General features: G+C 44.4%; 1 protein-coding gene across 1 annotated transcript; it reads left to right on the top strand.

Annotated features, from left to right (window-relative positions):
- Nucleotides 1-24,409: 24,409 nt before the first annotated feature.
- LOC121448345 (methylthioadenosine phosphorylase) lies at nucleotides 24,410-66,063 on the top strand. The gene is made up of 8 exons (XM_041652294.1): nucleotides 24,410-24,549; nucleotides 35,672-35,758; nucleotides 36,838-36,896; nucleotides 42,375-42,542; nucleotides 56,262-56,364; nucleotides 57,181-57,420; nucleotides 62,476-62,598; nucleotides 65,013-66,063. The coding sequence occupies exons 1-8, from the start codon at nucleotides 24,517-24,519 to the stop codon at nucleotides 65,049-65,051; spliced, it is 852 nt and encodes a 283-aa protein (XP_041508228.1). The 5' UTR covers nucleotides 24,410-24,516; the 3' UTR covers nucleotides 65,052-66,063.
- Nucleotides 66,064-71,914: the final 5,851 nt, after the last annotated feature.

Here is a 71,914-nt window from a genome sequence, read left to right as displayed (position 1 = left end):
CTGATCCCTCAGGTTCCCATCCCTACTGTCCCCAGTCCACCCAGGAGATTTCTTCTATTTCCCCTTCCCAGGGAGATCCGTGTGTTCTCCCTTGGGTCCTCTTTGTTACCTAGCCTCTCTGGACCTGTGGATTGTAGTGTGGTTAGCCTTTGCTTTCCATCTAACCACATATGAGTGAGTACATATCATGTTTTTCTTTCTGGGTCTGGGTTACCTCACTCAGGATGATTTTTTTTTCTAGTTCCATCTGTTCACCTTCAAGTTTCCTGATGTCATTGTTTTTACAGCTGAGTAATACTCCATTGTGTAAATATACCACATTTTCTTTATTCATTCTTCAGTTGAGGACCATATAGGCTGTTTCCAGGTTCTGCCTATTACAAATAAAGCTGCTATGAGCATAGTTGAACAAGCGTCTTTGTGGCATAACTGAGCATCCCTTGGGTATTTGCTCAAGAGTGGTACAGCTAGGTCCTGAGGTAGATCAGTTCCCCATACTGATTTCCAAAGTGGCTGTCCAAGTTTGCCCTCCTAACAACAATGGAGGAGCGTTCCCTTGCTGGTGGAAAACATCTCAGTGGGGCATTTGCAAAGCCCCATGATTTCTCTTTGGGGATGATTAAGTTAGAAAAGCACCTGGGAAAATATACATTAGCCCTCCACTATGAGCAAAACTCTCACACTGGACTTCATCTGTAGGTTCACAGGAGGGTTAGTGCAGCTGGCTGTTGGGGAACTATATGTTGCTGACGACATAGTGCCCATCAGGAAAGGACCATGGCGACAAGTTTTCATTTACCTGGTAAACATTCTCTGTGCACCCTGCTGTGAGAACTCCCACTCCAGAGTAAAAACTACAGTGAAATTATATCAGCCATGACATTCCCGAGACAGAGGTACAGATTATGGAAAGGGTACAGTAGCTGGGGTTTTCCCTTTCATAATCAAAAGCATCCTGGGAATCTCTAGCAAGCCTTTCCTAGATCACACAACAATCGGTTTTGCTTTCTCTCGGTGCTGCCTGCACAAACACTCACTGAAGGTGTACTTAGGGGACAGTCATCAGCTCCCCTTTCACGGTGAGGAATAAAAGGTTGGGGATAACATTTTGGGGGAGACCTCAGGTATCTATTAACCATTAACCATTTCAAACAACTGCTCTTTACCCCATGCCGAACAACAAATTGTTTGTGTTTTTATTTCTTAAGATGTTAAGGTTTAAATATTTCAAAGGTCTTGCCTACAAATTTTCAGCCATAATGAGAGATCTAAAATAGGAGAAGGAAGCAGCAATTGCCCAAAGCCTGGTTTGCATTAGAGACTCTTGGCATCCGTGTATCTTAAGAGGAAACACTGCTTTTCCTGTTGAGCATCTGCAACTGCTTGGACTTGGCTGGTTGGTCTCTTTGACTTCATATCCGCGACTCAGAGAGTGTCAGCAAGTGGGGAAAGGAAATCATCGGTTCAACCCACTTTCGAATGACCAAGCAAATTCCCTTGCCATGGAAATTCCAGGAATGTTTTCCTCACAGCACCGGAAGTTCATCAGCGAGGCTAAAAGACAGAATAAAAGTGTCCCTGGCCAGTCAGGCCAGCTTTGCTGGGCCGTCACTGCTTGGCAGAAGTCACTTCAACTACTGGTGTTGCTTAGTGTGCACTTGAGAAGCAATCAAAACCTATCAGGTTGCAGTTGCTAACACACAGAAACAATAATATTTGAAGAGATGAGGATGCTATTAATCAGCATGATTACTTTTGTTTTGTTGTTGTTTTACTATCCACTGAAATTTTCATACATCCATATACTGTGTTTCAAGCATTTTCACACACAGTCCTTGCCCTCTCTCATCCATCTCCCTCCCAGACCCCTTCTCCGTCTCACAATACCCCTACTCTGGTGTTTGTTTGTGGACCCCTAACCTTAATTAAGACTCCTTGCATAAGCACAATGGGAGTGGGGGGGGGGGGGTTAATTAGTGAAACAATTTATCAGTAGCTATGTCACTGAGGAAAATGGCAGCCCTCCTATGGCACCCATTATCTTCCCATAAACCCTCAATGAAGGTTAAGGCCTCATGAGCCCCTCCCATATACATATTAAATGGCAATAGGCACAAGATTTTGCAACAAGTGGTAAGTTCACTGAGTGTGATGTCTGTGTCATGTGCACAAGTCACTGTTTTAAAGCATTCTTCTATAACCTTGGGCCTCTTAATTCTTTCTGCCACTTCTTCTATAAGGTTCCCAAAGCCTTGGTGGAGAGTTGATTTAGATGTCCCACACAGGGCCAAGCCCCCCACTCTCAGCACTTTGACCAGTGGTAAGACTCTGGGTTAAGCACCGACCAGTGCAAAAAGAGGCTTCTATGATGAAGACCCACAGCTCACCTGATGACTTGAGACAAAATCTCTATGTAACTCAGGTCGGTTTTGATACTTGGTTATCCTGTCTCATTGCTGAGATTACAGATGCCCACCACTACACCAGCCTAAGTGCCCTGATTTAATAATTAAATATTCCATGCCCATATTTAGTTATACTATAATGCATAGCAAATACAAATAGTATATGGCAACTAAGACATGTGTGAGAAACAAAAGCCTGCTCTTGACTTATTTTTATAAAGACACCTTGAATGCTCCTAATGGGATTTCTCCTACAAAGTACAAAACAATGAATTACATCAACTATCTTGAAAGTTACACTGAGGGGAAATTACATATAATTTAGGACAGGCTAAATTTAATATGTATAAAGCTGTATTGCTGCGCTGAACTGAATATTTACATAGAAAACACAAGACATCATATATTACTTGAAGATATATAAGCTAGACACCTGGAAGTTGACACTTCCTTCCAGAAAGCCTAGTGCCTTGCATTACAAACTGATAAGACAGATAAGATGCAATGAGATATTTTTTAAGAAGTGCTACATGCCACTCTGTTCTCTAGTCTGTTCAATACTTTTCTCAGGACTATGACCAAACTACCTGATATGAAGCAACCTTAGGTAAGATTTCCTATGGATCATGGTTTGGGGGTTACAACCCATGGTGGCTAGGAAGGCAAGTTGATGGTAGCACTATGTGTGCAGTCGAGAAAAGAAGAGGAGGAGGAGGAGGAGGAGGAGGAGGAGGAGGAGGAGGAGAAGAAGAAGAAGAAGAAGAAGAAGAAGAAGAAGAAGAAGAAGAAGAAGAAGAAGAAAGCTGGAACCTCCAGCCTCTTGCTCCTGTGTTTTCCATTCAGTCTAGAACCCCAGCTGTGCAGTGGGATGGGACTGCTGACATTGAGAGTGGGTCTTCCTTAGAGTCCCTCCTCAGTGGAGCATCTCTGGAAACACCCTCATAGACACACCCAAAGGGGTGTTCCAGATGATTCCAAATCCAGTCATCTTGCAAAGAATTATGAACATCGCTTATAGAAAGTGGTGTGGTTCAGGGAGCTGAATTCTTCAACTGAATCAGATCTCTTGCTTTTCTTGCAAATATTTAGTTTTCCTTCCTCTCATTCATGATCTTCATGCGACTTTACTACTTTTATCTGAACTGCTTGAGGAATTTGTGGGTTTGCCTTTCTGTTTTGCTTCGCTAGAGTGACAGAGAGGATTTTTAACTTATTCACTCCATGAGCACCTGGAGAGGACTGCTTGTACGCTCAAGGCAGCAACAACATTGAGGGCCAAGAAACATTTCACACTTCAGGCCTTCCCAACCCTCTGTCTTCCTGATCTTGCCCACATCTCCTCTGAGTAATGCATTTTGAAGTCTTTATTTCCCACGTATGCGAGGCTGGCATTTATAAAACTTTGGCTTCCTTGAGTATGCTTCTTCCTGCTGTGTTGGCACAGTTCCCATGAAGTTGGTTTGCTGACTTAATGGGCTAGGAGCTGATTTATGGGAGCTGCACCCAAAGATGTGAGCAGCTGAGCTAACCATGTCTATGACGTGGTGTCTTCATCATCATTCTCCAGTCACAGCCCGCTCTCCTCCGGTCTCATCATCATCCTCTCTCTGAGGATGAGTGAAAAGCTTGTTGGCATAAATTGGCTTGGTCCACCTTTCCCGAGTCCCATACAGTTTCCAGTATCAGACCTCCTGCAGTTGGCTACTCCCAAGAAATGCCAGTTATAATCCAGGCAGGTATCACTGAATCTTCAACTTACAATTAAGTTTTTAAAAATGAGGAGCCTGCTACCTCATGGCTCAGGTGAGCAGGTGTGTGGTGGTGAGAAGGGAGAGGCAGAGAAGTGGAACGGTGCATGTGCTATGGAGAAAAGCAGAACTGAATATGTGGTGGTGAGGACCAGGCTGATGTAAGTGGCCTATGCTGCCATCTGAGCTCATGGTGATACCCAGATCTGTGTTGCTGCATGGGTGTGGGAGGGGAGTCTGGGGCCGAGGTCCTCCAGCAGCTGGGATCTGTGTTGATGTCAGTGGCCCATGTTACTTCTAAAGGCCATGCAGGTGTCCATGATCTGGGCCGCCGCCTAAAGCCATGTTGATGTCTGTGGGCCATGTTGCTGGGGGCCATACTGATCTGAGTGGCCTGTGCTGCCACCAGAGGCCATGGTGATGTCTAGATCTGCTGCCGAGGGTCATGTCTGAATCTGTGGTCCTGCTGCAACCAGGGTCTGTGTTGAAGCTCATGGCCTGTGTTGCCACTGAAGGCCATGTGGATGCCAGTGGTCTGGGCTGTTGCTTGAAGCCATGCTGATATCTGTAGACCTTGTTGCCCACGGGCCCATATTGATGTAAATGGCCTATTTGGTGACCTGAGGCCATGTTGATGTCCAGATCCATGCTGCAGCCTAGGGCCATGTGTGGGTCTGAGGTCCTACCGCACCTAGGGGCTGTGTTCGTGGTCTAGTCTAGAAAACATATGGCAGCCTAGGATCCATGCTCCTGTAAAGAGCGGGGAAGTGACTTTTGCAGTGATATCGATGACTGCAGATGCACAGTTGAGAGAGGGGGATACAGAAGGTTTCTGTGACAACCCCTACCCCCAGACCCCCCAAAGTAAAAGTAATGTCCTGGACAGGAAGCCATCGAGAAGAACTTTCAAACAGTGTGATAAAGATGCTGAAGTGGGGGGGGGGGGTATGGGAAGGGCACCACTCAGTTCTGTTTGCGGGGCAGGCTAGCTTGACTATGCTCCAGTGAGTATATGTATAACACAGATTGGATGTTTTTTTCAATTTTTCACTTGTGTTTTTTGGGGGGTCGGGAGTACAAGGGCAGACATGAAAGGACTAGGAAATGCATATGATATGAATGCATGACGTGAAATTCCCAAAGAATCAATGAAAACATACAAAACCATGATGAAGAATTAGAGAAATGGCTCAGATGTTAAGATCACTTGTTGCTTTTGCAGAGGACCCAGGTTCAATTACCACCATCCACATGACACCTCATAACCACCCATAACTCTACTTCCAGGGTTTCCAATGCCCTCTTTTGACCTCTAAGAACACGAAGTACACATGTAGTACACAGACATGACTGAGAACAATGTACTCTTTCCCATATAATAAAATATATAGGGCTGGAGAGATGGCTCAGAGGTTAAAAGCACTGCCTGCTCTTCCAGAGGTCATGAGTTCAATTCCCAGCAATCTCATGGTGGCTCATGGCCATCTATCATGAGATCTGGTGCCCTCTTCTGATGTGCAGACATACATGGAGGTAGAATTTATTCATAATAAATAAATTAATTTTTAAAAATAAAAAAATAAAATAAATGTTTAGGCCACCTGATGTGGGATTCCCTTTATATGCTGTGAATATGTTTTATTATCATGGATAATAAAGAAGCTGTTTTGGCCTGTGGCAGGGCAGAATAGAGCTAGGTGAGAAAACTAAACTGAATTCTGGGAGAAAGAAGGCAGAATCGGGTAGATGCCATGTAGTTGCTGAAGGAGAAAGACACGAGCTGCCAGGCGGGAACCTTACTGGTAAGCCATGAGCCTCATGGTAAAATTTAAAATAATAGAAATGGGTTAATTTAAGATGTAAGAGGTAGCTATAAATATGATTAAACTATTGGCCATGCAGTATTGTAATTAATACAGTTTCTGTGTGATTATTTTGAGTCTGGGCAGCCAGGGAACAAACAAGCATTCTCTGCCTACAACAACCCACCTCTCCCAATGCATTGGGTGAAGAATCAATTTCACTAAAAGTGGGCTGGTCCTTTGTGTTTCTCATCCTCCCAACAACCCACAACAATGTTAAGCCATTTAACAAGCCATAATATTTTGTTTTACTAGATTTTTGTAACCTAATATAGATATTCTATATATATTATATATCCAGAGAGCGCAATGAGAGTAAAATTTATGTCAGACAAGCCCACAAGTTGATATGTAACCTATTACCAAATTATAGCCTGCAACTTTCAGCAAGTGAGCTAAGAGAAATCTGAGTAGCTTTGAGTTTTCTGGGATTTTACAAATATTTCATTTAATATCCATATATTCACACAAAATGTTTTGATCAAATACACCCCCATTCCCTCTGTTCCAACCCCTTCCCCACTATTTTTCCCTCCAAACCTTGTGTGTTCTTTTTTATTATTATTTAATGTCCACTGAGTCCATTTAATGTTGCCTTTAAATACAGTCCAAAGAACTGACACAAAGCACACATTTAAATTCCTGCATTTGAGCTTGCCTGATAGAACAGCCTGTTGTAATAGCTTCTTAGGCATTTGGCATTTGGGATTCTAGCACTGAATGTTAGAATCCAAGAACAATGTTTAAAATTTAAAACCCAGAACAATGAGTGGAGACAATAGAAAAGGTTGAAAAATCGCTTCATAAGTTTACAGTCTTTCTCTTGTGAGTCTAGACTTCAGATGGATGTGAGGCCTCACCTGCACAGAGCTGTCCCATAGTTTGGGGGCCAGGCTGCAGGCCCCACATATGGCTCTCACACAAGGGACCACAGGCCTTACTCTGCTTCTAGTATCATGGTTTACCAAGCCCCAATTTACAGGAGTGTGAGTGTCGGGATAGTCTTTCCCAGAGAAAAGCACATCAATTGGTTATTCAATACCAATATCCAGTACTGGAAAATATACATACAAGCATCATTATACGGACTGATTAGGTTGTACTTATGTATTCAGAGATATATGTGCATGTATACATATACTCATAACAACAATTAGTGGGAAAGAAGGTATGAATTTGCAACAGAGCAAATAGGGATATATGGGAAGATTTGGAGGGAGGAGAGGGAAAGGGAAATGATAAAATTATGTTCTGGTCTCAAAAATAAGAGAAGTAATAAAAATGAAAGCAAAAGACAGTTGTTGGTTACTGAGACTGAATTAGTAAGCTTCATTACTGTCCGTTAAACCCTGGGGCAGTTATTGTTTATGTCCATTTACTGTATGGTGAAAACTTGTCCAAATTCACACATCTAAGACAAGGACATTCCTCTCCCCCCTCCAAATTGGGCTGACCACTGCTATGTCTGCCTGGATCTACACTCCTGCTCCTAGTAACTAACACTAGCCCACAGACCTTTAAAGCTGGGAAGAAATGACAAAGATCTTGCTCTTGCACAAGCAGGTTCTCTGTGAGTGTTTAGTGGATGATACATATAACTATCACATTGGAATTTGTTTCTCAGAGAGCGGCGCAGCTCAGGAGCAAAGCCCTCCTCTCCCCACCAACCTGTATCACACAGACAGGTCTGCATCCAGATGTCAACATCATGCATCGTTTGGTTAAGCTCTGCTTCCCAGCTGTACATCAACAGTCTCTAAGCTATTGTAAAGGGACATCTCACCTTGTCGTTAATGTAATTTACATGTAATTCAGCAGCCTTTGAGGGAAGCAGACTCATCTTCGTGATGTAGGCAACCTTCAAGGAGTCAACTGAAGGGCTTGAAAGAGAAGACCGGCATCCACCAAAAAGTACAATTTCCAGACTCTTTCGACTTAAGACTGTAGTATCAGCTCTTTTTCTGGCCTCTGAAATGTTGGCCTGAGCCAGGTGAGATGGCTCAGTGGGTAAAGGCACTTGCAGTGCAAGTAGGGCCACTTAAATTCAATCCCAGAGCCCATGTGCACATAGAATGAGAGAATCAGCTATACAAAGTTGTCCTCTAACCTTCCTGTAAGTGCTATGACATGTACACACACATAATAATAATAATTATAGTGATGACAATAATAATTTTAACATAAATTAATTACATATAAATAAAATTTCGGCCTTCTCTGCAAATTTCAGACAACTCTCACAACCAAAACTAGATATATGTACATAAATTTATATACACAAATATCATGTGTATCCACGTATACTATAGGTTCTATTGATTCTCTGTGCTCGTGTGCACACATGCCTCCTATTGTCTCTTTTTCTTGAAAACCCCAATATGTCTAGCATAACTCTCCCACTACAAACCAACCAGTGTTGTTACAGAATGCCATATCCCCTGGGAATCAACAAGTGCTCCAACCGAAGGCCAGAGATTAAATACAGAATTAGTTCATGGCTTTATCATTACCTTCCTGTCTCCCACTCCCTGGAATAAAGGGAATGGCAGTGAGATGCTTCACCCTGGTCTGCATCGTTCCACAATCTGATCCAAGCACAGCTGCTTCTGTTCTGCCTCTGGGAATTCCCAGGAGCCCTAACCACAACTCACAATGGAAGCCCTTGGGTATGTCTATAGTCAATCCAGTTGAAAATAACACCTCTCCTCTACGGAGTCATATATGACCCCCAAATGAGAAGTTACCTTTACTATTAAGAGCAAATTTTAGATATAAGGCTCATCCCACATGAAATTTTCTACCACCTTTAATAAATGTTGTAGCAGCCCCTCTCCCTTCTTAAACACATGAATTTCCTTTCCTCCTTTTCCAGGCAGATCCATATCAGTATCTGAATTGTAGTTCTACAGTTTCAACTCCGGCAGAGTCATCTGTTGATGTTTGAAGGATTTGCCAAACTAGAAGAGGACTTCGTCTAAAAGGGCTCACATCCATCGAAAAGTAATAAAAGCACACTTGGCGGAAAACTGGATCACTCTTCCACGACGATATCAGAGGTTACAGTTTCCAAAGAACAGAATCTATTGTCTAAGAAAATTTGGCAGTAAAATGTAATGACCCTCAATTGCCCTGACACATAAACAGTCATAGCTTAACATGAAACTTTCATTAAAAGATTATAACAATTTATTATCTCTTCCTTCAATTTATCCTCCAGACAAAACTATAAATCAGAAGACTGTAGGATCTGCTGACTACACAGCATCCATTTCCTGGATGCCCGATGGAATAAAAACAGCACTCATTAGAGAAATGTAGAAAAATCAGAGATGCCAACGCGTGTAGGATTCAGGGTTACACAGACTGCTGAATGGGATGGGAACAGTCTGGGGCCAGAAGGACACTGGGTGTCATACGTGGATACTGTGCTAGATTACACAATGAAAGCACCGGACAGTCCAACTTTCCTGCAAATCCTAAAAAGATGTTTTCCTACTTAAAAGATACCAAGTTTCAAATGTTGATATTTCTTTTGTGAACGGGTGTGTGTGTGTGTGTGTGTGTGTGTACATATTTGCATTCGTATGAGCACATTTGTGAGCTGGTACATATTCACCTTTACACAGACATGGAGAAGCCTGAAGTGGATGTCTCACATCTTGTTCACTCGTTCTCCACCTCGTATACTGAAGCGGGGTCTCTCAGTTGAACTCAGAGTTCACCGACCTTCAAGTCTAGCCGGCCAGTTTTGCCCCAGGCATCCACTGCCTCTGCCTGGGAATGACAGGTAGAACCACATCCACTCAGCTTTTACATGGGTTCTGGTAATCCGAACTCCTGTCCTCAAACTTGCCCAGCAAGGGCTTAATCCACTGAGTCACCTCCCCAGCCCAACATTATTTTTTTAAAAAGCACTGGATAAGCCAAAGAAAACTTGTCTATTTCAAAAACTCTACCCAGGCCCTACCGCAGTGCAGCAGGCTAACCTCTGGTCACGTGTCTCAGCAGCCTCTAAATACACAGCGCATGCGCAGATCGCTCCACTAGGGGCAGTTCTGCAAACATAACACGCTGCACCACGCTGTGGTGTCCTCAGTTTCCCTCCTCTAGCCTGGCTTCAGTCACATGCCTGAAAGTCCTACTTTGCCTTTTTCTTATCTATGAACATGTAGAAAGTCTCTCTCACCTCTAGCTGGGCTAACCTTAACCATCCTTTGTGCTCCTTGGCTGCGATCTCTAGAGCTCCCGAGTTCACCCATATATAATATTTTGTTCTTATTTAACTGACACGTGCTAAAAGCCATAAGCTTCCCCAAAGTAGGGGAAGTGCTTTTTCATTCTCCATATTCACAACTCTCTCTCTCTCTCTCTCTCTCTCTCTCTCTCTCTCCCTCTCCCCTCTCTCTCTCCTTACTTTTTTTAAGACAGGGTTTTCTGTTTAGCCCTAGCTGTCCTGGAACTCACACTATAGATCAAGCTGCCCTGAAACTCGGAGATCCACCTGCTTCTGCCTCCCAAGGGCTGGGATTAAAGGCACGTGCCACCACCGCCAGATCATATTCACAACTCTCTATACAACTCCTGCTCTATAGCATTGTCACCACCACCACTGTGACATGTGCTTATAGGATCCAAGTGTCTCACACTAGCTCTGTTACCCTAGTTTTGCAGATGATGAAGCAATAGTTCAATGTGATGAGCTTCAGTAGCACACAGCATCAGAGACCACAGTTCTAGGCCAGGCTTCTGCATCACACATACTTCCTCCCACATGAACAGTGAATCCAATCCAATCCAAAGCAAACTCCCTAGTGCCTGGCCGTTCTCCAACATGGTTAGTCCCTTTCTTGCACGTCTTTCAGCTGATAATCCAATATAAACCTCAGCAACAGTCTTCGCAGGAGTGTTTTCATGACAATAGAGTTCAAAGACTAACCCCAGCTAGCCTTCCTGAATCCACCCTCACCTGACTCAAACTCTGTGGAAACAAGCCCAAGAGGCCTGACCCTCTGCTAACCCCACTAGGCAGTTGCTTCGGAGGCAAACAGCAGTTTAACCAAACATGACCTCTTGTTTGTTCTAGTGCTCTTTGTCATTGCAGTGACATTCAAGTCCGGCTTCTCGTGAGAAATCAAAGAGTGAAGGCTGAGGGTTTGGGGGTTTGGGGATTTGTTTGTTCTGTTTTTTGTCATACATAAAAATGCAACTGCATGCCTTTCTTCCTTTTCAAGCAGGTATTACTTATCTACATGACTAAGGGCTGATGGAGCTAAAGAGAAACCTGGTGCAGGTCTGGCCTCTGCAGTTTGAAGTTTCGGGTCAAGGGCGGTCACTCTCAGCAACCAGAGAGTCTGCATTTCCCTTTGCGCTACAAGCGCTTGTACTTCAAACATGGTTCTTGTCTTATCTGATTACAAATATCCAACTAAAGCGGCTCAGTGTTTAGAGAAGGTGAAGACCTGAGAATCTCGAGTCCTCGGCTGACACTTGAGTAATGTAGCCAGGGACAAGGAGGAAGTCAGTCCACACTAGAGCATGGTGTCTGTGCACTGTCTCTCTCTCTCTCTCTCTGGCTCACGCCTGTGAACTAGCTGGTGACAATCTGATAAACGATTGTTCTAAACATTTGTGGCAAAGCATAAACGATTCCCATCAATCACAGGCCATCTTTTATAAGACTCAAACTTGACTTTTGCCATTTTTGTTGTCCCTTGCTTCAAAATGAATTATGTGTTTGTGGTTAAGATTCTACATCTCTTTGTTTTGCCCTTGCAACATAAAAGGTTTAATCTTCTGTTTCTCGATTTACTCCTCTAGTTTTTAAACAAAGTTTCATTTCCTAGTCGTGTTTTATTTCTCCCTCAAAATCTGGTTTTATATTCCTGACTCGGGAGCAATGCTGCCACCTGCTGACCACTGATATATAGCGCCTTATGACCTTCGGTCAGGCTGGGTAAAGACCCGTGTACGGGAGCATCATCCTACAACTAGCTGAAGTACATTACAAAGCTTACATAACATTCACTGCTTTAGAGCCAGCCTTTAGGTTTGGCACTTTTCACACGCTTTCTATCTATCTTCCTCTCTCTTTCACACAGGAAGCCAATATTAATGAAGTGCTAGACTATGTTGAAAGCCCATTACTGAGAGGAGGGGGAAAAAAAGCACGCTTTACTGCCCCCTGCTGTTCAGGCTCCATAGCATTTCCCGTTCTTTATTTTTGACTGACATGAAGTAATTGCATGTTTGGAGCTACAGTGTGGGAAGTGTCATGCACCAGGACAGGGGTAGTGATCATATCAGTATGACTGGCGTGTCTACCACGCCAACGTGTGTCAATTCTCTGTTAAGGACATTTAAAGTCCTCTCTCAAAGCAGTTCTGAATTATTTGATCCATTACCCTACTGCGTTGTAGAACATCAGAGGCCATTTCTCCAAACTATCTGCACCCCTCTACACATTTTCTTTAAACCAAAACCAAAATAATCAATGGGTGTTTTCACCTTCTCAATTATTCATTTGGTGAATGAATATTAATTATGCTAAGTCTCTGAACCATTCGTGATGACTGAGTTTCAAATTGGGGTCAATGTGGGAAAAAAAAGGAAAAATTCAAGATAGGATTACATGGAGCTAGGTTTCCAGTATTCCTAGAGTGACCCATTCAGTGCCTGGAGACAGGAAAAAGGACAGGAAGAAATAAGATGGGGAGACGAAAGGAAGGAGGTGGTAGGAAAGAAGAGGAGCGGGGAAGGGTAAGACATCATGTGTCAATCATGGAGAGGACCGCTTGATGCTTCTTTTTAAGGTAAGTGCATTAAACGCGTGAAAGTCTTAAAATAAGGACTAGACGGGGGTAATGAGAGCAAGAGCTGCCTAATATTTTAATTTAATTATGGCCATTGCTCAGAGACCAAACTCTTGCATCTGGCCAAGATCTCAGGTAAGGGCTGTGAAAGTCTTCATAGCATTCCCTGTCTCTGTTTTAAATGTGTTGCCTAGAGACCTAGCTACTACTCAATTTGTGGTTTGACAGGAAGAGGATACTTCATAATCACTGGTCCCATGTGGAGAAAACTGTACACACTACAAACATGTAAAAAGCAACTTGATAGATGATAGATAGATAGCTAGATAGATAGATAGATAGCAGCATAAAATACCTGTTCTGAAAATATATTGAAAACCATCAGATATTGGTGACAGAAACTGAAGATGACATATATAAATGAAAGGATTTTTGGGATCTTGGATCAAAAGAATTAACATCACAGATGTGTCCATGTGATTAAAGGTACTCCACTAATTCAGTGACATCCATATCAAAATCCCAATGACATTCTCATAGAAAAAGAAAATCTGAAACTACCAGGAAATACAAGACCCCAAGTAGCCAACACCAATCTTGAATGAAAAGGAAAAAAGCTGGGACATCACAGTTTAGAGTATAATTTGTGTGCATGTTATCACCACACACACACACACACACACACACACACACGTTGGTGTAACTGAAATCCATAGCTACATCAACAAAAAAATTATTCTCTTCCATTTTTCCACTGCTTCATAAGGGCTATCTTGGTGTATGTGATATATATGTAGGTGTGCATGGGGGTTAACATGTATGGGTATATGTTGGGAGTCTGTGTGTGTGCTCATGCCAGCATGCACATATGCAAGCTAGAGGTTGGGTGCCTTCCTTGATCTCTCTTCAACCGACATTCAGGGGCAAGATCTCTCACTTGAGCCCAGTGCACACTGGTTCAGCTAGATTTGCTTTGGGGAGTCCATCTCTCTTTCTGAGTGTAGGAAGTTATCACATCTGCTCAGGTTGTATGTGGGCCCTGGAAATCTGAACTCAGGTCCTCAGGATTGCATGGACAGGAATGAGAAGACTGTAGGTTCTATGCTATTGCTTGTCTGCTTGTGTATCGGTACCATGCTGTCTTTGTCTATAGCTTTGTAGTCTATTTCAAAATCAAGTATAATGCTTAAGCACTTTTCTTTCTGCTTTGGATTACTTTGGCTACTCTGGGTTTTCTGCTTTGTAATAATCTATATTTTTTTTCAATTTCTCCAAAGAAAAGTCAGTGGAATTTTGATAGGACTTTATTGAATTAGTATATCACTTACAGGAATATATCTATTTTTACAATATAGTCTATCAATCCATGAGCATAAAAGTCTTTCCATCTTCCTTAGTTTCTTGTTTTGGTGTTTTAGTTTTCATCATAGGGAACTTTTGACTTCTTGGTTAGGTTTATTCCTAGGTATTTTATTTTTAAGCCATTATGAACAGAAATTTTTCCTGTTTTTTTCCCCTCAGCAAATTCACTACTGGTATATAGTTGACTTCTGTGTGTCTATTTGTATCGTGAACCGTGGCCTGAAAGTATTTATCAAATCTGAGAGCTTTCTAGTACAGTCTTTAATGTCTATTGAGTATGGGATCACACGTTGCTTTCTTCCTTTCCTTCTCTTTCTCGTCTGATTGCTATAGGTAAGACTCTGAGCATTATACTGAATAAGAGTGGAGAATGACACCCTTCCCTTCCTGATTTTAGAGGAAATGCTCTCACTTGTTCACTATATAGTATAAAGCACCTTGGATGCAGACTCTGCTATGCTGAGATGTTTCTTCTATTCCTAGCTTCTTCAGTGCTTTTGTTGGGAAGGTATTTTGAACTCTGTCAACGGCCTCTCCTGCCCTTATTGAACCATTAGGTGGCTTCTGTCCCATAAGCCTGTTTATACCATGCCTTACAAGTACTGAAGAGATCTGCTCCCGGCAGCCCAGGGCTATTTTTCCACTACTTTTCCATGTGCACTTCACTGGTGGAGCCTGAGGAATATAACATGGGAGGAAACAAAAACTCAGAGAAATCTGAGGTTTCAGTGAGACAGGATTCAGTCTGAAGTTTCTAGAGAGATTCAGCTTGAGGATTTGAAGAAACAGGATCGCCCCTTCGGCCTGAGCATTGGCAGAGAGGGAAGAACTCTCTAGCAGTTGGCTGCTCTCCTCTGATCCTTCAGTTTTCACCCCTGATAGCTGACTCGGAGTTTTTATTATTAAGACCAATTAGAATTTGTATTAAAATTTGGCTTATTTTCCATGGATCTATGCTCTTTTCCTCTGTCCTTCTCAAGTATCTAGTCAATCCAGGCAAATTCCTAAGGCTCTTTCTCGCTGAGAGTCTATTTTTTTAATTCTGGTTTAATTCTGGTTTTCTTCTTCTTAAGAGTGTATAAAATGACAACATGGTCACTCCATTGTATGGTCAAGAGAAGGCCTTATTGTAGATATGAGAGAGAGAGAGAGAGAGAGAGAGAGAGAGAGAGAGAGAGAGAGAGAGAGAGACAGACACTAGCCAAGAGGTTTCTGGAAGAGTCCAGAGCAGAAAGAGAAAGTAGACTGAACATGGCCAGCAGATTGTACCTGACCAGGGCTATCTGTGAGAGAGAGAGTGGCAGGGCATGGAGAAAACATAGTGAAAGAGAGGAACAAGGTGGCGGTGGAGAATAGTAGGGTTATAAGAAGAATTAGTAGCTATGGGAAAGAAAGCCCCTGAAGTGGAGGGAGTTTAGGGTAGAGAGGAGGCAAGAAGGACTAGGATGCTAGCATGGATTTTGAAATGTGTGCAAGGGACTCATGATACTGAGGGAGCCTGGGGGTCAACATACACTTTGATATGCTAATAGGCATAACAGGGAGTCATGTGTTCCTTCTGCCAGAGGTAATGGAAATGAGTCCTTTTGGTAGATGGGAAATGGCTTCACAAGTTCCTAAGGAATGCTGGATTTTATCAAACCACCAGAAATCCTCCTACAGTCCAGGTTGAGGTCAATTAGGGATATTTGGCCTGCCTATTGGAGCTTAGGGAATTGGACCTGACAAAGAGAGGTACCTTCTAACCTTCCATCTTACCCAGAATTCTATTATTCGTGTGTCAGGGAGAGGGGGTAATAGTGTTTTGTTTGTTTGGTTGGTTAGTTAGCTGCACTCTGCAACCTGGGATGGCCTGGAACTTACCTGAAATGCAGCTTAAGCTGGCTTTGATCTCCAAAAAGTCCTCCTACCTCAGCCTCCTAAAGGTTATAATTTCATGGGGACATTTTGTACTACTCTGCAATGCTCAAACATTTACAAATTGCACTACAACTACTGTGGGACAATGGTCTTGTACCCTGTAAAGATTTGTCACTTGTATTGGTTTAATAAAATGCTGACTGGCCAGTAGCCAGGCAGGAATTATAGTCAGGGAAACCAGAGCAGGAGAATTCTGGGAAGAGGAAAGGCTTAGGCTGCAGTCATCACTCAGACACAGAGAAAGCAAGATGAGAATGACTCACTGATAAAAGACACCAAGCCACATGGCTAACACAGACAAGAATTATGGGTTAATGTAAGATGTAAGAGTTAGCTAAAAATATGCCTAAGCTATTGGCCAAACAGTGTTGTAATTAGGATAGTTTCTGTGTAATTATTTCAGGTAAAATCTGGAAAGAAGGAAATGAACGAGCAGCCTCCACCTACATATAACCTCAACCTTATCCCAGGTCACCCTTTCCACCTTCTTGCCTTTATTTAAGTTGTATCTATCTTCTCTCCAAACAGTTGTCTTGAAGTGTATTTTTTTATTTATTTTATCTTATGTGCATTGTGTTTTGCCTGCATACATGTCTGTGTGAGGATGCCAGATCCCCTGGAGCTGGAGTTACAGGCAATTGAAAACCACCATGTGGGTGCTGGGAATTGAACTCAGGACTTCTGGAAGAGCAGCCAGTGCTCTTAACCGCTGAGCCATATCTCTAGCCCCCTCTTGAAGTGAATATTACCCCTCTCCTGACTTACCAATGGACAATGGTAAGGACAGCATTCACCTGGTCCCCCTCTGCTCATTCAAAGCCAGTTTGCCTCTATAACCTTCATAACTAATAATAAGGACAGCTCAGCCTGGAGCATGCTATACCTCTTGCCCCAAATTGAACCAATCACAGCAAGCTAGAGATGCTATGACTGTGGACAGCACGCACACAAAGATACTCTCTTCCCCATCTGATTATCTCACTCAGCTGCCCATTTCCTGTATCGCGCTGTAACTTTTCAGTACAGAGCTGACTACTCATCAAAAAGCTTGATCCCACTGGCTTCCCTCTGGGACCTCCTTTCTTTCTGCATTCCATATCGAAGCCTAGCCATACTGTTCTTAGATTTCTCTCAGTCCTCCTGTTCCTAGACCCTCACTCCACTTTACCGACCACTCAACTTCCTCCTGGCCTCATTGTTCTCCTGCAAGCCTAGAGTCTTGTGATTGATAACATGAATTTGTACTTCCCCAAACAGCAAAGTAGTATCACTTTAGACTCGTGGTCCCTAATCTGACATGCCATGCATCTACCATTTTTCCCGTACCTAATTATGTATCCCCTATCTCCTATTTTGTTTAGAAAATGGGGCCACCAGAACTGGCCTCCATGATGTTCTCCAAAACTGTTTTTGAATATTTTAGGGTTTTTACTCTTACCTTCTTTTTTGTAGATTCAAGTCTCTTATATCTTGTAGGTTCAAGATATAAGAAAATGATCTCCAAAATTGCTTCTGATTCCATTTTTCTGGGGTCCTCTGGGATCTCAGCTTTCAGGTTGGTTTCATATAATTTTTCCTCCATAGGTTTATTCCTTCCTGCATACAAATATGTTTGAAACTCTGATCATTGAAAGGGGAAAATTCCATCCCACTGACTCCCTGTCTTCTGGTCATATCCTAATATCCTCTCTTTTTATTAAAACTATATAGAAAGGAGTCTGGATGCATAAAGCGGTATTTATAAATATCTGGGCTATACATGGAAAGATGTCTCAGTGGTTAAGGGTACTTACTCCTCTTCCAAAGGACCCAGGTTTGGTTCCCTGCACTCACATAGCAACCAACAACTCCCCATAACTCCAGTCCCATGCAGGCAAAACACTTATACATTTAAAATTAAAAAGAATAAAGATGTTTGGGTTTAGTGGCCTTCCTATATGCCAAAAATAAAAGGACTGAGAAAGAAATCAGGAAATCAACACCTTTCACAATAGCCTCAAGTAAATAAATAGCTTGGAATATGTCTAGCCAAGGGGGAGGGGGATCCCTCTAAAATATAAAATTTAAAACAATAAGGAAAGGTAGTAAAGAAAACAGAGAGACAGCCTCCCATGTCCATGGACTGGAAGGATTAATATTTGAAAGTGGTCATTCTACCAAATGCAATCTACAGACTTAACCCTCATCAAATCCTAACACAATTCTTCACAAAAAAAAATTTAAAAACAATCATAAAATTTGTATAGAAGCAGAAAAAAGCCCGGAGAGGAAAACAAGTCTGAACAATAAAAACTCTGCTGGAGGTATCATCATACCTGACTGCAAATGATACTACAGAGGCATGGTAGTAAAAATAGCATTATATTGGCACAAAAAACTAGACATGTTGGTCAATGAAATAGAAGACGTAAGTCCACACAGCTACAGCCACCTGATTTCTCATATATAAAGATGCCAAAATCATACTTAAGAGAAAAGATGGCATCTTTGACAAGTGGTATTAAGAAAACTGTTTATCTACATGTAGAATAATTAAACTCGATCCTTCTTTCTCAGCCTTACACATATAGTTTCCATAGGGATTAAAGATCTCAAAGTCAACCCTTGAATTTCTACAAGGAAGAGTAGGGAGTACGGGTCACAATGTACACTCAGGTAAGGACTTTCTGAATAGACTCCAGGTGACCCAGATATAAGATCAACAATCAACAAGTGGAATTTCAGAACACTAAAATGCTTCTGTGTTCCAAAAGAAAACTGTTAAGGCAGCCTACATAATGGAGGAAGATAACAATCTTTGCCAACTATACACCTGACAGATGGTCAGAGTCTAGAATATACTACGAACTCCAAAGTTAAACACCATGAAAAAACAAACAACCCAATTAAATTAAATGGAACTGAACACAGAGTTCTCAAAAGAAAAATATAAATGACTAAAACATATTTGAAAAGATATTCTTACCCTTAGCCATCAGGGAAATGCAATAAAACTACTCTGAGATTATTTTTCTTACCCCTGTCAGAATGGCTAAAATTTTAAACCAAACCAACAAAAATGATAGTAAAAAAAAAATGAAGGAAATAAAGAACCCTCATGCACTTTGGCATGAGGAGTTAAAGTTGGTGCAGACAGGATGAAAATCAGGGTGGTGGTTCCTTGGAAAACCGGAAATAGATCTACACCATGACTCAAATATACCACTCCTGGACATATAACCAGAAGACTATTTCCTACTCCAGAGACACATGCTCATCTGAGTTTGTAGCTGCTCTACTCACAATAGCTAGAATGTGGAAACAGTCAAGATGTCCACCACATGAATAATGGATAATGAGGATATAGTACACATATAAACATTTGTATATAATAACATGGATTTATATATAAAAATCTCCTTATAGGGTCAGAGCAGACCTGAGGCAGCAAACTCCACAAGAACAGGACTGAGCCAGCAACCTGGGTGGGAGCAGGCCTGGGATGGAGAGCAGGAGCAGATCCAGATCAGGGACATTTTTGTGGAGGCAGGACTGAACCAGCCACCTGGGCCAAAACAGGTCTGAGACAGAAAACCCCACAGGAGCAGGTACAGGGGGGCAGCTGCTGAGCAAGTGGGCCAGAGATAGAGACCACTGTGCGTCCTGGTGTGAATCTGAGACCTTCGAAGGAGTAGACTTGAGCCAGGACCCCTGCAGGTCTGGGCATGAGTCTGGGACCTCTGAGGGAGTAGGCCTGAGCCAGGTCCTCTGTGGGTCTGGGCGCACCCAAGTCTGGGACCTCCGAAGGAGAAGATCAGAGCTAGAGACCTTTTCGGGACCAACCCCAAGCCAGGGACCTCCGCAGGAGCAGATCCAGACCAGGGACATTTAAAGAAACAGGTCTGAGCCAGCAGCCTAGACCAGAGCAGGCTTGAGACAGCAAACTCCACAGGAGTAGAGCAAACCCTGGGAGCACTGAGTGACTCCAGGAACACAGAGTGACCAACAGGATAACTAGAACTGTGGCACTGACTGTAGATGAGAAAAAAACATCTGAGCCTTGGATGATATGACACAAATCCAGAAATACAAACATCACATATTCTCACTCATGAGTGGATCTTATTATAGAATCCTTAGATTTGTATGTTGCATTTGGAGTATATGTATTATCCAGGAAACAAGAACGAGATCATTGGTGGGGAAGGAAAAGAAAGATCTTAAGGGAGTGGGCAAAGTAGAGCATAGGTGATGTAACTGGGAAAAGAGGAATACTGGGGAGGGATACTTACGTGGAGGGATGAGAGCGTAGGGCAAAGAAGGGGACAGAGGAGGGATAATAACACTGAGAATGTTTGAAAAAGTCATGTGTAAGCCTAAACACACACACACACACACACACATATATATATATATATACATATATGTTCATATAAAGAGTTTAATTAGTTACCTACATAAGGGGTTATGCTCATCCAGGAACCATGGGTTGCCAAATAAAACTCTCAATGCCAGGTGTAGGATACCTCCCCTTGAGTTGTTTCTCAGAGGTGTCCCAGTGACCCCCCAAAACAATATAAACTATGGTCATTGCTTTGGATTGCTCACCAGAACTTGATCCTAGGACCCTATTGCTGAAGACTCCACATGAAGGACATGGAGAAATCAAGCTGTTGGTGATCAGGAAACTTTCCCCCTGCCAGCTCGCTTTCATAGGACCAGGTTCGATGTAAGTTGTTGGGGGGGGGGGGGGCGGGAGGTCGTCATCAACAGTCTCACTCAGCTGTGAACCCTGTGAAATGTAAGAATGACTGATGACAAATCATGCCCATGAGGGCAATGGTGGCGTAGTGTTATGGTGATAACCAACTACTTTCAGGTAGAATGTAAAGCCCACTCCACAGGAGGAAATACATTCATGAATCTGTAAATACTGCCAAGAACCCATGTTTGGGAAAGCTCACAGGCCCCAGGGGAGAACCAATTACTTTCTGCTACCTGAACATAGATTCAAACTGTCCTCTTAATTGTCCTCTAAGACCTTGTAAGGAGTCTTTGTGCAGTGAATGTTGGTGAACATGGAAACTTGCAACTGGTCAAAGCACAGAGGACGAGTGTCAGGAGAGCACTTAGTTACTAACGGGACGCCTATATTAAATCCTCTCCCCAAGGCCCAGGGACTATCACAGAAGAGGGAAAGGAAGGATTAGAACAGCCAGAGGTCAGGAAGGACCAGAGCAAAGCAATGTCTCCTGGACAATGACAGGACCACTGCAGTCATGAGCTCACAGCAGCTGTGGCTGGCTGCATACGGCCTGCATGGATGTGATCAAGCCAGTCCACATCCGAGCATGGAGCAAGGAGGGTGTTATGATCCCCCACTGACACCTGAGTATCTAGGGATAGCTAATAGCTTCTGGGGGAGACAGTCAGTTTTCTTTAAGGGTATGGTTCCTGGCAGGTTGAGTACGCTCCAGTGGGTGGCCTCACGCCCAGAATTATATAGGCAGCACAAGCTGGAGGTGATAGCTAAGGAATAAAAGAGATAGCATGAAGTTGTGGGGTTGGGAGGCGGAAGTAGGCCTGGCAGGAGCTGGGGAGACGTGAACATGATCAAAACACACTGTGTGGAATTATCAAAGAATTAATAAAAATATTTTAGAGATATTCGGATTTTTAAGTATGTTCATTTATTTCTACTGGGAACAAATCAGAGCTGAACCAAACTAGACTGATGGTAATCCCATGATTATCTTAGCGTAGAGATTCATTTGTAATGGGAACCAAATTTCCTCAGTCAACGGTCCTCAGTCACTATCTGGTTGTATGGAGATTTTAGAGAGGACACAGCACCTGGGCACTAAATGAGTGATTTCATCCATGTCACACATGGAGGCATAGGGTCTTTCCAGAGTTTTATCAGTTAGGAAGCTCTATTTCACATACTTTGTAGTGACTTTTTCATTTATCTCAACTTGAGACAAATAATCTCTCTCTCGGCCTGATTTGAATACGTGTATTAACCAGCATCACCATCTTGGATTCCTCTTAACGTTTCCACCTGGCCATACCTCTAAAGTCATTGTAACGTTATGTCATTTGATTTAGTAGTTTGGTTATCCTGCATGTGTTGTTTTTCGGGCTCCAAACATTTTTTTTTTAATCCTAAGAATAAAAGTTCCTGTCCACAGAGAACAGAACTGGACCAAGATGCAAGACTCTACCAACTTCTTGAACTCTCCAATGCAAGCAGCCCTCTCAGGGCCTCCAGATACCCCCTGTGCTCCCCGCACACTCCTTCATGCAGTCAGGTCTCCAAATGTCCCCAGGCTCCACAGTGCACCCAGGTTTCCAATATTACCCATCTCCCTCAGGTGTACCATGCCTCCCATGGCTCCCCAGTCTTTCCATGATCCCTCATTGCCCTCCAACACTCAGATGGCAGTGGCAGGAACACAACCTGTCAGCAAGGAGCAACATCAGCTCAAAAAGCAATTGAAAAAGTATGAGTACCCAACCCATGATTTCTCCTGCCAGTAGCAGTTAGGATTAGCCAGACCGATCACCAGGTCCAGAGTTGGTCCAAGGATCTACATAGCTTCAGGCAGCATCTGCACTCACAGAAGATGAGATACTCTGAGTGGAATTGCTCTCACCTCAAAGAGTGCATGAGAATTTATTTTAGATTCAAGCATGAGTGGCCATGACAGGGAATACAGATTTAGTTCAACCCAAGTATCATGTTCCAGGACAGTAACAGTTTCGCTGAGTTTTCATAGGGGCAGAACAAAGAAAATCATACAGGAAGATACTTTGAATGCATTTGTGAGAACCCGTAGGTGAGTTGTGAAGCAGGGAAGTCTGCATATGCTAACTGGTGATTCTTAGCTTTGGAGATGATTGGAGGACTAGCTAGGTACATCCCCAAAAGATTTACCCACTAGTCACAGGATGGTAAGGCACACAGAGAGTTAGGCAATATATACTACTTAGTGGAGCAAGACAGCCCAGAATAATTTGGCTCCGAACCTGCAACTTTCCAACTCTTCGTAGTCACCGAAGTTCTGAGCCTGGTAGAAGGTAATGTACCGGGTACTTTTTCTCTGAGAACTTCACTTAACACTGGTGAAAGGAAGAAGACGGAATTTCCCTCCTTGACTCCCATCCCAACCTCAGAGTAATATGTAGCATTTCTGTATCTCAGGGGACCACCCTTAAGAGATAGCTGTCACCCAGAGCTGGAGAGATGGTTCAGGAGTTAGGAGCACCCATAGCTCTTGCAGAGGTAAATTCGGTTGCCAGCATCCATATCAAGGGGTTCACAGTCGCTTAGAACTCCAAGCTGCAAACTGGATTCTGCAGGCGGGCTCACCACACACACACCTGCAGGTATGTGCACACTCACACATACACATAAGTAAATAACAAAATAAATCTTTTTTAAAAAAAATGACAGCTGCCTCCCAGCACTTTGTTTGGGGCAGTTTACTGCATCAAAGGCTGTATATACTGAATCATTTTAGGGATGGGCCTCTGAACTGAGTATCCAGGGCAAGGTCGTGGAGATGAGAGTGGTTCCTCCTAGTATTGCATCATTCTGAATTCTGCTATATTGTATGCTGTCCTGGCATAGGAAGTTTTGATTTTATTTGTTTGTTTTATTGGACTGAGGGCTGAAGCTTGGGCCTCCTTGGATGCGAAATACCAAGTCCCCCCCCCCTTTTTTTTTTTTTTTACTTTTTGAGATAGGCTCTTAATATAGCTCAGGGTGGCCTTGAGCTCACTCTGTAGCCAAGCCAGACCTTAAATTTGCCACACTGCTGCTGGGATTACAAATCTGCACCACTAGGCGCTGTAGGAAGTATTAAGAATGCGTCTTGCCTGGTGTTGGGGCAGAGTCGTGCCTCCTTAAAGGCCTCCCGCTAAACTGAAGATGAATAAACCAGTTTGTAAATCAGAGCGCAGGGGGCGGGAATCTCAGCTAGCACCCTTCAGCTTCCCTTCGCCCACCCAAAAGCCCGACTGGAATGCCGCAGGGCCTGGTTTTACAGCCCAGGTCACCGAGGCAGTCAATTCAGTGCAGAGCTGAAGTACTGCGCCACCTCACGGAGTTCTTATGAAAGAGTTAAAAGACAAAGCGCCACGCACGTCCTAAGTGGCTTCATTTCTACCTTGATCAAGGACCCGCCAGCACGCGGCAAGATAAGAGAGAAGCGCGGAGAACCCGAAAAGTCTGCAAAAGGGTCGGGAGGCGGGAACCTGATTTGAGGAGGAGGGTACCAAGAGAGCAGCCAATCCCACGCTCCCCGGGAGGAAGAGGAGGAGCCAGGGCCCCAGGGCCCCCAGCTCTGCTCACTCCCGCGCGGCGCCGAGTCTGCAGTCTTCTCCCGGTTCAGCGTTCCCGCTCATAGACGACTCCCCTGGTGCAGACATGGCCTCGGGCGCCGCCTGTGCGCCGGTGAAGGTGAGATCACCCTACGAGCTGCAGACGGGCCCTCCCTGCCGGGTTCCCTCTCGCCCCTCCGCAGCGGCCGCGCCTCCCGGCTGTGTCCCCCAACCCGAACACCCCCAACCCCCGCACGGCGGCGGAGAGGCGCAGGGGCACGGCATTCGCCCCCAGCGCACTCCAGTGTCCCCCCAGCCTTTAGACTCATCTGCATCCCGGCCCCACGGTGGTAGCCGGTGGTCTGGTGGGGGGCGATGGGTGGGCTGCTCCCCGCTACCACCCTTCCTCAGTACCACTCCCCTCTGGAGATGCTCCAGGCGGGAGCTGACACGTGGCCCGGCTGCGGCTCTTGTCCCTTCTGCCTTGCGGGATTTGCGCTTCCGCTCTCTTGACTCGTCCCACGTGGGAGAGCTGTACACTTGCTCTTTTGCACGCGTCTGGCTCCCCACCCCCGCTCCAAACTTAGATTTCTCTTTGCTTTGTTTTACTCCGGTAGCGCAGAGCTGTGGGTGCTCCAAGACTTTCCTAAATACTGAAAAGGAGTGCAGACCTCGTGTTAGGGCCGCTCCCCCCCCCCCCCGGAGGCCTCCGTCTTTAAAACTGCTTTGCCACCACGCGAGTTCGAGCTATTTTCTGTAGCCTCGGGCCCCCAGAGAGCTTTACACAAGGGATTCTTGTATTCAGGGAACCGCTGGCCAGAAGAGAGTTCTGAGAGTTGCTGTGAGCCTCCCCTGGGTCTTTTAAATAAATCCTGACTGAAGAGTAGAGATTTGAAGTGGAACTGCAGAGAACAGGAAAACTGGTGGGAAAGGCTGAGTCCTTCCTAGGCTGTTTATTATTAGCCAATAACTCAGCTAACTTGGTGACTTTAGGAATTTCTGGCCGGTGGCACAGGAAGTGCACTGGTTTTTCCAGGCTTCGCTTGGATTCCCCGCAGCGCTGTTGGATTCTCTTGGAAGAAGCAAATCTCTGCAGTTAGGATGCAGCCAACCTGGGCTTGCAGGGCTCTGTGAACCACCCAGGAAGAGAGGAAGGCATTAGGATGCTGTGCTCAGACTTACTGGCCAACCTTTTTTTTGTTTCTCTTTTGCCATTTTGAAAAAGATTATGTACGTTTATAGAAAGCTTCCTGACAGCAGGAACTAAGCAGAAAGGGTCTTGTGCAAGGTACAGTCCACCACGTATTTATGAAGTGGGCATTTTACTGCAGTGGAGGCTGGGAAGGCTGGAATTCTGTCTGTATTGGGCATAGTTGAATTATTAAGAGTGCAGATAATTATTTCCAAAGGTATCATAGGCTTTACCCCTTTCCCTGAACTCCGTATTAGGAGGGGCCAGATGTAATCTTTTGACCTTGACTGAGGAAGGGGTTTCTTGGCACAGAATCCAAGAAACTTCACCGGGGTATGTATCTTTTCTTATTTTTTATTTTTTTTTTTTTTCATCTCTGACACACAATATGAGTAAAGCCAGAATGGCCGGTGCTTCTCACTCACTGAGCCCAGTCAGGGTGATACTATCCATGCAAGGGCGAGCATATCTCAACAGAAGGAATTCGCTTTAATCTGGTTAGTATTTTGTCTGACACACAGTTTCCCTGTAAAATGGATGTGGTACACTTAAGAGCAGAGAGAGCTATGTAAATATTGAATGATGTGTGTTTTTTTTTTAACTTGGCAAGCTTTTGAAATAAAACTTAAGAGATATAAATGGTGCTAGAAATGCCTGCTGATTGCTCTCCTTGAGACTGGAACAGGTGAGAATTCGTGATGCCCGCAGCATATTCTACAAATAGCTCAAGCAGCGTCTCGTCTAGAAAACATGAGGTGCCTGCATCCAGAGCAAAATAACCTATTAAAAAAGCATATGTTAAGGCCGGCGAGTGAGGTGCTCTGGGGAGCTTGCTACCAACTGTGAGAGAATGAGTTTGGATCCTCGGCACCCACATGGGGGCGAGGTGAGAAGGCTGGTTGCTGAGGCAAGTGTCTACAGTCCTGGCACTTAGAGAGGCAGACGTGGGCAGTCTCTTGGAACTTGCATACTGGCTGGCCTAGCCAAATTGATGAGATCCCAATTCAGTGAGAATGCCTGCTTCCCTGAAAGATGGATTACTGTTAACTGCGGGAGACACCATGTCAACCTCTGGCCTCCGTACACACATACATGTACGTGCACTTTCACACCAGACACGCGCGAACATGTGCATAACACCCCACACAAACGATTTTCTCTGCATATCATCTGGTAATAGTGTTCTTACAGATGTGGACCTGAGGCCCTGAAAGGTCAAGTGTCTGCTGGTACAGTGCCTGCACCCGAATCTACTGCAGGTTTAGCCAGGAACTGGGACTCTGCCGTCACTGGCCCGCCCCAGCAGGACTTTTATGACCCGCCGGATCCGCCTCCTGCTGCTGCCACCAAATGTAGTTTTTAACTAAATCTCTTTCATTCTATTTATCAGTAAGACTGAGGACTCAGAGGCTGGGATGAAAGCCTGCTGGCTCAGGGATGTTGAAGAATGAGCCCTTCCCTCTTTGGTAGTATCTCTGAAATAGTGTCCTTCAGTTCTGCCTCGAAGTCCCTCCCTACTACTTCCTGTGCACTTCTCCATCTTCCGGACTCCCTCTGACTTTCTGTCAGCTAGTTGCTGGCTCTGCCTCCTAACCCAAGGTTGATTTTATTTAATTAATGCAAAGTTAATTTTATTTAATTAATGCAAAGGCAAACCCAGGGTTCACAGTGTGATCGAATATCCCACAACAAAACCAGGCCTAGCTAACAACAGACCCAAAATCTGACCTTCTCATCAAGTAGATGTGAGACAGTTCTCAGACTTGAAACATTGTCTTTGTTGCTCTACTGTGTGGGTGAAGAGGGCACTCTACCTTAGGAAACAGAGAGCATGGGCTGCGTGTCTACAAAGGCCACCTCCGCAAAAACCGCTGAGCATTCTCCAAGTGCGGGTGTAGGAGGCACGTTTGTCCCTGGCTGGTGGCGTGCTGCCTGACTCACTGGGCCATTTCGTCTGTTACCGAGAAGCAACAGTTGGATTAGGTACAGCCGTAGGAGTATTCTCACATCTGTGTTGAGGGCCAAAAAAAAGAAACGGGAGCTGAAGAGATCCAGCCTCCCATTCCAGTACCTCCCTCTGTCAGCGGTGTGGTCTCTTAGAGCTGATCACACCTACTTTAAGAGTTGCTAGGTTTAAATACAAGAGCGTGTCGCACACCCAGCCAGTTCTTGTATCATTATTGCCAGCCCTGGGACCTTCTTTTGTAAAATGGAAATATTACCCTCGGTTTAAGAGATTAGAGCGTGTAGACGGAAAGCCGCTGGTTTTGTATGGGTAGTATAATGTTCAGTGCCTCTGTGAAACCTAGCTGTCTACTAGCAGAATCCTACCCACAAATACTTCATTGAAAACCTGCCAAGCCCTGAGAAGAAGGCATATTTGAGTGAAACAATGTTTCTAAGTGTGTCTTGTCTTGTGGCTGGGAGATTGATAGGAGGGAGCTAGTAAGAGTCATGGAAGAGGACCAAAACGGCCTTTAGGGCGTGGTGTTTAAGCTCTGCCGTTACTATGGTTGTCTGAGGAGATGGGGTGGTTGGAGACGATTAAGTCATGATCATAGAGCTTCCCGGATAGCAGCAGCATCATTGTGAAAGGCATCAAGCTTTTAGGACCACATGGTTCTGCCATAGAGTTCTCCCAGGCTCTGAATTGACCTCAGGGTCTGCAGATGGTGAGATGGAAGTTTCTAAGTCTGATTATTATAATGGCAACTTGAACACACTGAAGACAGGCCCGTAGTTGAAATGGTGATAAAGAACCTGAGGTTGTGGTGGCTAGCCAGGTCTTGGGGAAGGTCTGAGGAAGAACTCGGCATGGTGGCCTCGAAATAGAAACCCTGCTCTTGTGATTATGAGGATTCTCTGGGTGTGGGCCTTCGGGATCTAAACCATGATAAAGAATTTGGATTTACAATTGCCTTTAAACCCAGCACCCCAAGGCAGAGGCCAGCACAGGCAGATCTCTGAGTTGGAAGTCAGCCTGGTCTGCATACTGAGTTCCCGCCCAACCTTGGCTGCTTAGTAAGACCTTCTTCCAAAATAAAAGAAGAATTCAGATTTGATCCTAAATGCTGTGGAAGCCACTTAAGGACTCTGAGGAGAGTGGTAGCATCTGGTTTATATCTTGAAGTGGTTGCCTGGCTGCTTCGTACAGAATGGCCTGTATTGGACCAGGGACTACATCTGGCCACGAGCCATGGCCCTTCTGCTCCAGTCTCAGCTGGCAGCCATAGAAGTGGCGAGGCTCTGCAGGCAGAATGGAGGTGCAATGTGGGGAGAATAGCAAGAGGGAGAGGGTGGCTTCTGTGTCTGACTTCCAGCCCCAAAGGTGCTGAGGAATCAAACAAAAGCAGGGAGAGTAATTTCAATATTCCTCCTACTGACCTTTCTGATCAGGGTTAAAGCAAGGGCTATGAGGGGCCTCTTTACCCTGGTGACAGGGTAGCTGCTGGGGCATCCAGGTTTGGGGAGGGTAGAAAATAATGGAGACTGTCTTAATGGTCCCTCCATGTCTTAATGCCCCGTGAAGCCGCCCTAGACAATAGCTGCCTTTGTGTAAGACTTTAGGGGAACATTGTCCATCTTCAGCCCTGTGCTGGTGGAATGCTTGACTGTACGGAAGGCAAAGCAGATCTTTGTGGGGGGGGGGGGGGGGGCTGGAGAGCTGCTTTGGTGATCTGTAATGCCTCTGGCTAGGTTCCACTCCGGGAGATTAGGGAATAACGTTAATCGCAGTGGAGGGGTGGAGAGAGAATATGCCCCCCCCCCTGGAGATCACTAGTGGGCTTCAGACAGTGATACCAAGTCAAGTGTCCTAGGTTGGAAGATGGCCGTTAAACCTCTCCTTTGAGCCGTCCCGAGCGTGGGTGGCACAGTTCTGTCCTAAGCTCTGCAGCACACAGAATACATCCTCACCCCCTCCCCACAAAGTGCCAATGCTGTGTCCTTGCCGTCACTGTGGCAACCATTGCATGCTCTTCAGATGCCCCCAGGAAAGGTAGTTCATATTTGGTTAAAGCCTCCTGGGCACTGCCTGAGAGTCTGCCTGGTGTACCTGTCTGCAAAGAAAAGCAGGGAAATAGGGAGCCTGAGTTGCCTTGAGGAAGTTACTTCTGGTGTGCTTTGCTGGTCTTGGTAGAGTAGGGAGCAGGAATTGTTAGGATGCCATAGTACATTTGACTTCTATACTGGTTCCATAAGGTAATTATGACCCACATAGGAAGAGCTGAGAAAGCAGACTAGTAGGTATTTGAATGTGATGGTCCCCAGATCCTAGGCTGTGGCTTTAACTGTATTCTAATCTGTACCTCGGTAGTTTTCTCCTTTTGTTCCCCCTTTTCTTTTTCTTTCTTTTTTGTTTTGTTTTGTTTCGAGACGGGGTTTCTCTGTAGCTTTGGAGCTTGTCCTGGAACTAGCTCTTGAAGACCAGGCTGGTCTCAACCTCACGGAGATCCACCTGCCTCTGCCTCCCGAGTGCTGGGATTAAAGGTGTGCGCCACCACCGCACGGCAACCTCAGTGGTTTTCAGAGCCATGCAGGGTATCTGCTTCATCTGACACCTTGTCAGAAATGCAGAGTCCTGGGCTTTGGTCCAGTCCTGCTGAACTGTAAATTTGTGGCCCAGCAATCTGGGGCTAACTAGCCCAGGAGATTGGACGTTCCCTGGCTGACAGCACTGACATCAGGGAACTTTGGAAAGTGTGGAGGTGGTTCCTTCTCATTGTGTTCCTTCTCTGTGGCTGCAAGGAGAATTAGTTCGAGCTGAGTGCCTTCCAACGACAATGAATTGTTCTCATAGTTCTAGGGGCACAAGTCCATAGTGAGTCTTAGATCAAAAAGTCCGTAGGGCTGGCTCCTCTTGCAGGATCTCAGGTAGGAAGGACTCATCGGCTCTGTAGCTTCTAGAGACGCTATCATACTTGTCTACTAGACCTCCAGTCACAATCTCCTCATCACATGACCTTCCTCTTGACTTCCTGTTATTGGAACCCTCTGCCGTCCATTTAGGACCCATCCAGATAGTCCAGGGTAGTCTCCCCTCTCATCTTGATTTATTTATATGGAATAATGTTTATCGGTTCTGAGGGCTGCGGTGTAAGCATGGGGGGCAAGGCTCTTAGAGTTTGGATCCTAAATATCTCTCTTGAAGCCTCATGATAAAGGTTACAGCCTGTTATGGAGATGGAAGGCATAGGAGGAGGTCGACCTCGTTCTGGAAGTTAACTCATGGAAGGCATGCTGCTACCGCGGGCATTGGAACTACAGATCTTCCCATTTTGCTTCCTTGCTGCCATGGTTTGGGCAGCTCGAATCTGTCCCCTGCACCTAAATACTCCGCCTCACCACGGGCTCAGCTGTGGGGCCAGCTGACCACAGACTAAAACTTAGAGCCAAAGAAAACTTCTCCTCAAGGTTGGGTTTTCTCACATGTTTGTCTCCCACTGACAGAAAGCCGGCCAAGTAGCAAAGGGGTCATTTTAAAACCGGCCACCCTCAGCTGGCTCACATTTTAGTAATTTGTGTTTTAAGCAGAGCCACACACTAGAAACAACCCGCAAGCTTGAATACAGTGTATGGCTTGCCTATTGATCTGATCCCCCGCAGTTTGGGACCTGACTTTGGACATTTGGGGCTACTGATAACCATCATCTGAGTAGCGGGGAACTTAGGCCATGTCCTGCCCTGGTTCCACAAGCAAAGGAGACTCGCGGTGAGAAGAGTGAGTTTTGAGGAAAAGGCTCCTCAGAAACTAGTAGTTGATTTCAGAGGGAAATGTGTATCGTCAGGGTGTCTAGAGGCTTGGGACATTAAAGCCAAGGTTGTTCTGATGGTCCAGGCCATCCTTGCTTCTCTGACTCTAAAACCAGCATTAGGTTCCTAGGATGGCCTCAGCGGAGCTCGGCAGGCAGGAAAGCCTGAGCCATGGGCACTACCTCAGTACCAAGTACTGGAGGCTACTTGTCGTAGATAATGTGCCAAGAGCGTTGGGTTTTTTCTGTGGTAACCCTCCATGGATTTTGGATGGCCACGTTTTCCACTTATTTTGACATAAAAAAATCCTTAAGGAAAATATAAGATATTTGAAGTAAGCTGAGCTGTGTCCTAAGTACATGGGTTCAAGTTGCCCCAAAGAAAATGTATAAATGGTTTTGTGAAGTTTATTTTATTATAGAATAAAATGAAAACATAAATCAAGGCATTTTTAGAATCGTTTGGTGGGAGCTCAGATTCGACCGCTCACAGCAGAGCAGGAAGTCTCTCAGAGTCTGTCTGACGCTTTTAGCTTCGAACTGGTAGAACATAGTGGTCTGCTGAATGAATAGATTCCAGAAGGCCTCTCCTGCTGGTAGCTAGGGTATCGGGTAAGACACAGGTGAGCAAGAGAACCAAAGGTGTGGGCTGAAATTTAACTTCAGATCTGCAACATTCCAGCTCTTTACAGCTGCACGATGTTTTGATTGCATTCTGACGATAAAGTTGGTTTTGAGTCAGAGGGCAGAGCTAGCCACTAGCTGGCCAAAAAACCATAGATGTTCCGGAGGACTGAAGAATGAGGCAGGGCTTAGAGGGATCTGGGCCCTTTTTGAGGAAGGCACAAAGGAGGTAGGAGGTCACTGGTAGCTTCTCCACAGCTTCTTTGATCATTCAGGTTCTTACCCCAATATCTGACTCCCGATTTTTTTATTGATAAAGAATAATTAGATAAACACTTTACAATCCAGAAGTTCTAGTCATCCCGTCAGCATTGTAGAGTCTTTAACAAATACACTCACCGAAGCACCGAGCATCACAACGTCTGCATATAAATTTGGACTGGGGTACAATTTGGCCCAGAGGTAGAGCTACCCATGACGTGATCTCTTTGGTTCGTTTTGCAGGTTTTGTACAGACATTTGACCTCTTTGTCCCCATGAATCTGGACTTCCTGGGTCCTATGGGGTTGGACAAGACCACACACATAGCCGGCTTGGCGCAGTGGTGAAGGCTTCAGTCAGCAGCACCTGGCATATTTGTTGGTGGTAACCAGAGCTGCAGGACTGAAATCCCAGATGAGGGATTGTACCAGTGCTTCTCAACCTGTGGGTCATGACCCCTGGGGTTGTATATCAGATATTCATATTATGATTCAGAGTAGTAGCAAAACTACAGTTATGAAGCAGCAAGGACATAATCATATGGTTGAGGGTTACCACAGCATGAGGAACTGTATTAAGGGTCACAGCATCAGGAAGGTTGAGAACCACCGCCTTGGATGCTCAGCTGGCTATCCAGGGGGTCTGTGTGGTGTATTTTATAGTGTTCTCTGTCACCTTGGGCCAAAGCTTGACTTGACCAAAGAAACCTGTTTCTTTGTGTCAGAGACAGTGGCTCTTTCTGTAGACTGAGCTCCTGGAAAAACCCAGAAGATATTGGGAGTTAGCACACAGTGCTTACGTTGGAAAACAGTGGTGCTTCTCTTCCATCCGTTGTAAAGTGGGGCTGATACCATGGGGCCTGGCTGAGACAGTGGCTGTGAAAACCAGAGGCCCATGAAACAAGGCACTAGCCTGAGTTGTATTTGGGGACATCATCAAGGTGTACTTTGCCTGTACGGCCAGCAGGTGGTGACATTGGCCACATATTGAACCTCAAGGTTCTCATCACAGTTGTATTCAGTGTCCACTCTGGTTCCCTGTGAGGTGTAGGTTTCCATTAACAGTGTGAGCCAGCTGAATGACTGGGCTTGTCTGTAGATTGCTGTAGCTTCTTGGTCGTTTGCTTTTGTTCTGATCCTGTCACTCCTTGCTGAGGGCTGAGCTGCCAGCTACCTAGCGCAAGGACATCGTGCACCCGGGTGGGTTTGGACTGCAGTTCAGGCTGGTCACTGAAAGCGGATGAGTTTCAGGAGGCAGCCTGTTCGATTGCTGCTTTCCTGCCGTGCTAGCCTGGCTTCATGCTGAGGGGACTGCACAGCAAAATGAGGTCTGTTTGACCTTCAAGCCTGAAGGGTCAGTGTTGCCTCAGAATCAGATGCTGTGGCCCACAGAGCATCTTGAAAGGATGGAGCAAAGTGGTCCTAAGTAAAAGGTCTGAAAGTTTTTATTTGTTTGGTTTTCGTTTCATGTTGTGTAGCTCAGGCTGGCCACAAACTCCCTATACAGCTGAAGACAACCATCAACTTTGGGTCCTCCTCCCTTCCAGCCTCCTTTGTGTGTCAAGTAGCTAAATTCCTGAAGAGTCGAGTGATGGTCATTTCATATGCTGCTCTTTCTCTTGCCAATGGGAGGACATGGGATGGACAGTCTGCTGGCCCAGCTATGTAAAGATCAAGTGGAGAGGTCACACCAGCAGAAGTGCTAGGGATTTGTAAAGCATAATGATTTGAGTGTGTGTGTGTGAGTGTGTGTGTGTGTGTGTGTGTGTGTTGAACTGAAGAATTTAAGTAACTTAAGTGTATTGAACAAATAAATGTTGTTGATTTGAAATACCAATGTTATCAGTTAATTTTTTTTACCTATAGTGTTTAGTTGATGTGAAATACAAAACCTGTTGTAATTTCAGTAATGTACCACAAGGTGGCACCAATGTCAACTGTCTTAGCTACCAGGAAGTGAAAGTCGGCCTGCTTTTATATAGCAAAATCTCACAAATTCTTTATTTTGGAACTTTCTTTTCTGGAGTTAGAAGGTTCTGTTTTACTTTATAGAAATTTGACTTGGTGACAATATGTTTGTACCTTTTCATTTCATGAAGTGCTGGGGTTGTTTTCCATGAGGTTTCTCCTAAAGCCCCACATTATACCCAGCCATTGACCTGTTTAAATCCTAGTTCCTATGGGGGTCCACACAGGAAAAACTTCCTAATGATAATGTTTAGGTTTTTTTAAAAAAAAAAAATGTTTGTGTGTTTATTATGTATGCAGTATTGTGCCTGCACACCAGAAGAGGGCACCAGATCTCATTACAGATGGTTGTGAGCCACATGTTACTGCTTGTAATTGAACTCGGGAAGAGCAGCCGGTGCTCTTAACCTCTGAGCCATCTCTCCATCCCCATGTTACTTGATTTTTTTTTTTATGTGAAGACTTTACTGTTTGTCTTTGTATTTGTTCCTGTTTGTTTCCCAGACTTCAGATTAGATCAACTCAGTTTTTTTTTTAATTTATCTTTATGTGCATTGGTGTTTTGCCTGCACGTGTGTCTGTATACCACATATGTCCTCAGAGGTCAAAAGAAGGTGTCGGGTCTCCTGGAGCTGGAGTTGCAGACGGTTGTGAGCCACCATGTGGTTGCTGGGAACCCTCTTAATTGTTCTACCATCTCTTCAATCCTAGATCAACTTTTAATTAACTTTCTCTGTTTTTTCTAAGAGCGTGGGTTTCTAGATCATCAGGAAACTGAAATAATGCTTGACCTTAATTATAACTGCTTTGAATCACTTATTTTTGTGCACATCTGAACTAGGCAGTGTGTGAGCTACTGTCTGCTGTGTACGTGTGCACATGAACGGCAGTCTGACTCGGTAAGGACACACACGAGCGAGGGCTTGTCATGTCGCTCACCTCTTGCCCGCATTCCCTCCCCGTTCTGCCACCGTGGTGGCACAGAAAGAAAACGTATTCTTTTATTTATATGGTGGTGTAGTAAAAAGGAACCATTACCAAATAAGCAGACCTAAGTTTTTGTATCACGCTTTCTTTACACATTAGTAAATGTGGTAAAGAAACAACCTTGGTCAGAAAGAACTTTCCCCAACAACGTTTGGGCTCAATTTCTAACCTAAAAGCAACTTTATTGGTAATTCAGTTGGGAGTAAGTATGACGCGGTTGAGAATAGAGGCCTAAGTCTGGCTATTTCTCAAATCTAGAAGACCATCAGGTTTTGTTGTTTTGCTTGAGGTTTTCTGTTTTGATTCTTTATTTCTCTTTAGTAGAGGGCTTTTAAATGTTTACTGTTCGTCAGTCATTTTCAGAACTGCTTTCTTTTGGGGTTTGGTAGGAGTGGAAAAGGGCCTGTGAATATGGCTAAATATAGTTCCTTAAAATGAAGCAGATATGACAACCTACTTTCCTTCTCTTTTCTCCCTTAGATTGGAATAATTGGTGGAACAGGCTTGGATGATCCAGAAATTTTAGAAGGAAGGACTGAAAAATATGTGGATACTCCATTTGGCAAGGTCAGTGTCCAGCCGACCAAGTGTTGGCTTTGGCATGGCTTGTTACTCTCTTGGTTTGTTTTTTTGTTTGTTTGGTTTTTTTTTTGGTTTTTTTTTTTTTTTTTTTTTTGTCAAGAACAGTTGGTTTTGTGTGGACAAACCTAAAGACTGGCCCAGGCAGAGGGCCAGCGGTGCTGCCGTGGGGTTCACTTGCTGAGTTGACCAGAAGGGTGCCCGAGGCTGCTGTTTTGATGACACGGCTTTCGCACACACCGGACGGCATCTCGGGTTTGCATTGCTAGAAGTCAAGATGATCATTTTAAATTCAAATATGTGTGTAATTTAGAGCCCTGGTCACATCATGGTGACTTAGCCCAGGCTAGTGGCTGGTAGCATAAGGACTCTGTATGAGGTGACATTTTCTGACCCGGATGAGTCCTGGGATCAGGGACACATGTTAGGATTGGGAAAACATGGATTCTAGGGAAGGCTCTTATTTTTCGGCCCGGGCTGGGTGAGTTATCTACATTCGTAACCCCACATTGCCTCTTCCAAACACTGGCTGGCGTTTGTCCCTCTGAGAAGAACTTGCATCCCTGCCCAAGCCTCCTTTTCAGCTAAGTTCTTAGCCTGACCTGGGGTTTTCCAAGTCCTTTCCCACCTCACCCTTAGCCTCTCGGGCTTCCTTAATAATGTTCGCTCTGGGGTTTTCCCTGTGATTTCACCTCATCCCCGTGGTCATCTTGAAGCCTGGTTACCATAAGCAGGTGGTTCCATCACTCAGCTCTTGGTGCCCCACAGCCCTCTCCTCTCCTTTCAGCTTTTGACTCATAAATTTCCGAAACCTTCCAAATACCCCCTGACATGTGTCCGTTTGATCGGTCCCCCATCAGAGGGTCCCGGAACACTTGCGGAGTCCATGCTGGCGGAGAGCTCGGTCGCTACTTCTGGGTGATAATGGTGATGAGTAAATCCTAAACTCCTTCCCTAAACTGTATCTTCAAACGCTAGATTTCCACCAGTTTGTTGTGGTTTAACGAACTGATTATACATGGTTTAAAAATACTAAACTGTGGCTGTTTATTTTTTATTGCACGAAGCCGTCCGACGCCTTAATTCTGGGGAAGATAAAGAACGTTGATTGTGTACTTCTCGCAAGGTAATATTTTTTAAGTTTTGTTGTTGTTGTTTAATATTACTACCACAGGAGAATTTAAACTTAAAGTCCAGAAATAGGTACTGATGTAGGTGTGAGATAGGTGCCCGTAGACTCAGAATATAGCAGTCCCTTTATTTACTGAGACGGCTCTGAACCAAGCTTGGATTATAAATATTTAGGAGATCAAGGATCTCTTTCCTCACTTGTGTGTGGAAAATGGATCAGTTGTCTGACACAGAAGCTCCAGTATTTTCTTTGTTAATTTTCTTTCTTCCGATTATCAGATAAATCAGATGTTTTCTTCATGACGAAGCCTTGTCCAGTAGCAGTTATTTTTCAGGGAGGAGGTCTCGGTCCCTGAACTAACCCGAATATCTCTTGTGCTCATACCCTTGTTCCCTAAACAGGGTTAGTGGCGTCAGCTGCTGCATAGAAAGCAGCCTAGTTAGAAAATCCCCTGACCACAAGTGGCTACCACTGCAGTTAATGCAACAGCAAGCAGGTTCTCCTGCCAGCAAGGAGCTACCGAGTCACAAGAGGGACTTCTAAAAGCCGTACATAGTCTAGTGTTGGGGAACAAGTCTCAGGCTGACCCACACGGGATATGTGGATTATATAGGACATGAAAGGCGGGCCTAACAAAGTTTTGTCCGCCACAGTCATGTGGAAAATTGGTTCTTGGGAGCCAGCAAAACTAAAATGTAGTTTTAAGCAGTCCTTTCTACAAGTCTCCTTCCTTGGCCTGTAGTCATTGCTAGAGAAATGCCTGGTATTTTGTTTGGTTGGTTGGTTGGTGTTTGTTTTTTTCAAGCTTGGGGGAAAAAACAATTGTTTAAATTACACAGATGTTTAATTTCTTCTGGAAAACCTGCTGAGTGCTTTAGAGGCCAGTCCCAGGAAAATACATGCATCTCTGTATGGTAAGGGCTTCTGTTCTCTCAGAGGCTGTCTGTGAACTCAGGGTGGAAACCTTTAGTATCTGTGGGTCACAGTTTGCTATCAAGTGAAGACATCACAGATTCTTTTTAAACACAAACAGGATGATAGTGAGGTCGCACTTAACAGCTCTGAGGAGCAGGTCGATACTTCATTAGGTTTTACTCATGAGGGGGAAATCCGAGCTCTCAGTGGGTTGGGTAACTTCAGGGGAGGTATCTAAGAGAGCTTTGAACCCAAACGGCCACACTCCAAAGCCCAAAGTCTTTATTTCAATGCTTGGAGATATTACCACAAAATAAGGCTGTGTGACATCGCCGGCGGCACGTTTCTGCTTTATCGGAGGTCAATGAATGAACTCTCGACCGAGGCAACTCTGTGCTAGAACATCACGTGTCCTAGTTTTTCAGGGGGCCCAGATAGTTGTACGCTGCTCCGTGAAATGTTGCCTATAAGAACATAAGGAAGCCATGTGACCAATGTGAATTTTAAAATTAATTTAGAAATTAAACACTTTACAACTGTTGACTGGAGTTCCTCCCCACGGGTGTGGATACACAGGTTCAAGCTTATGTGTTTCAAGTTAATTTTAGCCAAATGCCCATGTTTTTCCAACAGAGTAAACTCCTTACATGATGGGTGCTCCTGAGGAAGACACACAAGGACTTACTTCATCCTTGGGGCAAATTATAGTTGTAGAGATGGGCACCCAATAGACGCAGACAGAGTAAACATGAGTGTGGTTGTTAGGTATGGCATAAATGCAGTGACCAAGGTGGATGCTTTTTGACATTGGAGCTAAGACCGGAAGAAGTCAAGGGCTTGAAGGCCAGGGAGGAAGACCTAAATAAATAGAAAATGGTTACTTGCAGCTCTGGAAGCTAGATCTCTGAGATCAAGGATTTGGTTCCCTGGGAGTTGTGGGAGATCTCATAGCCCCTTTTGATGTGTTTAGAAATAATTCTTCATGGGGCTTGTCTAGGTGTGATGTGCATACCATCTTCATGAAGTAGCATTTAACCTATAAACCCATTGAAAAAGTAATGCCTATTTGATTTGTAGCTATAAAAAAGATGTCAGGTTATTATGTTTGGAAAACTAATGCACTAACTTTAAGGAAATTGAAAGTTGAGGTTAATAATAGTCTTAACAGAAGAAATGCTTTATGTTATACTATAACTTTGAGTACATCTTTGAGAAACGTGTTTAAAACATTTTTTGCATAAACATATAATCTAGAGAAAGAGTCTAAAGAACATTTGAGTAAAATAGTGGTTCCCTTCTCTCCCCCTCCCCTTTTTTTGTTGGTCTTTTTGTTTTGTTGTTTTGCGAGACAGTTTCCCTGTGCGTCTCTGGCTGGCCTTGAACTCAGAAATATCTACTTTCTACCTCTAAAGGCATGACTTCCTAGAACTAGGATTAAAGGTGTAGGCCACCACCAGCTGTATTTATTTCTGCATTGATTTTGTGTAGCCCAGGTTAGTCTTGTAATAACAGAGATCCATCTGCTGCTGTCTCCCAAATCCTGGGTTTAAAGGTGTGTGCCATCACTGCTTGACCTCTAGTGGCTTAGCTTTGCCCTTCTGATCTTTAGGCAAGCTTTATTTATTAAAACATAAAAGAAAAACTATACAGTAAGTACAGTAACTATATAGAATATATATATATATATATATATATATATATATATATATAGGCAATACATCTAATCCATTTGCACTTGACAAATTCAGAGAAAGTATTCAGTATCCTATCTTTGCTGAGTCCAAAGTCTTGTACCCATTTACTTTTTATCATAACTTGGTTTCTACATCTGGTAAACAAAGAAAATGATAACTATCTAGTCTTCAATTCCCTCGGAGATCCAAGAAAGAAATAATATTAGCCGAGTAAGCAGGAAGTGTGAGCAAGCAACTTAAGAAAAAATGTGAGTAATGACAGAAACAGCTGGCTGCCTGGATCCAAAGTTCCTCTGCAACGTTGGGGCATCTGTCTTCAGCCTACCAGCCTAGAATATCCAACAGACTTTTCTGTGAAACAGGATATTCTGAGGGGGCTATCTCACCTTGTCTTGACAATGCTTGGCAGTCACTTTCTTTTGTGTCCTGCTTGTCCAATTAGGACAGCATACTGTCCGCAGTTGGGGCAAGGACATTTTCTTGCCCAGTGACTTACTTTTACCACAAAAGAAAGTAAACTCCTGTTGAAGGAGCTGCAGGGCTGCGTTCCTGCCACCCAGCTCCCGGCCACCTGGCTAGCTTATGCCCCAAAATAACAACACACAAACTGTATTCATATAAATACTGCTTGGCCCATTTCTATTAATGTGTGTAGCACCACGAGGTGTGCTTACCAGGAAGATTCTAGCCTACGTCCATCCTGGGTTGGAGCTTCATCGCGTCTGCCCTGGAGAGGAGCTGTATGGCATCTGAGCTCACTTTCCTCTTCTTCCCAGCATTCTGTTCTGTTTACTCCACCCACCTATGTTCTAACCTATCAAGCCAAGCAGTTTCTTTATTGATTAACCAATGAAATCAACAGATTGCTATGACACTCCCACATCAAACTCCAAATGGAATTTCTTTGGTACCCATTATCTTCTCTGAAGTAGGCTGGTGCTGCCAGGAGCAGATGTCTCATTGTCATAAAAAAGAACCTAGGTTATTAAAATATCTTAAATGCCTTATTCTGTAGATCTCTTAAGTGTTTGAAGATGACCTGTCTATCTAAAATATATCTTTGTTTGTCCTTGAAAACATACCTAATGTAATTATAAGTTCTATTGTACTAGGTGATTAACTACAAACCTTTATTTCTTTATTACCTCGAACAGTTGGTAATAATAATTTTCAAGGACTAGAAATTTTGCATTGCATCATTGAATGGGTTATAAACTAGGAGTTTCTTTTTTTTTAAAGTAGATTCGACAATCTACCTTTTTGTCTTAATCTACCCTTTTATCCAGTCATATCCATATCCCCCTTTTTTCTTTTCAAAGCAAGAGCCTTGAATCTAATTTTCTTTGTTTAGCTTTTTTCTGACCATTACCCCAATAATAACTTGTAACTAGCCTCCCTAAACAATGACAAATACCTATAATCCATTGAATGACCAAAAACCACCTACCCCACCTCTTGGGAGTATGTGGACATCATGTTCTTAAATTTACTTCCTACTGTCTGGGGGCAATGGTATCTTTAGGGGATCCTGAAAAGAAAAATGTGGGTTAATTGTCAAGTCCTGGGAGAGGTAGCTGTATTATTTTTTTGTCCAGTCTTTGCATAATGGGAAAATGTAGGGTGTGTCTCGAGTCCTGGCTAGAGTAGTCTGTTAAGCTGAGTCATGACTCAGCTAGCCACCTCAGATTATTCTGAGCAGTTTGTAGTTCAAAGGCAGTTCTTAGGTGTTTTTAGCTCAGTGGTGTTATCGTAGTCAGAGAGGAGCCATCGTGGGGCCCCATCCTCCTTATGGAGACTTCAGAGGTAGTTTAGATAAAGGGTGTGTGTCACCTCTGCCCCCCAGTTCCCTTTTCTACAGCTCTTCTTAAAACCCTTTTGTCCACTGTTGTTACAGTGCCTACAGTGCACCATTTGGTGTCCTTACGTCTTGTTCCTTATTTCTCTTTTCTGTTACCAGCTAAGAAATGTGCTTGCCATGTTCAGTAGAAAAGCTGTGTCTTCTGGACCTGTCGTTTATGCTGCCATGCTTCTAGAAAGCTGTGCTTTCCCTTCCTATCTTTACTTCCTGGGCAAAATAGTAGCTCTCTGTAGCATTCCCAAGTGTCAGTGGAACCAAAGGTTTTCCCATTAAAAACTGACATTATATTAAACTATTGTTCAATTGAAAAATCAATTCATTGTTCATTGAAAAATCAATCTAAGTAAATTTTTCTTTAAAAAAAAAAAAAGTACAAAGAACCCTGTCTCTAAGTACACAGCAAATCCTGTGGTCCAGGTTGGGGTTAGATCCACAGTTCAAGAACTTTGACTCGGGGCTGGAGAGATGGCTCAGTGGTTAAGAGCATTGCCTGCTCTTCCAAAAGTCCTGAGTTCAATTCCCGGCAACCACATGGTGGCTCACAACCATCTGTAAAGAGGTCTGGTGCCCTCTTCTGGCCTGCAGACATGCACACAGACAGAATATTGTATATATAATAAATAAATATTTAAAAAAAAAAAAAGAACTTTGACTCAGGGCTGGGCCATGGTGCATACCTTTAATCCCAGCACTCGGGAGACAGAGGCAGACAGATCTGCTAAGTTTGAGGCCAGCCTAGTCTTCAGAAGAAGTTCCAAGGTGGCCAGTGCTACACAGAATCCCTGTCTCAAAACAAACAAACAAACAACAACAATTTTGTTCAGCGTATGGCACTAGCCATGAAAGAGCTGGTCTGCTATCCAAAGGCAGCAGGAGCTCCTGTGTTGAACAGTTTTTATAGTTTACTCTGGTAGGCTGAAGGGGTGGGTGGGGTCGCTGTTTCCTTGTGACTGTGAAGATGCCCTGTCCTGATGGCTGATATCCTCCTGCCATCTCCTTCCGTAGACATGGGAGACAGCATACCATCATGCCCTCGAAAGTCAACTACCAGGCCAACATCTGGGCTTTGAAGGAAGAGGGTTGTACACATGTCATAGTGACCACAGCTTGCGGGTCCTTGAGAGAGGAGATCCAGCCTGGTGACATGGTCATCGTTGATCAGTTCATTGACAGGTAAGGGGTAAGTGGCCTTGTAGTTCTCCGTTTCCAGCTGTGTGGGATGATGTGGGGGCACCATGGGGAGTGGGGCAAGCAGGACGTAGAATCGCTGTAAGCTTTCCATTGTAGGCTTGTATTTTTTTTTAACTGAACTGACAAATAGTAATTATGAACATAATTGATATATGTGGGCATTGCATGGTGATTTATATGTATATGTTCACCTATCGCCTCACAGATCAGTTTGGATGCAAACTGAAGGGGCGTGGTCGATCGGTATTTAGAATTAACCAGACCAGTTTAATATAATAGATTCAGCTTTTAATAAACAGAAGAAAGGAAACTTACAAACCCAGCGATCCAGGAGCGCAGGGAACAAAAGAGAGGAAGAGGCAAGCGCACCTGGATATTTTTACCTGTTTTTCGGTGGCCCCAGGGGGACACACCCTAAACAGAATGTGATTGGCTGAAGTTCCCCATCAGCAAACATTGATTTTCAGTATATAATAGATACACCACATCACCAAGCCATACAAGAGAGCTCAGAGACTTACTCTTTCTGCTTAACCAAAATTTGATATCCTTTGGCCAGTTGTCTCCCAAGCGTCTGGTAAATGCACTTCCTCCGCTTCTGGGTCTGTGGTTTAGATTGCACTGGGAGGTCGTGCATTATCTTCCAGTGGCTTGCTTATTTTGCCACACAAAACCTCTCCAGAGTCACTCATCTTGCTGCAAATGTTCATTGTCTTCTTTATGGTTGGCAATTGTCGGTTGTCAGTACATCACATTTTCCCCAATCTGTGGGTAGGCATCAGGGTAGGTTCTGTGACTTGGCTATAGCCAGTAGTAAAACTAGGTGTGAACGAGTCTCTGTAATACGCTGATGGAGACACGAGGTGTATGCCAAAGGCCGGGTAGGACTAATGAGTCCTGGCCTTCGGCTGGATGTTGGGATTAATGAGTCCTGACCTTCAGCTGCTCTCCCCTCCTAGAACCTTCTAATTAAAGTTACTAGAAGCTGTGCCTAGCTTAGAGGATCAGAGGATGGAATTTTCACCTGTTGGCCATTGACTGCAGTGTATTTAAGCCTACATGGTGCTAATAAAGGGGGGCTTTTGGTATCAGTGTTCAAAGGTCTGCGTGTCTGTCGGTCTGTCTCTGCATGAGTATTCTCAACCTCCAGCCCCTTGCCCGAAGCTCGCGAACTGGGGTCTAGTGCATAGAGCGCAGACAGGGCCGCGGTGCACGGCAGGGTAGGTCTTGCTGCTGGGTAGGTCTCCAGGCCGATTTTCTCACGGGCTGGACTAATTTACAGTCTCACCAACAGCTAGCGAGGGCTTATTGTCTTCCTTCTGTGTTGCTGCCGACCTCGTTACCTGCTTTCTTGAAGAGAGCCATTCTGATTAAGGAAAGATGGAATCTCACTGCGCTTTTGATTGACGTTTCCCTAATGGCTAAAGATGTTGAACATGTGTTTATTAGTTGTTTCTACTTCAGAGAAGACTCCGAGCAGTTTGCTTTCCCATTTATGGATTGGATTGTTTATGATTTTGATTTCTTTTTTTAGTTCTTTATATATTTTAAGTTTCAATTCCTTCCATGATCCCTGGTTGTTGAAAAGTACGTTCCATCTCTGTATGTATTGTTTCTGCGTTTTCTCTTCTTGGTTTATAGTATTATTTTCCCGTTATGAGCCGATAAGATACAAAGAATTAGTTCACTTTCTTGGTACTTGGGGAACAGTTGCTCTGTGGTTTGAAATGTGGTTCTTGGGGTGACAATTCTGGGAAGAATTCCTCAGCTCTTGGGTCAGATGTCCTGCAGTTCCTTATAAAGTCTGTTTGAGCCCTAGCATAATCAATCCTGAAGTTTCTTTGTAGATTTTTTTTTCAGGGTCGGGGGCCTGGACGATGTCTGTTGATGAAACTGTTCGCACCGTCTGCTGTTTGTGTATCTGGATTGACCTGTTGTTTATGTCCAGTATGAGGTTGGCTGTACCCACACTCAATGCTTACTTAACCTATTCATGGTCATCCAAGTTTTCTTCTTGGGTTGTGTCTTTCGTCAGTATGTGGTGAGCTTCTGGTAGACATTCCATCCTCTGCCTCCGAGTCTGCATCATAGACTTCGTGTGAGTTCCTGCCACCGTCTTTCTGTGTCTAACTTATTTTACATCACAGACTTCCTCCGGGGTCATTCATTTTGTCACAGTGATATTTGTCTTTGTCATCTATTTCGTGTTTATTGCCTGTTGGCAAAGACACGTCTGCTTGTTCGAGTTCTCCGTGGGCGGTCCTCCGCAGTGCTCAGTGTCTAGTTTGAGTCACATACACGCCTTTGTTTTTCTATCCTTGACATGGGTTTTTTGTTTTTTTGTTTTTTTGCCCCTGACTCAAACTAGACACTGAGCACTGCGTAGGACTGCAGATCAAAGAAGTCATACTGTTCCTTGCTGAGGAGGTGAGGTCTTTCTGGGTTTGGGGCAGAGGGGGAAGGTTTAGATTGTGTGGGAGATGTGGAGGCTGAGTTTACTCCACCTTTGTCTATCAGAACTGAGGACTTCTGTTCATGCCAGCAGCCTTGGCATGTGGACCCTGGGAGGTAGGCTGCAGTCCACTGCTCGCCACAAGTGTGGGCCGCTCAGTTCACCCTTCACATTCAAGGCCTAACCCTTTCTAGTGTACCTGTGTGTGAGAGAAACCAGTGCCAGCAAGGCATTGAATGCTTTGCCAACCCTGGGCACACCAGTCTCAACCCTAATGCACGTGTGAGTCTTTACACGGTTCATCTCAGGCCTCCAAGATCCAGCACTGCTTTTGAATAGAATTGCTTCCTGCTTTCCTGTGCAGTGCACATCGTCGTGTTAGGGGGTGTTATTTTACCATGGAGTCTCATTTTATATTGCTTATATATTAGTGGTTAAAATTATAGATATTGAACTTGTACACCTTCAAACTTCTGCAAGTCACATCTGGTTTCCCGGACCTATACACTTTCAGAGGCTGCACATCTGCTGAATCAATAAAAGAAAGCATAGGAGCTTGAGGTATAAAATGCAGGCGCTTTTGGTGTGCCCAGCCATGAAGACAGGAGCCTCCTCTTAGGGTGTCTCCCCGTTGTGACAGCTCTGACTATGCTGGGAAGAGCTGACGACCCTCCAGTTCCTCCTTGCAGTGCAGAGCACAGGTGGCCTGCCTGACACTGTATTGTGGCCAGGTTCTAGAATCCACCCCTTGCAGCTCCCACCATCTTCCCTTCTGAAGACCCCCACCTCTCTTCCTCCCATGCAGCCACACTCTTTGATACCAGGCTCCTGGTTTCTCTTACAGTTTTAAAATCCAGTATTTGGGGGTTGCATGTGGTCCCCAACTCTACCGCTGTATTGCTGTGCCTCTCTATAACACCATACTTCTTGGAGTTTTCATGTCAACCCAGTGAAAGTGCTGGGAAATACTTAAAGTCTTTAATAACGGCTCTCCAGTCTCTGCAATCATTTGTTAAGAAAGTGGAATACTGGAAAAAAAAGAGTCTAGTGAACATCAGAGACTGATTTACAGTGAAATCTCAAGTGGTTAAAATTTTAGGTATATAAAGTTTGATAAGGCTTTCTTTTCTTTTTATGTGGCCACGGAAATTTCAGAATTAATATGAGACTCACATCTGACTTCTAGGAACCATTCACACCCATACCCTCAATTTGTCAGAACTACCTGGTGGGTATGGGCCAGAGCTTGCTCAGGGCAAGGGAAGAATCAGGAACTTGACTTGGACTTCACTGTCAAGCATGGGAAATAAGGAGGTAGTAGGTTTCTTTGATATTAAAGTTCTAGACAAACGTTTTGCTTTCTATGATCACCTTAGTGACAACTGAAGGATGCTTGTCTTCCCTGTAAATGCCTGAAGCACCTCTCGGATCTGATAGGAGCCTGGACTGACCGCCCAACCCAGGCACACTCCAGCTCTCCTGCTCTCACGACTCCCCTTCTCTCCTCCCAGATTTTCAACTCTGTTGGTTAAAATGTTGTCTGTGAGGGTGAGAAAGGAGTTTTGGAAAAGAATGACCTCTTCTTCTGACGAGGGCTCCTAACCTGTCAGTGTCTGCCAAGGATGTATGTTTTCTTATTAGAGCAGAAATCTAATGCTTTTAAGAGGGACTCACAGTGAGTCAACCTCACATCCTCGCGTCCAAGTCCTTTGATGCATACATGGCACGAGTCTTGTGAAATGTTCCTCATAAACCAAAGCCTGGAAACAGGATTCATATAGATCATATTAAGAACCCATACAAGTCTTTTTCCCGGTAGGTCGCCATGGTGACAGCTTCCTGCTGTCTTCAGTTTGATGAATCCATTTCTTCTGCCAACAAGTGTTTAGACCATTGAAAACAGTACAGTTCAAGCTAGGATTTGTTCTACTTCTTTTTCTTCTTCTTCTTCTTCTTCTTCTTCTTCTTCTTCTCTCTCTCTCTCTCTCTCTCTCTCTGTCTCTCTCTCTCTCTCTCTTTCTTTCTTTCTCAGAACATTTAACTGTATCTGGTTCCCTTCAGGTCATCAAAGACATTTGACTATATTAGCCAATACCAAAAGTTGAGGTTGGGCTTTTCTACTCATGGCTCCCATGATTTCTATTGTAAGTTTTTCTCGCCAGGCCTCTTCTTGTTTAGCCATCTTCACACTGGTGGTCTTGGTTTTTAACATCTGGTTCTGCCCTGAGCGTGCCTAGCTTATAATCTGTTCTAGATGGTAGGTTTTTAGGGAGTTGATCAAGAACATCAGAGGTATTGTGTGCACTATTGGTAGCCTGTCTCTTGGATTGGTGCATGTAGCCAGTCCCACCATGGTCTTTGGCATACCCACTGTGCTGTTTTCTTTTTCTTGATGGTCACTAAACAGTCCATTTGAAAGGGAAAGAATTGGACCTTTTACTTGGTCTAAGAGAATCTTGTCAGGTGTTTCTCTTTTAGAAGGACCTTACAGGGCTTCCACCATTTGTAATTTCAGACTTGTCTCCTATAGTGCACACCTTTGTGTGTGGGTGAGTACCTTTGGCTTTCATCTTGCCACCCGTGGGAAACCAAAGCAGCTGTGTAAGTGGGAGTGGGTAGCTGTCACACAGGAGCCCTCCAGCTTTGCCATGTGGATAAAGATGGCTCAGCTTCTCTCAGGGCTCCAGTTGAGCTTTATGGTTTTCTTCCTTGAATTTAATGTGTGCTTTCATCCCAGTATCCTCTGATCTTCAATATCACTCTGCTACAAGGAGCAGTTGTATGAACCCCACTTTCTCACAGATGGGTTCTGTAGTTACTTCCTCACTATGTGGTAGCCATTCTAATTTTTTTTTTTTTACTATTATTTTATGTGCATTGGTGTTTTGCCTGCATGTATGTCTGTGTGAGGGTATCAGATCTTGGAGTTACAGACAGTTGTTAGCTGTTACCTGGGTTCCGGGAATTGAACCTGGGTCCTCTGGAAGAGCAATCAGTGCTCTTAACCGCAGAGCCATCTCTCCAGCCCCTGCTAACAGTTCTTTTTACAGATGTCTTTGGAGATGCAGTGTCTTAAGCCTCTCAGGAAGCCCAGCATATGTAGATTCCCCCTCCCTACTTGTGGCTTGGCCAGGGCCTTGTGTAAACAAAGCACATTTCTCAGAAGAAACTTAGACAAATTTAGAAGCATCATTATGCAGTTACTTAATCTTTGTCCTAAGGTTGCTTATCAGCTTTATAGCTGTTACTTCTTAAGGCTGTAAAGTGTTGCACAGGGATGGCTTCTCCTGAGGACTCTGCCGGCCTCTCCCCAGTGTCCTCAAAGCCTGAGACATTCTGTTGTCTCTTCCTCTGTTACTTGTGACACATGTTCTCTCCACTTTCTAAACTAATCACTGTTAGATACTATTACAGGTCCTGTTGTCTGGCTAGAAGAAATATAATACAGTTGGGCCATTCAGGAGTTGGAGGGGCCCGGGAATGGGGACTTCAGCAATTTCCACACATACCCTTTCTTCACTGTGCCATCAACTTTTGTGACTCAAAATACCAAGTGAAACAAGGTTGCCAGTGAGGAGGAAGATGAGGTGGGGTTTTTTTTTTTTTTTTTGGTTTTTTTTTTTTTTTTTGGTTGTTTTGTTTTTTTAATGACAACCTTTATCAGGAACATTTTGTTTTACAATGAAAAATGGTGCAGCCCCAAGTCCCAAAGATTGAAGAAAATAAAGCGTGATTTGGAGTGTCATGTGGCTTTTCAGGACTTCTGGACCCTGATTAGGCACTGCTTAAAGAATGCAGGCGAGCAGTGGAGACGCCCAGCTTTTGACTGGCTCTTCCCTCTGATGCCTTTGTCCTTCAGTATCCTCATCTGCTTCAGAGTTCTAAGGGTGTTGGATTCTGCTGTGCTCTCAAGAATTTTTTCTCTTCCAGTTTATCCTCTCTCAGGAAGAATGGGAGAGGCTTGGGTTTGCCATTGCATCCTGACTCATAGGAAAGTCCCGCCGTAGACAAATGGGCCGATAGATTATGCCTGTTCGTTTCCCCCTCCCAGAGATACAGCCCTTCCCTGGGCTTCCCCCATGATGTCATTGGTGATGGCTGTGCTCTTTGGGGGGTATGCTCTCATCGTAAGTGTAGGTAGGGTCTGTGATTAGACACAGAGACTCCTGAGTTGAGCCTGGCAGCTCGCAGGTGTCACCTCAATCCTCAGGAGGCCACAGCTGAAAGAGTGTGAATCTGAGGACTGTCTGGGTACCTGGATTACATCACGAGACAGACCCTGTCTGAAACAAAAAAGGAAGGAATGGAGATTCGTGATAAAGAGTTTCTCGGGGAGCCTTGGCATTGCGCCGTGCCCCTCCTCTCAGAGGCAAGGGCAGACAGGACCGTCCTGTTCCCATCCTTCTCGTGCATCTCCCTCGCTCTGTGCTGAGAGTGTCACTTTCGATTTTGTAGGGAAGCAGATACTACTGGACATACACTCCCTCCCTCCCTGTCTTTACACTTCCTTTCATCCCTCACATGTGTCCCAAGTTCTCCTTTACCTAGATGTGTTTCAAGTGAGGTCAGCGCGCCCTCCCCCCAGAAGTAGTTTGTCTTTATATTCTGCTCTGGAACCTAGTTTAGTTCTAGCTCTTCACAGCATTACCACATGTCCTGTGGTAAACACAGCTGCTGTCCAGTTGGGTGCCTTCGTCTGTTAATTGCAGGCACGCAGTGATCCTTCATGACGTTATGCATGAGGAGACCTAGCTAAAAGAGATGGCTGTTAGCCTGCTAGCAAGTAAGCCCTGGGGGATTTGTGCTCAGGCCACTCTCAAGACTCTCAAGCCTGTCACCTCAGCTGCCCCTCATCCTCGGGCTTCCGCCTCTCCCTACTTTTCCTACACCTAGACACCTCCGATGTTGTCATTGTCTTCTGCCAGTGCCCTCCTCGATCCTTGCTGGGACCTTCTGTCACATCATTGAGTCTGCATCAGCTGCATCTTGTTGTCTCTGCGCGCTTGAGCCCTCCCGTTCTCCTGCATGGTGCTCCCCCTTCTCCCGCCAACTAGCCCTTTAGCTACTTTTTATGCATCTTCCTGTAAGTGACATAAACCAAGAAGAAGAGTCCCTGGGCCTGGGGACTCCTCAGGGCACTGAGCAGCAGGTTTTCAACCAGGGGAAAGGAAGTTCTGGTGAGCTATGTTCGTAGACCTCGGCCCTTCTGGTCATTTGATGTCACTTGTTCCAACTAGTGGGTCTGTGCTGCATGATCTCTGGCACATTGGGAGGAATGATTTCCTCTCGAAGTTTCTAGTTAGAAAGCCCTGAACCTCTGCTTGCCCCCTCTTTCCAGAGGAACAGCAATGATTTGGTCGCCTCTTGTCTTGTGAACGTTTGTCAGGTCACCTGTAATTCCTTGTGAAAGAAAGTGTTCGTGTCCTGCTCGTAGGATGACAGTTACTGAAATATAATCATTGCTATTGAAGTGGACCTTTTAAAAGGGTAATCTGACCCGTTAGTGGAGTTTAAAATGCCAAAGCCTTTCCAGCCAGCTTTTTCCCACTTTTCACAGTCTGGCATCCTAAGGGGAAGAGTGGAACTTTTCTCTGCCAGTCTACCTAGGTGTGGCTATTGTTTCTGGGTCAACAGCCTGGAGCAGTGATTACACAGCCTGATAAAATACTCACTTTGACCTGAGCCAAGCCTGGTACAACTGGGAAACACTAACAGTATTAGCAAATACATTCCTCTTTCCTTGTTCTCCTTCCTGTGTGCAGATAGAGATTAAATGGCTGTCTATCAGAGCCTTGAGCAAAATCCTTGCTGTGGTTGAAATCCTAACCCTTAAGGAGATGGTAACAGATTTCTTTTGCTACCTTGATCGGAGTTAAGATTTTTGTTGCTGTTGGTTTGTTTGTTTGTTTGTTTGTTTTTTAAGATTTTATTTTATGTGTCTGGATGTTTTGCCTGTGTGTCCGTGTGTGTGTGTGTGTGTGTACCACATGCATGTCAGAAGGTGTGGCTCTCCTGGAGCTAGAGTTATAGATGGTTGCAAGCCTCCATGTTGGCGCCGGAAACCAAACTGAGTCTTCTGAAGAGCAACAAGTGTTCTTAACTGCTGAGCCAACTGTTCAGCTCCCACGGTTAGAATTTTTGTTCTTACACTGTTGCTCCGCGTACTGCAGCCAGATCTCAGGATCTCACACAGAATGATGAAGCCCCTTTATTGAAAAGTCTCTCTTACTGAGGTATAAGCATATGTTGGTTGTTCTTTTCTTCCTTTCTTTTGTTGTTGTTATTAATATAATCCATTAGGAGTACTCCTGATTGGAGCTGAGCTGGGAGAATCCCTTCCCAAGAAACCGTCCTTGTGAGCAAAGCCGCGTTGCTTTGCGCCAAGTCTGCTGACTCATATCTCATGCACTCACGCCGGGGCTTGCTAGGCACAGAGGTTTCATTCAGAGACATTTATTTCCTAAGAAGTTTTACCTCTGTGCCCCCCACTGCCCTACTGCCTCTGAGTGCTGCCGCCACCCAGGTCATTATCTAACAAATGAGCCTTCCAACTAACTCAAGGGTATCCTACTTAACCAACAACCTTGCGGTCAGTTTTTCTCTGGGTTTTTCTCCTGGTCTGTGTCTGAAAGAGTGCCATGAACTCATATCTCTTGGCAGTGCAAGCTTATTTGTCTCCTTCACTCTTTCCAATTGATGTTTTGTTTGGGTTTTTTTTTTTTTTTTTTTGGTTGGATGGTTAGTTGTTGGTTGGTTTTGGCTTTGGGCTTTTTTTTTTTTTTTTTTTTTTTTGCACCTATGATGGTTAGTTTAGTTTTACTGTTAACTTAACCCAACTTAGAGCCTTATCCGGGAAGAGAGTCTCAGCGCTGTATTACCAAGGTTAGGTTGGTCTTTGAGTGGTTGTCCTGACTGTTAATTTATGTAGGGAGAGCTAGTCCCTTGTGGGCAACACCATTCCCTAGGCAGGGGTCCTGAATAACATGAGAGGGGAGAGCCGCCTGGGAGCAAGCTAGTAGGCATGTATTCTCTCTCTGCATTATTCCATGGCTACAATATGACCAGCTTTCTCAAGCCTCTGTTACTTTGACGTCCCCACAGTGATAGACTGCATCCTGGGATTGTCACCAACACCCCGTCTCTCCTACGTTGGTCTTAGTCAGGGTATTTTGTGAGCAACAGAAACAAAGCTAGCATAGCTTCTGCATTCCTGCTCGGCAGCGTCAAGTAGTTTTAGAGGTTTCCTTGAAAATCCCAGCTCCCATGTTGAGAGAAGAGAGCGCAGAACCAGATGTCCATGTAAAGCAGGAGCCAGTGCCAGGCCCTTGTCTTGCAGCATCTCATTCTACCCTCACATAGCCCATTTGGGATGAGTGGCTTTGTCCCCTCCCCCCCTTTTAAATACAGGAGGATCTAAGGTGCAGAGATCAGAGTGACTTTCGGAGGAGCCCATTAGTCATTTCCTGAAATCTGTGTTTAGTCAGGAGGCACAACGAGCCTCTTTACTTTGGTAGAGGGAGCAGGCCTTCGACAGTACTTCTTTACTGCTATTGAAGCCGTAACTGGGTTGATCATGTGTCAAACTACAGGAATAATGAGCGTGTCAATTTTTATCACTGCTATAACAATAATTACAAATGTTAATTACAAACGTAGGGGCTTACCACAAATTTATTGTCTTGTTATTATTTGGTTCGTAGTTTAATATCTCACTGGACTTTTTTTTAAAAAAAAGCTTTTGGCAAGGGCCTGTTACTTTCTGGGGTGCAGTTAAGGTAGAGTCCATTTCCTGACCTTTGTCCCCCACACTCTGGTTTATGGCCCGCGTCCATCCAGTGCCAGCAATGATGGATGAAGTTCTTGTCAATTTCTCTTACATCTACACATCTGCTTGCCGGCAGCAATGATGCCATTGTTCCTGCAAAATTAATCCAGAATAATCTATTTTAAAGTCAGCTTCATTCTGGCCATCTGCTGCCTTTATTTCCCTTTGCATAAGGTAGCGAATCATAGCTTCTAGGGATGAGTGTGGTGTGGGGTATGATGGAGGAAGGTCATTGGCTAATAAAGGAACTGCCTTGGCCCATTTTATTGGTTAGAACATAGGTAGGTGGAGTAAACAGAACAGAATTCTGGGAGGAAGAGGAAGTGAGCTCAGACTCCACAGCTCTCCTCTCGGGAGCAGACGCCTCAGAGATACGCCATGCTCCCGGCTCCTGGGCAGACACACGGGATGAAGCTCCAACCCAGGATGGACATAGGCTAGAATCTTCCCGGTAAGCGCACCTAGCTGTGCTATATAGAATATTAGAAATGGGCTAGTCCAGGTGCGAGAGTTAGCCTAGAAGAGGCTAGATAGAAATGGGCCAAGCAGTGTTTAAATGAATACAGTTTGTGTGTTGTTATTTCGGGCATAAGCTAGCCAGGCAGCCGGGGTGCTGGGAACGCAGCCCCGCCGCCCCTATTACTACAGGGGTAGGCATTACCCGAATGTGACATTGAGTTGTGATTGCATCTGAGTGTATTGAGAGGTAGCCACTGAAGTTTTTGCTGTTCTTTCCATCTTTAAGTAAGAGTGCAAGTGGGTATTTTAGTCTGTTTCAGCTGATATAAAAAAATATTGTAGGCTAATTAGCTTCTAAACAGAAATTTCTCAGTTTTGGACAGGAAGAAAGGTGTCAAGAGATCTGGTGTCTGAGAACATCTGGCTTTCTTGGCATCTTCTTGCTGTGTCCTGTGTAGTAAAAAGGGAACTACTTAGTTCCCTGGATCCTCTTTTGTAAGGGCCCTAGTACCAGTCAGACTGGGTACCTGCTCCTCATGACTTGGTCTTAAATTCCTGTTAGGCATCTAAGGGGTAGCTTAAGGAGTAGGATTTCAACTTAGAAATTTAAAAGTTATACAAACCTTTAAATGTACAAAGATAGAAATTGAGGTGTTATGGAGCTTGTACAAGACATGTTGGTTTTGTTTTGTTTTTTTAAAAAAATTCAAACCAAAGGATATATTACATCTCCTGCCCATATCACTCACCGGTGATTGAACCCCACACTGTAATTGTGAATCTAGATGAGCTGGTTTTCTTAGAAACTGGAAATGACCTTTCAGCTTTGGTAACAGTCTCTCTTCAGCATTGGCTCAGTACCAGAAGATGCCGTTTCTCCGACAGGTTCTCAGAAGAAGTCACGTGTTCCACAGATGACACATGTGTTGGTAAATGTTTTCGGGGGTTGCCCTGCACCTTTCTCAACTATGGTTCAAGGCTTGCTCTGTCAACTCATTTAGTGTAAGGAATTGTATTTATCACAGTTGAGGTTGTGATCATTCGCCATTTCACTGAACACAGTGGCGTTGAAGTTAGTGGTGCAGATGCCACAAGCAGGTGTATCTTCATTGGGGGATGCAACAGTGGCTTTAATACTGCTTTTTCTCTCTTTTGTGGGGTCCCTTGCAGGGTCGAGTTCTCTGTGTCCTCGGCCTGCAGCTAACTCTAAGATATCTCTACCCTGGGGTATCAGAGCATCTTGATTGTCTTATTTCTCCTCGTGCCTTTATATATGAAGGGGTGAGCACTCTGGGTTTGGTGGGTTTGGTTTGGTTTGTTCTTTGAAATAGAGTCTCAGTATGTAGCTCTGGCTTTCCTGGAACTTACTATGTAGACCAGGCTGGGCTGGAATTCACAGAGATCCACCTACCTCTGCCTCCTGAATGCAAGGATCAAAGGCATGTGACACCAGGCCTGGTGAGTACTATGTTTTATTAGGAAATAGGAGGCTTAAAAAAAGTATACAGAATTAGCTATAACCATGTAACTTATAATTAGATACCTTCGCATTTAGTGAGAAAAATATAAACTGTTCGCATTTGAAAACGGTAATTAAGACCGGTCGACCAATATTAAGTAACAGCATGATGTGGTGCGCGTTCTTTTGTGTGTTTGCCGCAAGGCAGAGATGTGGGGAGACAGAGAGCCCTGCAGGGATACCTGTTATTACGGGAAATTTTCCTGTGTCTCTGCCTCATAATCCCAGTTGCAAGTGAGGATATGGAGACAGCATGGAGCATCAGAGACTGAGACCAGGCAGATCTGGACGTTGATGACATGGCACACGTAGGCCAGAGCTGTCACTTGGCCCGTTCTTCAGCCTCGGCTGGATTTGCTGAGGGCTTAACTGGCTCCTCCAGGTGCTTGGGAAAGACTCGGGAATTGTAGAGATGAGGTGTGCATTCTTCCATGCTTCTTCATCTCCAAGAGAGGTGACTTTGATGCCCTCTGGAGTCACTGAGTGTGACATAGCCCGAGGAGCCAGCTGTGTAAATGGAACCAGGAAAAAAAAAAATTCATTCTACTCCACTCCCACCCCTGGAAAAAGACACCAGATTTCTGGCTTCAGCTTTCCCGTGTCTCTTCCCTCCCTCACCTTCCCTTCTGTCGGAAAGCGCCAGGGGCGGGAGGGGTACGAGTTCCCTGAGTTACTCAGTAGTTAAGTTTAGAGAAATGGATGCACATACAAGGTAGTTTGTATTTTTTTTTATTTTCTGAAAACTTCCAGGAAGAAGTAGAATAAGCTGGCAGGGAATTCGATTTCACCTGTCTTTTGTGAATTCCAAAACAGATTTTAGCGGAACACTTGGAAGCACTTGAGATCTAGGGAAAACAGGTGGAGAAGCAAGCTGAGCCAGGAGACAGATTCCCTGTGGAGCAGGACAGTCCCGCTGCTTTCTTCAGTGGGTCAATGGCCTGGTAAATGTGACGAGGATTGAAACAGGAATTATTTTTATTTTAAAGATACGACAGTCGAATGTGGGTAAGGACATTGTATGGACTAATCGAAGCAATCGTTTAAAAAGTATTTTAAGATTTTGAGGGAGATCTGGTTTGATGGTTTAGGGAGACCATGGTTTGAGTCAATACGTACAATTTACATTTATTCAGAATCTAACAAATAGAACTGGCGGCATCTGTGTTGTGGTGAATGTTTCGGATTGTCCTGGGACATCACCCACCCTCCCCCAGGTCCCGGTAGGTCTCAAATGGGTACACTTTTGTTCCTGGTTAGGAGCATGGTTGCAACCAACCCAGAGCTAGAAGAGCCTGGTTCAAACCTGCAAGTGATCTGTGACAATTCCCTTCATTTATCTACAGCTGTTGGGTGTGGAGTGGCCCAGATACAGTGGATTCATTGACCCTCAGAGGACAGAGAGGATGCTGTATCGGAAGTCAAAACCTTACCGCTTTCTCTTTCTAGGACATCCCTGAGGCCTCAGACCTTCTATGATGGAAGTCACGGCAGCGCCAGAGGAGTGTGCCATATCCCAATGGCTGAACCGTTTTGCCCCAAAACAAGAGAGGTTTGTAGTGTGTCTGACAGACTTACTAGAATAGAGTATACAGTCTTGGGCTGATATCTGCAGGTAGATCAGTTTGCAGAGTAGGTATCAATCACTTTTCCTCCCTTAGCTTTCGTTTTGAAGTGTTGTGGTTTCACCAGGAATCTTTCCCCTTGATAATAACAACTCCATTCTCAGATATTTTTAGCACAAACATTTAACCTACTGAGCTATCTCTTCAGCCCCAGAACTGTTTCTGATAAAACTTTAATGTTTCCTTTTTTAAAAAGAAAGAAAAGAAACAAAAACCTACACATGGCGCTGTAGAAATGAATAATGAATGCCCAGATAAGTTGGTCTCTGAACAGAATAAATCAGGACAGCCGTTCTCATTTCCCCATCTGCCTTTAGAGGGGCAGCAAGCTAACGAAAAGTACTTTCTACAAGGCTTTCCACAAGGCCACGGAGGCCGTGACTGAACAGCCCTTTGGAAAATGGCACTTGGCCGGCACTTTGATCTGGGCGTGACAAGTGATGCCTTAACTGAGCAAGTGCCGTGGGTCAAGACCTATGACACAAGTCCAGATAAAAACTGAATGAGATTCAGATCCATAAATCTGTTTTCTCTAAAAGCTGTGAGCTATGAGTGCAGGGGACCTGGACAGCAGGGATGTGTGGTGAGTACGTAGCCAGACGCTGTCTTTCAGGAAGCTAGGCTTCCTCTAAGGGCTTTGTAGTCCAAGTCTGCTCTAGTACTTTGCTAGACATCATAGATAAACAAAATCTTGTGCTGCACGTAGGTTTATGTGATTTGAGACTGGGTCTTCCTTTTTGCAGGTCCTCATAGAAACAGCTAAGAAGCTTGGTCTTCGATGCCATTCAAAGGGGACAATAGTCACAATTGAGGGGCCTCGTTTCAGCTCTCGGGCAGAAAGCTTTGTATTCCGTACTTGGGGTGCAGATGTTATCAATATGACCACGGTTCCAGAGGTGGTGCTTGCTAAGGAGGCTGGCATTTGCTATGCAAGCATTGCCATGGCAACCGATTATGATTGCTGGAAGGAGCATGAAGAAGCGGTAAGTGGGAATCTCCTGATCATGTGAGGTATGGGCTGGGCTTCTGAGTATCACAAGCTGCTGAGAACGTCTTGTTGATTGTTTGTCTTTGGCTTCATCTTGGAAAGGGCCTTTCTGCAGCATTTTTAAGCTTTCATTAGGCTTTATAAGATATTTCCTGTAGTTCCTATTGGAAGATAAGATCTTCCATGGAGGGTACGGGGTGTTTATCTAAGAATCCATAATGATTGGCATTGTAGGCATGTAGATGTGTTGAGAATCACTGAGACTTGGACCTTACTCTAAAGGTAAGGGTGTGCTTTCAGTGTGCTTTCCTTGTACGAGTGTTTATTATGTTTATTTTCATGCAGAAAGAAACCCCAGTAAGAAAACCCTGAGTCCCTGTCCTGTTGAACATACTGTGACTGCATGGTATACACAGCTTAAGAATGGAAAGGCATACTCTTGAAGGAGCCAGCATTCTGTTTGAGGAAGATGGAGGCTATCTTAGTCTTTTATTGCTATGAAAAGACCATGACCAAAACAACTCTTGGAAAAGAAAGCATTTACTTGGGGGGGTTACCTACAGTTTGAGAGGTTTTGTCCATTGTCATTGAGGTAGGGAGAATGGCGGCACACAGGCAGATGTGTTGCTGGCAGATACACGTTGATCCCTAAGCAACAGGAAGGGAGAGCCACTTGGCCAAAGCCACCTCTAGTGGTACACTTCTTCTAGCAAGGCCATACCTCCTAATTCCTCTCAAATTCCACTCCCTGATGACCAACCGTTCAATAGCCGGGGGGGGGGGGGCATTTTTACTCAAATTTCCACAGAGGCTAAGCAAGGGGTTATAAAGGAATAGCACTGAGTTTTATGAGTTGCCTATTTGGAAGTGTGATGAGAAAGATGGGCACCATTGAGAGACGCACAGAGGAGAAGAGGGGAGAGGGCAGGATGAGCTGTGACCAGGCTGTAGACTGTGATAAAGATTGCACACAGGTCAGTAAGGGTACTAGACAGGGAGCCCAGCAAGGCCTAGCTAGGACTTGAAGATCCTAGAACACTGAAGCCTCCCAAAGCTGCAATTTCATCATGGGAAGCTTGACCTTCTGGCAATCAGTCACCCAGGATCTGCAGTTACCAGCCCTGGTCACACAGGGCTCTATCTACCCGTCCCTCCCCGCCCTCTTTTGAAGGTAAACATTTCCTAAAAGGACTCTTAATTCAAAAGCAAAAACATAATTTGTACAAAGAAATGATATTTCTTACTGAATCTCTAGACTATTGTCATTTGTCTTTAATCACATAATTTTTTAGCAGTTTGGTCAAATCAAGCCCCTTATAAACCTGTGTTATATGTTAATGATAGGCCTGTAAAATCCTTTGTTTATGTATCTTTTCCTCAGTACTGATTTGAATTTGGCAGTCCCCCTGCCTCCACCTCTCATGTAGTTGGGATTACAGGCTCAAGCCACCAGGCCCTGCCGGGCTCTTTGATTCTAAGCGCCCTGCTTTTCTTAAAATTGTTTTGTTTCACCTGAAAGACACAAGCTCGTTTGCCCGTCTCTTATCTAATCTTAGAGTGGAGAAGGGAAGGAAAATATGAAAGAGTGTTGGAAGAGGTATAGAGGGTGCGTGAGCACATAGAGGGCCGCTGTCTCTGAGAGCTCCTGTTTCTCCACCTAGTTTCACACAACAGAGCTTCACGTGGTCTTCTCATCTCTCTGCCCATGTGTACTTGTTGGATAACATAAATGAATCCCTGTTCTTTGGTTTTATTGCTGTGTATTTATAGGAGAGTTTTGAGGCTCTTATAATAAAATCTCAGAGTTAGCTATCGGGGTGAGAGCTGAAGGGTCAGAGAAGCAGAACAGTCAAGCCACTGGGGTTCTCACCTCTACCAATGCTCAGACAGGGTGACCTGTCTCTAAGAATCTTCCAGACTGCATGTTTAGATTGTGTCTGAGCTCCTGTCTCCTTCTCCCTAGTGCTGGGATTAAAGGTGTGAGCCAACACCGCCCTCCCTGGCTGTTTCTCTTTGAAACTGGATCAATCCCATGTAGCCCGGGGTACCCTTGGACTCACAGAGCTCCTTCTACTACCCCTGTCTTGCAAGTGCTGGGATTAAAGGTGTGTGGCACTGCACTGCCTGGCCTCTTTGGCTACCTAGTGGCCTAGCTCTGTACTCTGATCTCCAGGCAAGCTTTATTTGTTAGATGACTGTATCTGGTTTGGCAGCTCCGTGGGCTACTCCCAGCTTCCTGATGTAAAGAAGCTGCTTTCAATTAGTGGGAAACATTAGCTCACGTCACTTCCTGACTGCAGTTTGCTTCCTGCCAGAAATGCCCTGCTCAGTCTCAAGCCTCCTCTAAGGTGCTTTATGCCAGATGAGGGCCACAAAGCAGAGGGCAAGTGCGGAAAGGCAGGTCATGTCAAGCGCCACAAGAAAGACATGCATAAACATGACATCCACTCAAACAGCCATTCGTGTCATTGTGCTTTAAACAGATGACAAGGTTCTGAAGTGGGCTGAACTCTGATGCTCAACAAGTAACTGAACTTGTTTTCTCTGAAACGAAGCCAGGGCATGGAGTAGGGTGGTGACTTAGTTATGACTCTTGACCTTTGGAGGCTCACTGGGAGAAATGACCAAAACATCTGATAGAAGAGCTTATGGGAAGAAAGGTTCCAACTAGTTCATGTGGCAGGCAAGACTGCCATAGCAGTTTGTATGACGCAGAGACCTAGACTGAACAAAAATGAAGCAGTACCTCTCCAAGGCCAGCATCCCAGGTACCTACAGTAGCCCTTCAGGCCCAACCTTCCAAAGCACTGGTTTGCAACTTCTTTGGGAGGTGAGCTAACTGTCTTTTCACCAGGGTTGCCTATGACCAGATATTTGCATAGTGATTCATAATGGTAGCAAATTACAGTTATGAAGTAGCACAAACTAGCTTTATGATTGGAGGCCACCACAACTCATCACTTAAAGAACCCATATGGTCTCCCAAAACGTGAGCCTGTGGGCATGCCATTCAGATCAGAAGTGGGGTAGTGCTGACTCAAGGGAGTGTAACCGATGACGGCATGGAGTGAGTGCAAAGAAAGTACTGTAATAACCTTTTAGGTTTGAGCTCTGCCTTTTAGGCTGTTTCTGTGAGTCACCACTGGGTCAGTAGTAGGAAGAGTATTTTGAATAAAAGTTAACAACGGAAACAAAGAAAAGAGGTCAGAGTTTGGAAATTTTCGTGGAAATAAAGGGTCAGTGTCCAGCAGCCCTAAGCCCCTGTGTTTAAAGACTCAGCTTAAATGCATGTTTTGTGTGTGCCATGCTGTAGCAGGGCTTCCGCTGTCGGGCCCCTCATCTTCTCCCATGTTCGTAGAAGCCATCTGGATGAGGAGACACAAAGGTGGAGTCATGTGTCCCTGGATCTTGGCTTTCTTGTAAGTGGAAGAAAGCAAGGCAGGGACTCTGGGCCTGAGGGTCAGCTTCCCATGTGAGTCAGTCATTCATACACAGAGGTAGATAGTAGCATGAGCATGTAGGAGCCCAGTCATCATGCCAGCTTATACCCAGTAATGTTCGTCTGTACTTCCATAATTGTAATCCAGAAACATTGTAGGAAGTGGCTACTTAAATTATAATTATGTTATTTAATATGCTCAAGCAGAATTGTGGTTCCTAGTTAAATATCATAAGCAGCATGCTCCTACATATACAACACACACACACACACGTTTCTGAAATCCAGTTCAGGATCCAATTTATTCTGGGTTAGCATTCTACCACTGAGATACATCCCTAGAACCCAAAGTAATTCTTTTTTCTTGTAAAGAGACTAAGATGCCAAGCATAGTTGGTCCATGTGAATAGCAGCACCTGGTGGGACAGAAGCAGGAGAATCCTGAGTTTGAAACCGGTGTGGGCTACACGGTGAGGGCCCACCTCAAAAAAATAAAAATTTAAAATTTAAACGACTAAACCGAACAGGGAAAAAGAAGACAGAGGCCAAGGCCTCATCCTGTTGGGTCTCCCACACTCTGGGTTTCTAAGACTTCATCTTGATAGCAGGTGTGTCTGTCTTCCATATTGGAAGCTGGGTCTACGTATATAGAAGGGAAATTGAACATCGTGGTGGTGTTTTGTTACAGGAAACAATTTTCCGAGGTGGTTTGTCCTGGTTTGTTTGGTTCTTTGACCTCTTGGGTTTAGGTGGTGCTGTTAACTTCCAGTCCACTAACTAGGAGTCATGACAGTGATGGTACTTTCTTTTTTTTCCCCCCCTTTGTTAAAAAGTGCTTTTAGAATACTTAGCTCCTGTTTGGTTATCCAGTATAGCAAGTGTTAGGCTGGAATTTATTTTTCTATGGGCCGGGAAGGGTGGTGTTGGTGGCTCCTGCTTGACATTTATGATATATTCTCAGGCTTTCCAGGAATAGAGTTGAGCAACTGGAAGGCCTTTTCCCTAAGGTGGAGAGTGGTGTTTGGGCCAGGGGGCGAGGGGAGTAGCTTTTAGAGTAAGCAGATTTTACAACACAGGTTCTTTCGTCTGTTCAGGCAGCTATAAGAAAATCTCTTTAAAAGTAGACGCATGGCACGTCTTAGATACTTTCACAGGCTGCATAGTAAACAAGTTTATACAGCTCAGAGGGTGAGTCCCTGTCCATCCTGACAGGGAGTACAGGAGCAGGCAGGCAGGCACTGGAAGAGGGGCTGAGAACATCCATCCTGGTCAACAAGAGTGAGGCAGAGAGCTGCAGTGGCCCCAGTGTCGGCCCCGCCTTCTCCAGCAAGGCCACACCTATTCTAACCCTAATACTTCCACCAACTGGGAACCAAACATTCCAATATATGGGCCTGTGGGGCTCACTGGGGTACCAGATCCCATTCCTCAGAGCACTGCCTGACCTAATCAGCCCCCAAATCCTCCTTCCTGACATCTCACAGAGAGGACTAAGTTCCTAAAGATGAATTCGGAAGGGATATAAACGTTGATACCATACAGCAAAACAGGGTAAGTTATTCTGCGAGAAGCAGTTCGTGCCAGTTAAATCCTGTGTTCTTCTTCCTCAAGGTGTCAGTGGATGGGGTTTTAAAGACCATGAAAGAAAATGCCAACAAAGCCAAAAGCTTACTGCTTACTACGATTCCACAGATAGGATCTATGGAGTGGTCAGAAACGCTTCGAAATCTGAAGGTGAGTGGCCTTGCCCCTGTAAGCAGACACGTCTGTGGCTCTAACCATCTTTCCCCTGGCTTTCACTTTGAATTTGGTCCATCTCCTCCTGTAGTTTACACAAGACAGCTTGTTTTGTTTTTGGCAAACTTTCACGCCTTCAGTTAGTACTGTTCCCTCTCCTTCACTGTCCCGGGTTCTCTACACGGTCCTGGAGTTATCTTTATGTCTTGGTTCAGAAGGCTAGTGTGCTCGCTGTATACGGTTTCCAGTGTTTTTCAGCTATTTACTCTTAGGTAGGTTTGTACCGAGTGTAGGCAGGCCTTTGCAGCCAGTACTTCTATATCAATAACAATGATGTTACAACTAAGACAGTTAATTGTGATAAGCAGGTGACAAGTGGTAGATTCCGAGCTCGATTCCGAGCTCCAGTGCCCATCCTAAGGGTGTCATTTAAACTGACCTGGAAGCTTAGAAAGTGACATTTTTATTTGACCATTTTGTAGCTTTTGATTAACCAGAGTAGTGAGGAACCTCAAGTCATTCCCTGGCAGCTTCCTCTTGTATCTAAAGGGGAAGTACCTCTGAGTGTTCTCAAACTTATCTCTACTCTCAGATACCTTGACAGTCACCGAGAGGGCATGGGGCAGGGTGATAGAAGCTGTCCCTGACTGAGTTACCACCTAGGAGCTCAGGAATAAGCCACAGTTTTAGTGTGGTGGAGGCATTTTGCTGTGGTAAACGATTAATAGTGTTTTCTGTCTTGCATGGAAGGCGTCAGGGCAGCCAACATGAAGCCACCCTGCAGCTGGAAAGTGGCACCTGTGAACTGATACAAACAGGTTGCAGCATGCCACTATGACCTACTGTGACCGTAGGGTCTCAGACGTTAGGGCTAGGAAAGCCACAATGTTCTAATTCATAGTGTCTTCCCTGAGAGGAGACGCCCCCGCTAGTTTCAACACTGGATACCTGGGAGATAAATGTTTATCTAATGAGTCCATAAATTTTCCTCCCAGGAAGTGTTCTCTCACAGTTGAGGTGAAAAAAAGACTATTCTAACTGGGGGGGGGGGGGGGGGCACAAGATAAAAAACAATCTACCAGTTATAAGCTCGTGCTTTGAACTAAACAGGTTCTAGCAGACCAACCTGGTTCTAGCCACCTGACTGGGTTCCCCTGTGGCCAGTTCTGAGTCAATGTTGGACTCACACGATATCCAGTCATGAACCTTCCTTAAAAAGAAACCTGAGGCAGGCTCGGACAGTGATCGGAAAAATCAGTGATCTTTCGAAGATGGAGGTGTGTGGTTTTGTGAATACGCACTTAAAGTGGGTTAATGGGTATGGCATTGATTAGGTGTCGAACAAGAGCTGAAGAAATGAAGAATTGCCCTGTAGACAAAATCAAGTGCTGTGGTCTCCATTCTGGAATAGTGAGGAACCCAGTGCTAATGATTCTTATCATATCTGAAATGTGTACCTTTCCCTCACTAGTTCATTTCAGAAACATTAGTCAGTTTACTCATTGTGTGTCCAAGCTCCAGATTAGAATAAAACTCAGATGTAGGGCGTGGCAGTACACGCCTTTAATGCCAGCACTTGGGAGGCAGAGGCAGGCAAAGCTCTGTGAGTTCAGGGCCAAGCTGGTCTACATAGTGAGTTTCAGGCCACCCAGAGTCACAGTGAAATCCTATCTGCAAAAGAAACAAACAAACTCAGAAAAATACCCAGAGACTCCCAGTGATACTGAGGGTCCCATCGTGTTGCCAGCTTAGACACATTAAAGCTTCACTGACTTCGCAGTGGCATAAGGATAAGGAGTGGGCTCGCCTGAATAACGGCTGAAGCTGGGAGAGGGTATATACAGTGTCCTGACGCCTGAAGCAGAGGGACGTGTGTGATTCTCAGAGCCGTCCCCTGAGATGTGTGGTACTGACCTCACCTGTCGGCAAGAAAAGGAACAGCCAAGAATTGAGAGTCACTGCTAAAGTCCCATATCTGGTTAGCGTTGTTGCTGTTTTATTAACGACATTTCTAAAAATTTATTTATGCGTGTCTATAAACAGAGGTACACTTGCCACGGTGAGCGCGTGAAGGCTCAAGGCCATCTTGTAGGAGCTGATTCTCATTCCACCATGAATGCAAGCTTCCAGGCTTGGTGGCAAAGATCTTTACCCCCTCAGCCATTTCACCCTCCCCATTTAGTGGTTTTTAAATTTTGGTGAGCATGGGAATTATCTGGAGAGTTTAAGAAGTGTGTGTCCCTGTGAATCCTTAGTAAACTCCGAATCTCAAGGCTCCTTCTTGTTGTTGTTTTCACCTGGAGAATCTCAATGCTTTTTCTTCTTCTTGTTTTGACTTGTTAGGAAGTCTTGGGGTAATTGGCATGCTCTCTACTGCCTGTAGCTCATCTCTGTGACTTTCTTCCTTTCAGAACATGGTCCAGTGTTCTGTTTTACCACCAAGACATTGAAATGACATGGCCACCACAAGGAGACTTACTACTTCTAGTCTTTGGGAAATTTTGCTTAAACAAAAAATGGGAAAGGTACGTGGCCTTCATTCCTTTTCTGGGAAAGAAGAGCATGTGGTAAGAAAGAGACAGTGCACTCCACTGAGATACAGGCTCCTCGGGAACCTGGAAGGAAAACAACAGCCTGCAGAAATGTAAGGGAACGAAGCCAAAAACCTTGTCAATCATTTCTCCTACTACACTGGCAACCATGAAGACTGGTGAGGATGTCTGTCCATTTTCCCACACTGCTGATGACCTGTGAGCTTCAAATGGGACTGTGGTTGTAAATTGGCACCATCCTTCTGGGAGGCAGTTTGGTACGTTGCATCTCGGGCTTAAAAATACTGAATGCACTTTGGTACGCTGGAATTTCTCTTTAAGAACTTATGGGAGATTCATTCAAAGAATCATGTAAAGAAGGCAAAATATCCTAAACAATATGGAAAAATTAAATGTACCATGTTCCTGTTATACTTAAGCCATGAAGCAATCAAGTAGAAATCATATTTTCTCAGAAAGAAATGGTCACTTCATACTGTGAAATGAGGGGGAAAAGTATAAGCATTTATGATACTGGTTTTTTGTTTTAAATGGTGTGTAAATGTACAAAAAAAGACTAGAAGGGAATATATATAATCCTGCTACTGTATTTGTGAAGAGATGCTGGATAATTCTTACTTTCTTTTGATCTTTTTCTCTACTTTTTTTTAAAAGTGAGTATAATCAAATAATAAAGTTGCAACACTTAAAATGGACTTAGAGAAATCAAACTCTTTGAAACTCTTGGTGGGGAAACAAAGATGTTTATAAAAGAAGCGCCGTGTGATGCAGGATCTACAATCCAGATAGCATGCACACCCCTACATGCCTGCACTCAAAAAAAGACAAACAAACCAAAGTGTGCTATGTGAAAAACAGATCTTTGTTTAAGATCACCACAGATGGGCTGGAGAGATAGCTCGGAGGTTAAGAGCATTGACTGCTCTTCCAGAGGTCATGAGTTCAATTCCCAGCAACCACATGGTGGCTCACAGCCATCTATAGTAAGATCTGGTGCCCCCTTCTGGCATGCAAGCATACATGGAAGGAATGTTGTATACATAATAAATAAATAAACGTTTAAAAAAAAAGATCACCACAGATGCAACCACTCGGGACTGTGACTGAGAAGGCTGGTGTTCACTGCTATGGTGTGTCAGAGGCAAACTGCTTCAAGCACTACTGGTGTGTCTCATTGCCGTATATCAGATCATTTTTACACTACCATTTCTTCTCCTCTGTCTTAAGAGTTGACCCTTTCTCGGTTGGCAGTGTTGTATTTGAAAACAAGAAAGGAAGGAAGGAAGGAACCGGAAGCCTAGTGTTTTGTCGTAGGATACTTTTTGTTACCGCCATGGGCTATCTTGTAAAGTGAGTGTGCTCGTGTCTGAAGCTGACTTCAGGAAAGTAAGCAACTGATTGTAAGGGTAAATGAACCAGTTGCTTCAGCCGTCATGTTGAGCCCCTGGTAAGTGTCATTGTAACTTTGGGCCCATGTTGCGGAGCTTCCTGCTCTGGTTATTAACAATGTGTAGAGACTTCGTGGGTCCTGACCGGGGTCTTGGTAGGTTTTACTTCCCTGGGGTGTGCCTGGTTCATTCCTCCACTCTTATTAGAGTGTCGAATTGGGGAGTGGGCGTTTGTCTTGTCGCCTCCGGTATGGAAGAGTGCTTTTCCTCAGTGGCCTTTTCCAGCATCGTCATAAGCAGGCTTCTTCTTCCTGAATCCTTCACTGCGATTAGAATTGCATATAAACTTACACTATCTACCCTCTTAGCTATTTAAGTGTCGCTGAAAATACATTTGTATTGTCTTTTCCTTCATGTGTATTCAATACAAAACAATGGGTTTTATTCTGTCATTTTTATATACATATCATATGCATCATCATTTATCCCACGTTATATTCTCTTGTGCTACCCCTCCCCCTCCCAAATAATGTTCCCCGTACTTTAATGTCATCTAATCTATATTCTGTATATGAGAGAAATGTGTTTGCCTTTCTAAGTCTGTCTGTCTTAGCACGATGCTCTCCAGCTCCATCCATTTTCCGACAGGTGAGATAATTCTTCTCTTCTGACTAAGTAAAATCCCAATGTGTATGCATACCAATTCCTCTATCCATTCATAGTTCATGCACGTGTAGGCTGATTCCTGATTTTGGCCGTTCTGAATAGTGTTTCAATAAACATGTGTTTGCAGACTTCTCAAATGACCAAAGTATGCTCCTGCTCTTGGGTTGAGTCTTGGCTATTGCTGTTAGTATAGAAACTCCACTTGGAGAACTTCTACCTGAACCATTTCTGTCTGGTTGTCCTTTAGACAGATTCTAGCCCTCGGACTTCATCAAGGACTTTTATTACTTGATCCATTGTGCTTTTATCTCAACCATTCCTTGCTCTTTGTTACATCATTCCAGCACACAGTTCCATCTACAATGAAGAGTGGGGAATCTGCTCACTTTATCATTTTTACACAGTCCGGGATCCCAGTATAAGGATGCCCCCCCACACACAAGTGGGTGTGTCTTCCCGCTTCAGTAAACCCAATCAGTATAATCTTTAACGTGCCCAGAGTTCATCTCCTGGGCGACTCTAGATCCCATCAATTGACAACTAATGTTAAGCATCACAGCTATACCTGTTCTCCATTCTTTAGGTTCTATTCTTAGATTCTATTCAGGTTTTGACGCCATCCCCGCCCCCTCCTCTGTTCCACCTTCCCCTTTATCTAATCTGCTCACTCTCTGACAGCCTATCCTGTCCTTCCCAAACACTTCGTTCTCTTGTGACACTGTTACAATTTCCTGTTTCATTGTCCTTTGGTGTGGCTATCTTCACTTTTGTATCCACAGATTCTTGACACAGTGACTAACGCAGAAGCGGTTCTTTTTGTACTTCATAAATAATTGTGCAAGTCTATGAAATTTCGGCCCGATCATATTTCAGCCGTCTTTCTATTTCCAGCTGGAGTCACTGGTTCCAGAACCCTGATCAGATGTGCCCAAGGTAAATAGTTCATCCTGTGTGTTTTCAGGCCACCTAGAGTCTGTGTTACCCAAGGACCATTTGTCATCATGTACAACATAAAGCTATGTACATATTCTGTCTTCCAAGTAGATAATGAAAAATTGGAAAAACAGGAATTCTGAAAAAAGAAAATGGCTTAAGTGTTAAGTAATAAAAACCCAATGAGTTATTTAATATACTCCCTGATTTGAATTTTGTGCCTACTAATATTGTCCTGCAATAAATGAATGAAACATTTTCTTCCTTTTCAAACTATGATATTTAAAACTGTTAATCCTTTGGTTATAGGTTTTGTTCATTTTTAAAAAAAGAAAAACCCTCCTTCTTGAAGGCCTTGTTTGCCTCTTGTGCCCATAGTGGATCATCAGAATGTCATTTGTGTGTCTATACATTCGCCTCCACGCACATGCATGTGTGTAGACTTTAGTGTGTGTGCAGGTGTGCACATGGCACAGCAAGCGTGTAGAAGTCAAAGAGCTGCGAGTCGGTTCTCCTATCATGTGGATTCCGGGGATCAGACTCAGGCGGTCAGACGTGACCCTTCACATGTATCTTAAGCTTCATTTAGTTGGTTATCTCTCCCTTTGATACAGGGAAAGTCTCTACCCTCAACTTTCACCAAATGTTAATCACAGGCCTCACTTCTATCATTTTTATGTATGAGCCAGATCTTGAGTAATTATTAAGAAAAACTCTTGGGTTTTGGCGTGTTTTGTTTGGCCTCTTTTGTTGTTAAGCTAAAGAAGAAAAGGGTAAACTGCTTTCCAGAGCTGCCCTGTGCAGTATGCAGTGAGCATTAACCGCTTTCTCCTGTCACTCTTACATATTTTGAAGACAATGACTGAGTAGGAACCGGAGTCTCAGCAATAGGCTTGGAGGCAGTCCAGGATGTGCCTGCTCTCAGTAACAATTCAAGTCGTGACAAGAGATTATGGTGGATACTTCAGTGGAGAGGCATAGAGCCCCTTTGATCTCTCACCAATCCATGGCTGACTGTTGATGGGCCCAGTCTTGTGTTGGTCCATCGCAGGCAGCCACACTGCTGGACCATGCCTGCCTTGGCTGTTCTATGCACAGAGGACAGCATTTCAGAGACCCTCTCCCTGTCTTCCAACCTTACATTTCTCCATCCCTCTAACACAATGATCCCTGAGCCTTAGAGACAGTGATGTGTGATGTAAGTGTTCTCTTTGGGACTGAACATTCAACTGTCACTTCTCAGTACCTTGAGCCTGACTCGGTTGAATAGCTCAAAGCTCATCATCATATTGATGATTCTGATTAAATCCTGGCTCTCAGACCAAAAAAGGAGGCCATCGTTTTATAGGAGTGGAGCGAAAGGTGAAGAGAGGCAGATTGGAGAAGTTGGGGGTACAGTGATCAGAACGTACTTTACATGTATGAAATTGTCAACAAATTTAATAAAGGTTATAATGGTGCCCTGGTGTGACAAACCAAAAATTCAACTTTTCCAGTATGTTCGGTCTCTTCACATTAGCCAATTGGTCATGTTGGTATCTTACTGTTTGCCAGAACCCTATTCTTTTTTTTTCAATTTGTATCTTGTTACTTTGGTAGAGATACAGAGTAAAAAATAATATTTGTGTTCATAAAGTACCCAGAAGAGAACAAACTGAGGTTTCCAGTTATTAGATTTTGAGTTGTCCAACATATGCGTTAGTCTTAAGAACAACTGTTAAATTTTGAAAATAGGTCCTCTCAAAATGCACATGTAGAAAGTTAATTCATTGTGCAGTGGTATCAGGGAGTGAAGAGATGTTAGGTCATGAAGGTCCTTAGACACCCCAAAGGGCTCTAAATGCCCCCTTCAACCCTGTGAGAACATGGCAAGAAGACTCCATTTTATGAAGCAGCAAGAACCTTGATATTGGTCTTCACCTCTCCCAAAACTATGAGCTATACATTTTTACTTGTTTTCTCATGTGCAGTTGTTATAAGAGCCCAAATGGACGAATCCAGCAGCCAACAAAAAAGTTGCACATCAGTCAGTTTAATCTGAATAGTCATGGAAAGAAATAGAGCTGTAGTTACAGTCCTGTTTCACAGAATTCATCAGGTCTTGGCCTCGTGAGCACAGTGTAACTTCCTGAGCCTAACTCGAGTTTGGCTACCAGTCTCTGGCCAGAACTTCCACATATGGGTGACTCAGCACAGCCCTACCTAAACCCGCCTCTGCCCAATCACCACTAACGTGGCAGGACATTATTGGCCCTTATTCCTTTCTCCACCTCACCCCATCCCAAGACTCCCACCTCCAATCTCAGCCCTTTATAAATTCCTGCCTGAAGCAATGAAACAAGATCCTGACTCTCCTCTTAGTGTGTTTCTGGAGGGGGTGGAGAATATGGGTCCTCGACATTCACTATCCCACTCAGCCCCAGGGAGAGACCGGCAGGACCAGCTCTGCCTCAGCCCTATCTGCTGGAGAACCCTGCAAACAGGGAACTGAAAAAAGAACTTAAGAAACTAGACATCAAAATACCAAGCAATCCAATTAAAAAATGGGTATAGATCTAAACAGAATTCTCAACGGAAAGATCTCAAATGGCTAAAAGACATTGAAGGAATTCCCCCAACATCCTTAGTCATCAGGGAAGTGCAAACCAAAATGACACTGAGTCTTAACACCAGTCTTAATTGCTAAGATCAAAAACACAAGTGGCAGCTTATGTTAGACAGGATATGGAGTAAGCAGAACACTCCTCCAGTGCTGGTGGGAGTGAAAACTTGTACAGCCACTTTGCAAATCAGTGTGGCAGCTTTTCAGAAAACTGGGAATTAATTTACCTCAAGACCCAGCTATACTATTCTTGAGCATATACCCAAAGGATGCTCAATCATACCACAAGGACACCTATTCAACTATGTTCCTAGCAGCATTATTCATAATAGCCAGAACCTAGATGTTCCTCGACCGAAAAATGGATAAAGAAAGTGTGATACATTTACACAATGGAGTACTTCCTATTCAGATGTATAAAAACAATAACATCATGAGGTTTACGGGCAAATGGATGGAACTAGAAAAAAATCCTCCTAAGTGAGGTAACCCAGACTGGGAAAGACAAACACAGTATTACTCATAAGTGGATACTAGATGTAAAGCAAAGGATAACCAGACTACAACCCACAGCTCCAGAGACCCTAGGTAACAAAGGGGACCCTAAGAAGAGCACGCATTGATATCCCTGGGTAAACTGGGGGTGGGGAAGGTTGAGGGGAGGCAATGGGGATAAGAACATGAGGGAATGGGATCGTTGAGCTGGAGGAAAGACAGAGTGGGAGAGAGCTGGATAAAGGGCGCCTTTAAGGGGTTAGGGGGAAACCTGGGGCTAGGAAAATTCCTAGGAATCCACAAGGATGACCCAAGCTAAGACTTGTAGCAGTAGTGAAGAAGGTGCCTGAACTGGTCTTTCCCTGTAATCAGATTGATGGCTACCCCAACTGTCATCATAGAGCCTTCATCCAGTAGCTGATCGAAGCAAATGCACAGATCCACAGCCAAACACTAGGACAAGCTCCAGGAGTCCAGTTGAAGAGGGATTATATGAGCAAGGTGGGTTAAGACCATGATGGGGAAATCTACAGAGACAGTTGAACCAAGGTCTTGGGAATTCACAAACTCTAGACCCACAGCTGCGTAGCCTGCAAGGGACCAAACTAGGCCCTTTGTGGGAAACAGTGTTGTATACCTTGCCCTGTTTGAGGGGCCCCTGGCTGTGGGACCCCTGG

This window comes from Microtus oregoni, unplaced genomic scaffold (assembly GCF_018167655.1).
Source record: "Microtus oregoni isolate MIOR12 unplaced genomic scaffold, Mior012 000005F_ref0000423, whole genome shotgun sequence".
NCBI lineage: Eukaryota > Metazoa > Chordata > Mammalia > Rodentia > Cricetidae > Microtus > Microtus oregoni.
Note: the sequence above shows the minus strand (reverse complement) of the source record. Positions and strands in the feature narration are given on the sequence as shown.

Coding starts and splice junctions, on each gene's coding strand:
- LOC121448345 (XM_041652294.1), top strand. CDS start 24,517: ATGGCCTCGGGCGCCGCCTGTGCGCCGGTGAAG. Junction 35,759..36,837: donor TGGATACTCCATTTGGCAAG/GTCAGTGTCCAG, acceptor TATTGCACGAAG/CCGTCCGACGCCTTAATTCT. Junction 36,897..42,374: donor GATTGTGTACTTCTCGCAAG/GTAATATTTTTT, acceptor CTCCTTCCGTAG/ACATGGGAGACAGCATACCA.